Source organism: Zea mays, chromosome 1 (genome assembly GCF_902167145.1).
Source record: "Zea mays cultivar B73 chromosome 1, Zm-B73-REFERENCE-NAM-5.0, whole genome shotgun sequence".
NCBI classification, from domain to species: domain Eukaryota; kingdom Viridiplantae; phylum Streptophyta; class Magnoliopsida; order Poales; family Poaceae; genus Zea; species Zea mays.
The window spans coordinates 37395971-37468059 of NC_050096.1; the positions used below are offsets into that span (position 1 = coordinate 37395971).

The following is a 72089-nucleotide window of genomic DNA, read 5'->3' on the forward strand; positions in this document are numbered from 1 at the left end:
CCGGACATGTCCGGTGAATTATAGCGAAGCGCCTCTGAAAATTCCCGAAGGTGTGAAGTTTGGCTTGGAGTCCCCTGGTGCACCGGACACTGTCCGGTGCGCCAGACCAGGGGAGCCTTCGGTTATCCCTTGCTCTTTTGGTTGAACCCATTTCTTGGTCTTTTTATTGGCTAAGTGTGAACCTTTGGCACCTGTATAACTTATAGACTAGAGCAGACTAGTTAGTCCAATTATTTGTGTTGGGCAATTCAACCACCAAAATCAATTAGGAAATAGGTGTAAGCCTAATTCCCTTTCAATCTCCCCCTTTTTGGTGATTGATGCCAACACAAACCAAAGCAAGTATAAAAGTGCATAATTGAACTAGTTTGCATAATGTAAGTGCAAAGGTTATTTAGAATTGAGCCAATATAAATACTTATAAGATACGCATGGATTGTTTCTTTAATTTTTGACATTTTGGACCACGCTTGCACCACATGTTTTGTTTTTGCAAAGGTTTTGGAAATTCTTTTCAAAGTCTTTTGCAATGAGTCAAAGGTAAATGAATAAGATTTTTGAGAAGCATTTTCAAGATTTGAAATTTTCTCCCCCTGTTTCAAATGCTTTTTCCTTTGACTTAAACAAAACTCCCCCTTAATGAAATTCTCCTCTTAGTGCTCAAGAGGGTTTTAAGATATTGATTTTGAAAATACTACTCTCTCTCCCCTTTTTGAACACAAGGAGATACCAAATTGAAAATCATACCAATTGAGAAATTCTTTTTTAAAATTAGGTTGGTGGTGTGGTCCTTTTTCTTTGGGCTCATGCTCTCTCCCCCTTTGGCATAAATCGCCAAAAACGGAATCATTAGAGCCCTTGTTACTACTTTCTCCCCTTTGGCAAATAAAATACGAGTGAAGATTATACCAACGTTGGAGAAACGGCTCGGAGCGACAGCGAAGGATGAGTTATGGAGCAGAGTGGAAGCCTTTGTCTTCGCCGAAGACTCCAATTCCCTTTCAATATACCTATGACTTGTTTTGAAATTCACTTGAAAACACATTAGTCATAGCACATGAAAGAGATATGATCAAAGGTATACTTATGAGCTATGTATGCAAGACATCAAAAGAAATTCCAAGAATCAAGGATATTTAGCTCATGCCTAAGTTTGTTAAAAGTTTGTTCATCAAGTGGCTTGGTAAAGATATCGGCTAATTGATCTTTAGTGTTAATATATGCAATCTCGATATCTCCCTTTTGTTGGTGATCCCTTAGAAAATGATACCGAATGGCTATGTGTTTAGTGCGGCAATGCTCAACGGGATTATCCTCCATGTGGATTGCACTCTCATTATCACATAGAAGAGGAACTTTGGTTAATTTGTAACCGTAGTCCCTAAGGGTTTGCCTCATCCAAAGTAGTTGCGCGCAACAATGACCTGCAGCAATGTACTCGGCCTCGGCGGTAGAAAGAGCTACGGAATTTTGCTTCTTTGAAGCCCAAGACACCAAGGATCTTCCCAAGAACTGGCAAGTCCCCGATGTGCTCTTCCTATTAATTTTACACCCCGCCCAATCGGCATCCGAATAACCAATCAAATCAAATGTGGATCCTCTAGGATACCAAAGCCCAAACTTAGGAGTATAAGCCAAATATCTTAAGATTCGTTTTACGACCGTAAGGTGAGCTTCCTTAGGGTCGGCTTGGAATCTTGCACATATACATACGGAAAGCATAATATCTGGTCGAGATGCACATAAATAGAGTAAAGAGCCTATCATCGACCGGTATACCTTTTGATCGACGGATTTACCTTCCGTGTCGAGGTCGAGATGCCCATTGGTTCCCATGGGTGTCTTGATGGGCTTGGCATCCTTCATCCCAAACTTGCTTACAATGTCTTGAATATATTTTGTTTGGCTAATGAAGGTGCCCTCTTGGAGTTGTTTTACTTGAAATCCTAAGAAATACTTCAACTCCCCCATCATAGATATCTCGAATTTTTGTGTCATGATCCTACTAAATTCTTCACATGTAGATTCGTTAGTAGACCCAAATATGATGTCATCAACATAAATTTGGCATACAAACAAATCATTTTCAAGTGTTTTGGTAAAGAGTGTAGGATCGGCCTTTCCGACTTTGAATCCATTAGTGATAAGGAAATCTCTAAGGCATTCATACCATGTTCTTGGGGCTTGCTTGAGCCCATAAAGCGCCTTAGAGAGTTTATAAACATGGTTAGGGTACTCACTATCTTCAAAGCCGGGAGGTTGCTCAACATAGACCTCTTCATTGATTGGTCCATTGAGGAAGGCACTCTTCACGTCCATTTGATAGAGCTTGAAGCCATGGTAAGTAGCATAGGCCAATAATATACGAATTGACTCAAGCCTAGCTACGGGTGCATAGGTTTCACCGAAATCCAAACCTTCGACTTGGGAGTATCCTTTGGCCACAAGTCGGGCTTTGTTCCTTGTCACCACACCATGCTCATCTTGTTTGTTGCAGAAGACCCACTTGGTTCCTACAACATTTTGATTAGGACGTGGAACTAAATGCCATACCTCGTTCCTAGTGAAGTTGTTGAGCTCCTCTTGCATCGCCACCACCCAATCCAAATCTTGAAGTGCTTCCTCTACCTTGTGTGGCTCAATAGAGGAAACAAAAGAGTAATGCTCACAAAGATGTGCAACACGAGATCTAGTGGTTACCCCCTTATGAATGTCGCCAAGGATGGTGTCGACGGGGTGATCTCGTTGGATTGCTTGGTGGACTCTTGGGTGTGGCGGCCTTTGTTCTTCATCCTCCTTATCTTGATCATTTGCATCTCCCCCTTGATCATTGTCGTCATCTTGAGGTGGCTCATTTGCTTGATCTTGTACTTCATCAACTTGAGCTTCATCCTCATTTTGAGTTGGTGGAGATGCTTGCATGGAGGAGGATGGTTGATCTTGTGCATTTGGAAGCTCTTCGGATTCCTTAGGATACACATCCCCAATGGACATGTTTCTTAGCGCGATGCATGGAGCCTCTTCAACACCTATCTCATCAAGATCAACTTGCTCTACTTGAGAGCCGTTAGTCTCATCAAACACAACGTCACAAGAAACTTCAACTTGTCCAGAGGACTTGTTAAAGACTCTATATGCCCTTGTGTTTGAATCATATCCTAATAAAAAGCCTTCTACAGTCTTAGGAGCAAATTTAGATTTTCTACCTCTTTTGACAAGAATAAAGCATTTGCTACCAAAGACTCTAAAATATGAAATGTTGGGCTTTTTACCGGTTAGGAGTTCGTATGATGTCTTCTTGAGGATTCGGTGTAGATATAACCGGTTGATGGCATAGCAGGCGGTGTTGACCGCCTCGGCCCAAAACCGATCCGAAGTCTTGTACTCATCAAGCATGGTTCTAGCCATGTCCAATAGAGTTCTATTCTTCCTCTCCACTACACCATTTTGTTGTGGCGTGTAGGGAGAAGAGAACTCATGCTTGATGCCCTCCTCCTCAAGGAAGCCTTCAATTTGTGAGTTCTTGAACTCCGTCCCGTTGTCGCTTCTAATTTTCTTGATCCTTAAGCCGAACTCATTTTGAGCCCGTCTCAAGAATCCCTTTAAGGTCTCTTGGGTATGAGATTTTTCCTGCAAAAAGAACACCCAAGTGAAGCGAGAATAATCATCCACAATAACTAGACAGTACTTACTCCCGCCGATGCTTATGTAAGCAATCGGGCCGAATAGATCCATGTGTAGGAGTTCCAGTGGCCTGTCAGTCGTCATGATGTTCTTATGTGGATGATGAACACCAACTTGCTTCCCTGCTTGGCATGCGCTACAAATCCTGCCTTTCTCAAAATGAACATTTGTTAATCCTAAAATGTGCTCTCCCTTTAGAAGCTTATGAAGATTCTTCATTCCAACATGGGCTAGTCGGCGGTGCCAGAGCCAACCCATGTTAGTCTTAGCAATTAAGCAAGTGTCGAGTTCAGCTCTAACAAAATCTACCAAGTATAGCTGACCCTCTAACACTCCCTTAAATGCTATTGAATCATCACTTCTTCTAAAGACAGTGACACCTACATCAGTGAATAGACAGTTGTAGCCCATTTGACATAATTGAGAAACGGAAAGCAAATTGTAATCTAAGGAATCTACAAGAAAAACATTGGAAATAGAATGGTCAGGAGATATAGCAATTTTACCCAATCCTTTGACTAAACCTTGATTTCCATCCCCGAATGTGATAGCTCGTTGGGGATCTTGGTTTTTCTCGTAGGAGGAGAACATCTTCTTCTCCCCTGTCATGTGGTTTGTGCACCCGCTATCGATGATCCAACTTGAGCCCCCGGATGCATAAACCTACAAAACAAGTTTAGTTCTTGACTTTAGGTACCCAAATGGTTTTGGGTCCTTTGGCATTAGACACAAGAACTTTGGGTACCCAAACACAAGTCTTTGACCCCTTGTGCTTGCCCCCGACATACTTGGCAACTACCTTGCCGGATTTGTTAGTTAAAACATATGATGCATCAAAAGTTTTAAAAGAAATGTCATGATCATTTGATGCATTAGGAGTTTTCTTCTTAGGCAACTTAGCATGGTTAGGTTGCCTAGAACTAGATGTCTCACCCTTATACATAAATGCATGGTTAGGGCCAGAGTGAGACTTCCTAGAATGAATTCTCCTAATTTTGCTCTCAGGATAACCTACAGGGTACAAAATGTAACCCTCGTTATCCTGAGGCATGGGAGCCTTGCCCTTAACAAAATTAGACAATTTCTTAGGAGGGGCATTAAGTTTGACATTGTCTCCCTTTTAGAAGCCAATGCCATCCTTGATGCCAGGGCGTCTCCCACTATAGAGCATACTACGAGCAAATTTAAATTTTTCATTTTTAAGTTCATGCTCGGCAATTTTAGCATCTAATTTTGCTATATGATCATTTTGTTGTTTAATTAAAGCCATGTGATCATGAATAGCATTAATATCAACATCTCTACATCTAGTACAAATAGAAGTGTGCTCAACGGTAGATGTAGATGGTTTGCAAGATTTTAATTCTACAACCTTAGCATGCAATATATCATTTTTACTTCTAAGGTCGGAAATGGTAGCATTGCAAACATCAAAATCTTTAGCCTTAGCAAGCAATTTTTCATTTTCATCTCTAAGGCTAGCAAGAGAAATGTTCAATTCTTCAATCTTAGCAAGCAAATCATCATTATCATTTCTAGGATTGGAAATTGAAACATTACAAATATTTGAATCAACCTTAGCTAACAAATTAGCATTTTCATTTCTAAGGTTGTCAATAGTCTCATGGCAAGTGCTTAGCTCACTAGATAATTTTTTGCACTTTTCTACTTCTAGAGCATAAGCATTTTTAACCTTAACATGCTTCTTGTTTTCTTTAATAAGGAAGTCCTCTTGGGAGTCCAGGAGATCATCCTTTTCATGGATAGCACTAATCAATTCATTTAATTTTTCCTTTTGTTGCATGTTTAGGTTGGCAAAAAAAGTACGTAAATTATCCTCCTCATCACTAGCATTATCATCACTAGAGGACTCATATTTAGTGGAGGATTTGGATTTAACCTTCTTCTTTTTGTCGTCCTTTGCCATGAGGCACTTGTGGCCGACGTTGGGGAAGAGAAGGCCTTTGTTGATGGCGATGTTGGCGGCGTCCTCGTCGGAGGAGGAGTCGGAGGAGCTCTCGTCCGAGTCCCACTCGCGGCATACATGGGCGTCGCCACCCTTCTTCTTGTAGTATTTCTTCTTCTCCTTTTTTTCTCCCCTTCTTGTCGTCGCCCCTATCACTGTCACTAGAAATAGGACATTTTGCTATAAAGTGACCGGGCTTACCACACTTGTAGCAAACCTTCTTGGAGCGGGGCTTGTAATCTTTCCCCCTCCTTTGCTTGAGGATTTGGCGGAAGCTCTTGATGACGAGCGCCATTTCCTCGTTGTCGAGCTTTGAGGCGTCGATTGGTTGTCTACTCGGTGTAGACTCCTCCTTCTTCTCCTCCGTCGCCTTAAATGCAACCGGTTGTGCTTCGGATGTGGAGGGATCATCTAGCTCATTGATTTTCTTTGAGCCCTTGATCATGTACTCAAAGCTCACAAAATTCCCGATTACTTCCTTGGGAGTCATTAGTGTATATCTAGGATTACCACGAATTAATTGAACTTGAGTAGGGTTAAGGAAAATAAGTGATCTAAGAATAACCTTAACCATTTCGTGGTCATCCCACTTTTTGCTCCCGAGGTTGCGCACTTGGTTCACCAAGGTTTTGAGCCGGTTGTACATGTCTTGTGGCTCTTCCCCTTTGCGAAGCCGGAAGCGACCGAGCTCCCCCTCGATCGTCTCCCGCTTGGTGATCTTGGTTAGCTCATCTCCCTCGTGCGTGGTTTTGAGCACGTCCCAAACTTCCTTGGCGCTCTTCAACCCTTGCACCTTGTTATACTCCTCTCGACTTAGAGAGGCGAGGAGTATAGTTGTGGCTTGGGAGTTGAAGTGCTCGATTTGGGCCACCTCGTCCTCATCGAAATCCTCATCCCTACGGATGGTACCTGTACACCAAACTCAACAACATCCCATATACTTTTGTGGAGTGAGGTTAGGTGAAACCGCATTAAATCACTCCACCTAGCATAATCTTCACCATCAAAGGTTGGTGGTTTGCCTAATGGGACGGAAAGTAATGGCGTATGTTTAGGAATGCGAGGATAGCGTAAGGGGATCTTACTAAACTTCTTGCACTCATGGCGCTTAGAAGTTACAGAGGGCGCGTCGGAGCCGGAGGTGGAAGGTGATGAAGTATCGGTCTCGTAGTAGACCACCTTCCTCATCTTCTTTTTCTTGTCGCCACTCCGATGCGACTTGTGGGAAGAGGCTTTCTTCTCCTTCCCCTTTCCCTTCTTGCGGGACTCTTCCGATGGAACCTTCCCGTGGCTTGTAGTGGGCTTGTCGCCGATGTGCTTGTCGCCGGTTTCCATCTCCCTCTTGGCATGTTCTCCCGACATCACTTCGAGCGGTTAAGCTCTAATGAAGCATCGGGCTCTGATACCAATTGAAAGTCGCCTAGAGGGGGGTGAATAGGGCGAAACTGAAATTTATAAAGTTAATCACAACTACAAGACGGGTTAGCGTTAGAAATATAATCGGGTCCGAGAGAGAGGGTGCAAAACAAATCGCAAGCGAATAAAGAGTGTGACACGCGGATTTGTTTTACCGAGGTTCGGTTCTTGCAAACCTACTCCCCGTTGAGGTGGTCACAAAGACCGGGTCTTTTTCAACCCTTTCCCTCTCTCAAACGGTCCCTCGGACCGAGTGAGCTTCTTCTTCTCAAACAATTGGAACACAAAGTTCCCGCAAGGACCACCACACAATTGGTGTCTCTTGCCTCAATTACAAGTGAGTTTGATCTCAAGAAAGATTGAGAAAGAAAAGAAGCAATCCAAGCGCAAGAGCTCAAAAGAACACAACAAATCTCTCTCACTAGTCACTAGGGCTTTGTGCGGAATTGGGAGAGAATTTGATCACTTGAGTGTGTCTAGAATTGAATGCTAGAGCTCTTGTAAGTAGTTGGAAGGTGGAAAACTTGGATGACTTGAATGTGGGGTGGTTGGGGGTATTTATAACCCCAACCACCAAACTAGCCGTTTGGTGGAGGCTGTTGTCGCATGGCGCACCGGACATTGTCCGGTGCGCCAGCCACGTCACCAGGTCGTTGGGTTCCGACCGTTGGAGTTCTGACTTGTGGGCCCGCCTGGCTGTCCGGTGGTGCACCGGACAAGTCTTGTAGACTGTCCGGTGTGCCACCCGCGCGTGCTCTGCTCCTCTGCGCGCGCTGGCGCGCATTTAATGCATTGCAGACAGCCGTTGGCGCGAAGTAGTCGTTGCTCCGTCGTTACACTGGACAGTCCGGTGTGCACCGGACATATCCGGTGAATTATAGCGGAGCGGAAATCCGAAGCTGGCGAGTTCAGAGTCGCTCTCCTCTGGAGCACCGGACACTGTCCGGTGTGCACCGGACATGTCCGGTGAATTATAGTGAAGCGCCTCTGAAAATTCCCGAAGGTGCGAAGTTTGGCTTGGAGTCCCCTGGTGCACCGGACACTGTCCGGTGGCACACCGGACAGTCCGGTGCGCCAGACCAGGGGAGCCTTCGGTTATCCCTTGCTCTTTTGGTTGAACCCATTTCTTGGTCTTTTTATTGGCTAAGTGTGAACCTTTGACACCTGTATAACTTATAGACTAGAGCAGACTAGTTAGTCCAATTATTTGTGTTGGGCAATTCAACCACCAAAATCAATTAGGAAATAGGTGTAAGCCTAATTCCCTTTCACTTCTGTTGTTTTCGTCCCACAACTTATGCAAGAAATTAGAACATTAAATCCCATAACTAAATGATGAGCTGAAATTCTTATCTTCTTTAAATACTTTGGCTTATATTGAATTTGATGTTCTATGTAATCTAAACAACACAATCTTGTAGAACTAGCGCTTAGATCGCTTCGGGGGTGTCTCACAAATGCGTAGGAATGAAGTAGAGACTCTTGGTATTTTTAGTGTGCAGAAGAGATCGAAATAGGGGCCTATTTATAGCCCTAATTCCCCTTCTAGCCGTTCGAGGAGCTGCTAAAATTGCTCCCCGCGCAGACGCATCGGACCGATCCGGTGCACCACCGGACCGGGTACAGTGCTCGGCCACCGGGATCCTGATTGACTCCTTCCATATCGGGAGGGCACCGGACTAGGTCCATGCACCACCAGACCACCATGTGTCCACCTCCTGTGATGTAGTCGTTGGCGCCCAGAGATAGTTGTTACTGTGTGGTCCGGTGCACCTCCAGACCATGCATAGTACTTGTCACACCCGGTTTTAGAAGGCAAACCGAATGCGAACCATGTACGTGCCAGGATCAGTTATTCACGTACACAGCAGTCACATAATATGGACATCATCACACAGTGCTCAAAAATAGTATTAATAAGGGAAATAGTCGATTACATCATACGTCTGAGACGTCCATATAAGTCTTACAATAAATCAAAGTGCGGAAAAGAAACGTAGATAACGCGGCCTTCACAGGCAGCCGACTGGGGGTTGCCGCTAACCCACACCTAGAACTCGTCGTAGTCTTGGAACTCCTGGAAGTCTCCATCCACGGCTTCATCTTCGCCTGAGCAGGGGTTGCAATGCTGACAACCTGGGGGGGGTTTGGTGTGTAGAGCAAGGGTGAGTACACATCAACATACTCAGCAAGTATCCTGTTTGGCTGTAGTGGACTAGCTGTATGTGGGGATAAGTCAAGCAGTTGCTTTTAGTTGGTCAGATTATTACTTACTAGTAGAAAGCCAAGTTTTAACATTAACCCAAGTTATTAGCCCAATGTATCCTTTCCAAACGGAAAGAATACCACTTACCAGCACCATAACCATGATCAAAACCATCAATCTCATATCCACCTGTACCAAAGTATCTCTGATCAAGTACCACTAATCACTGGAGCTCCCTTGGCCGCTCATAACCGTGAGCACGGCTGATATATCAGTTTCATAACACTCTGCAGAGGTTGTGCACTTTACCCACAAGCCGTGATTCCCTCTCTGGCCCGGGCTTGCAAGACCCTTATTCACTCCCGAGGTGAATGGCCAGGGATTCACTACGAAGCCTTTACAAAGATTCCCCGGGGCTGTAGCCACCCGTTAGGTTTCCTAAATGCACCGCACTCCTCCCCAAGGGGCGAACCCAAACTTGGCAGAGCGAGCCGCATACACCGAGCCCCATTGACGGCACGACGGCTAAGTGAACTACACCCCGGATCCTCTAATTATTCAGCTAAGGGCACCCCATTCCACCCTTATGGTTGCACTGTTTTCCCGGGCGGTCATCCATAGAACAGGTCCTTACGGAGAGGCACTCGAGAAACCGCTCGAGCCCCCTTGATAACCACAAGCATACATCATCATAAGATAAGGGAAAACAGCGTATCATAGATAATCTCATCATGTTCATTGATTATAGTTGAGCAATAGCATAAAGCTAAACAGTAATAATCCAACCCAAATAGGTAAACAAGGACATGGATAACAAAAGCTAGTCAATCCTTAGGTATAAAGGTGTAATGCGGGGGGTGAATTAAATAATGAATAGGACATAGATAGGTCAAAGGACACTTGCCTCCACCAAACGACTGCTGCTCAGGGGTTTCTCCTGCGGGTTCCTCGGGCTCTTCGACCGAATCGTTCTCTATGCGATTGCAAACATACATACATCCATCCACATTTAATACAAAAGAACAGTACACCATACAAGGGAACAAATAAAGTAAGTATGCATCAAGTATGACATTCGATATCGCATTTGTTATGGTTAGAAAGAAACGGGAAAGGGTCTCGCAGGGGGTTAAATCTTATGCACTAACGATCAATTACAATTGGTTCTTAACAAAAGAATTCTGTTACATATACACTAATGGAAACCTAATCACTTTAAGTTGATCAACATTGCACGAGATAAACAATTAACTACATGAATCAATTAGCATAACGGAATTTTAAATTAAACTTCCTATTTCCATGACATGAACAATGATTAACCTACCTAAAATAAAGTAACTAGGATCACAGAAAGTAAATAAGATAAAATAAAAAAATAAAAAAAACAGAGGGGGGGGGGCGGTTGAACCGGCCCGGTTGAACCGGCGGCCAGGCGAGCGCGCGGGGGGGGGGGGGGGGGGGGGGGGGGGGGGGCTGGCCAGGCGGCCGAGCCGGCCAAGCGGCCAGGCGAGCGCGCGGCCAGGGCGGCCAGCGGGCGGCCGAGGGCGGCCAGCGGCCGGCTGGGCGGCTGGGGGCGCGGCCGGGCGGGCGGCCGGGGCTGGGGCGCAGCCGGGCGGGCGGCTGGGGGCGCGGCCGGGCGGCCAGGGCGCGCCGGCCATGGCGGCGGCCATGGCGCCGAGCGGCGAGGGGAAAGGGGAGGGGGGATAGGGGAGGGAGGAGAGGGGGAGGGGGGGCCTCACCGGGGACGGGGACGGGGCGGGGCGGCCGAGCGGGGCGGCCGATCGGCGACGGGGAGGGGCGGCGCTAGGGCAGGGGGTAGGGGCGGCGGCGGCTTAGGGTGGGGGAGAGAAAATGAGAGAAAATGAGAGAAAATGAGAGGGAGGGAGAGAGAATTGGGGAAAAAGGGAGGTGGGGGCGGCATGGGCCAATTGGGCCCAAGGGGGGCGCCAGGGGCGGCTGGGCCGGCCGGGGTCGGCCCACGGCGCGGGAGAGAGAGAGAAAAAGAGGAGAGAGAAGGAGAGAGAAAAAGAAAGAAAAGATCTTCTCCTCATTTTCGAAATCCGATCTTTCTACATGAATGCATTTGCACTTTCAAAGCAATCCAAAGAAATGCAAGGTTCGGCATGGTGCATCAAACAACATAAAGTATTTAGGGTTTTTCTTACACGGGAAATCCAAACCGAGTCCCGCTAGAACTTTGGAAAAGGTCAAGGTTTAGCGAGGGGAAAAAGAAAAAGAAAAGGTAACGCCCGAATTTTGGCGAGTAAAGAAAAGAAAAAATTCAACTCCAAAATTCGGGGCGTTACAAACCTATCCCCCTTAAAAGAATCTCGCCCTCGAGATTCAGGGCTGGCTAGCAAAGAGCTCTGGGTACTTGGCCACTAGATCATCTTCACGCTCCCAGGTTGCTTCTTCCTCAGAGTGGTGATTCCATCTGACTTTGCACATTCTGATGGTCTTCCTTCGGGTGACTCTATCTGCAATCTCAAGGATTTGCACTGGCTTCTCAACGTAGGTCAAGTCCTCCTGGACTTCCAGACCTTCCACTGGCAACTGCTCTTCTGGCACACGCAAGCACTTCTTCAACTGAGACACATGAAAGACATTATGCACAGCAGACAAATTCTCTGGCAAACTGAGCTGATAAGCCACTTCTCCTCGTCTTGCAAGAATCTGATACGGACCAATGTAGCGGGGTGCTAGCTTGCCTTTCACTCCGAATCTTCTGACTCCTCTGATCGGTGACACTTTCAGATAAACAAAGTCTCCGACTTCGAAACTCAGCTCTCTTCTTCTTGTGTCTGCATAGCTTCGCTGCCTTGATTGCGCTATCTTCAGATTCTCTCGAACCATCTTGATGTTCTCTTCGGCTTCAAGCAAAATGTCTGGCCCAAACACTTGCTTCTCTCCAGGTTGATCCCATTGCAACGGAGTTCTACAACTCCTTCCATAAAGCGCCTGAAACGGTGACATCTTCAAACTGGCCTGGTAACTGTTGTTATAGGAAAACTCTGCATAAGGCAATCTCTTGTCCCATCCGGATTGATCTTGCAACGCACAGGCTCTCAACATGTCTTCGAGAATTTGATTGGTCCTTTCAGTCTGACCATCTGTCTGCGGATGATAAGCTGAACTGAAATTCAGATGCGTGCCCAAAGCTTCATGCAACTGCTGCCAGAAATGAGAGGTGAACTGCGTTCCTCTGTCTGACACTATCTTCTTTGGCACACCATGAAGACAAACGATCCGAGACATATACAATTCTGCCAATACGGCACTGCTATAGTTGGTCTTAACAGGTATGAAGTGGGCTGACTTGGTCAAACGGTCCACTACTACCCAAATAGAATCGTAGCCGGCTCGAGTGCGAGGCAATCCGACTATGAAATCCATACCGATTTCATCCCATTTCCACTGAGGGATCTGCAACGGTTGCAACAATCCAGCGGGTCTCTGGTGTTCTGCCTTAATTCTTCGGCAACTATCGCACATAGCCACATGCTCTGCGATTTCCCTCTTCATTCCGTACCACCAGAATTTCTTCTTCAGATCCTGATACATCTTCTCACTGCCAGGGTGAATCGAATAAGCTGTCTCATGAGCTTCCTTAAGAATCAACTCCCGAATGGACTGGACATTGGGAACACACAAGCGGTCTCTGAACCTTATCACGCCTTCTGCATCTTCTCGAAAATCTTTGCCTTTGCCTTCTAGAATCAGTCGCCGGATCTCACTGATTTTCTCATCATTCTTCTGCGCTTCTTTGATTTCGCGCTCCAAGGTAGGTTCCAATTCAACTGTGACTCCTCGCGAATTGTTCAGAAATCCGAGACTCAACCTGTCAAACTCTTTGGCCAACTCATAAGGCATCGGACGAGCGACCATCAGATTGACTTGACTCTTTCTGCTCAAAGCATCTGCCACTACGTTTGCTTTGCCTGGATGGTAATGAATCTCCAACTCATAGTCTTTGATCAACTCTAACCATCTTCGTTGCCTCATGTTCAACTCTGACTGAGTGAATATGTACTTCAGACTCTTGTGATCTGTGTAAACATCGCATTTCTGTCCATACAGATAGTGCCTCCATGTCTTCAGTGCGTGAACCACTGCTGCCAACTCTAGATCATGGATCGGGTAATTCTTCTCATGAACCTTCAGCTGTCGGGACGAGTAAGCCACAACTCTTCCCTCTTGCATCAACACACATCCCAAACCTGTGTAGCAAGCATCGCAATACACCGAGAAGGGCTTGTGCATATCAGGCAAGACTAGGACAGGCGCTGTTGTCAACTTCTCTTTCAGCGCTTCAAAGGCCTCTTGGCATTTCTGGGTCCACTTGAACTCAACCTTGTTGCCTAGCAACGCTGTCATTGGTTTCGCAATCTTCGAAAACCCTTCAATGAATCGCCGATAGTATCCGGCCATTCCAATGAAACTCTTGATTCCTCTAGCATCTGTTGGCGCTTTCCAGTTCAAAATGTCTGCTACTTTCTTCGGATCCACAGCCAATCCTTCTTTGTTGATTATGTGACCCAAGAACAGGACTTCACTGATCCAGAACTCACACTTGCTCAACTTTGCATACAACTGGTGCTCTCGCAATCTCTGCAATACCATCCTCAAATGACTTGCATGCTCTTCTTCGCTTTGAGAATAAACCAGAATGTCATCAATGAATACCACCACAAACTTATCAAGGTAATCCATGAACACACTGTTCATCAAGTTCATGAAGAACGCTGGCGCATTGGTCAAACCAAAAGACATCACTGTGAACTCATACAAACCATACTTGGAAATGAATGCCGTCTTCGGAATGTCCGAAGGTCGGATCCTGAGCTGATGATAACCTGACCTCAGATCAATCTTGGAGAACACACTGGCTCCTCTCAACTGGTCGAACAGATCTTCTATTCTGGGCAAAGGATACTTGTTCTTGATCGTGACCTCATTCAGAGCTCGGTAATCAATGCACATCATCTCGGTGCCATCTTTCTTCTCCACAAATAGGACAGGGGCGGCCCAAGGCGAGGTGCTTGGCCGAATGTAACCTTTCTCTGACAGCTCATCAATTTGCTTCTTAAGCTCAACCAACTCTGGTCCAGATATTCTGTAAGCTCTCTTGAAGATAGGGGTGGTTCCAGGAAGAAGCTCTATAGCGAATTCAACTTTCCGCTCTGGTGGCATACCCGGTAAGTCCTTTGGAAACACATCTGGGAACTCGGACACAACCTTGATACTCTCAATTGGGTCTGCTTCACTGCTATCAACAGCTATCCGATAACAACTTCCTTTCTTTGGCTCAGGCGGGACTAACTCGGTCACCACTTCCTCTCCTAGTGGGGACACCAACTTGATGGTCCTTTTATCACAACTGATAACTGCCTGATACTTATCTAGCCAATTCATCCCTAGGATGACATCTATTCCCTGAGTACCCATTACTATAAGGTTGGCGGGAAACGCTATCCCCCTTATTTTCACACTTATATTCAAACAAATGCTATCGGCTCGAATTCTACCACCGGCTGAGTCAATTTGAATGGGGGTTGACATGGTAGTTATTGGAAGATTATGTGCTTCTACCCATGATGCAGTAATGAAAGAATGTGTTGCTCCAGTATCAAATAACACTTCTGCAATATGGGAGTCGACTGGGAACATACCTACTATCATGCCGGGGGTCTCCTGAACTGCTTCAACCTCCAAGTGGTTCAGTCTTCCATGATTATAGCGCGGCTGAGGGCGATTGCCTGCTCCAGGCTGAGGCACATTCTGCTTCGCTGGGGCATTGGGGCCTGACTGCTGTTGGGCTGCCTTCTTCGGGCATTGCATCACCCAATGGCCTTGCTCTCCACAGTGGAAACATGCCCTGTTTCCAACCTGAGCTGGTGCTGCCTGACTGTTCTGCTGGTTTGCTGGGGCAGGAAGGCGAGGTGCCTGCTGATTCTACCTCGGAAACTGACCTCCTGACTGATTGCTCTGACGGTTCTGGTACTGATTCTGAGGGTACTGCCTTTGAAACTGCTGATGCTGCTGAGGTGGACGCTGGTTCTGCCTGAACTGCTGAGGTTGATTGCTTGAGAAACGAGGACGGCTGCTGCTTCCAGGCTGGGGTCCACTGATCTTGCGCTTATGATCTTCCATCTCCTTGCGCTTTCTCTCTGTCATGATTGCTCTGTCAATCAGGTGCTGGAATGTCGGAAATGTGTGATTCATCAGTTGATACTGCAGGGGGTCAACCAAGCCTCTCAGGAAACGGTACTGTCGCTTGGCGTCGGTGTTGACATCTTCAGGAGCATAGCGAGACAATTGCAGAAACTTGTCCCGGTACTCACTGACAGACAATGGCCCTTGCTTGAGAGCCAGGAATTCCTCCTTCTTCACTGTCATCAGACCTGCAGGGACATGGTACTGACGAAAGCTACCTCTGAATTCTTCCCAGGTGATGGTGTCAGGGTGGGCATGGGTGGCGAGGTAAGACTCCCACCATGACTGGGCTGCTCCTTTCAACAGACGGGGACCATACAGAACTTTCTCCCTGTCATCGCACTGAGCGGTATGCAACTCCCGCTCCACAGTGCGCAGCCAATCTTCAGCATCCATAGGGTCAGAAGAATGAGCAAACGTTGGTGGATGACCTCTCATGAATTCAGCACGCTTGTCTCTGGGCATCTGAGGCATCTGAGGTTGAGGTGGTGCTTGCTGCTGCTGCTGCTGCTGAATGGCGGCCAAAGTCTGACCGATGGCTTGAACTGCCTGAGTCTGCATCAAAAACATCTGCTCGATCGACATCGGGGGCGGGGGCGGCAGGTGCTGCTGCTGGGGCACCTCCTCCTGTTGAGCGGCTCGCTCCTGCTGAGCACGCCTTCCTCCTCTGCGCCTGTTCTCTGACATCTACAGAATGCAACCACACATCAGAACTGATCTGGCAGATCTTGCAGCATAAGGAAAGAGTATAGAATTCCTCAACAGCACTGAACAGATGAGCATCTTCACTGATCTCCAACACAGGCCACACAGCTTCTCAGATAGAAAGGAAAGTGGAATAAAAGGGGTTTTCCCAACTATATAACTAACTCCATTAACATAATAGATAAACCAAAATGCAGGGGATACCCACACTCTGGTGACAATCATTACAAAGATCCAAACCAAACATAGTTCATCATGACAAACATAGATGCACAGGATATAGCAAACTACCCTGTCTAACTAAGACTAACTAAGATTGAGACTAACGCTAAGACTGAAGCTTCTACGTATATATTTCGTATTAATTACAAGATCCAACTCTAACGATCTATGGTTCTAGAGTTATCTTGGTCTTGCAGTCGGGATTGCCATAAGACTGGTGTCCACGCTGAGGTGAGCGGTACGGGTGCTGAGTCCCGACGGGAGCGGGGGAACCACCATCCAAGTGACGACGTTCCGCATGCTCAGCCCGCAGCAGGGCGATCTCAGCACGAGCCCTACTCAGCTCATCTAATGCATGGTCCAGCTCCGTGTTTAGCACGGCGGCTAGGTTGACTGTGCTGCTCAACCTAGGATTGCCCTCACCGACGGGTGAGACAATCACGCCTCCTGTGCTGCCAGATGGACGGCGGGGGTAATACTTCAGGTCAAGACCGTCAGCTGCCCCACCGAAAACCGAGCAGTAGTGCGAAAGCGCACGCCGTGCAGCATCTTGCATGGCTGCCTCAGCTAAGTCCCGTTCAGAGATAGAATAGTGCTCTGAGCAGGCCTCTGCACCCTGGAGACTGTCCTCCGGGCAGCGCACCAAGCAAGTCGCCTCCCAGCGGTCCGGGTAGACCCCGCGACTATGCTGGTAGACCACACAGTGATACTCGACGGACCAAGTATGCCGGTCAAATGCCCGACGTAGCAGGGTGTCGAGCGCATCGTGGAAGTGGCACCCGCGAGCAGCGTCGCGAGTGATGGGTCGAGCAACCCATCCTTCCGGCTCAGGATTAGCAGAGAAGTCGGTGTCGTGGCTCGAGCTGTCGTCGCCATCTCCGTCGTCTGGGTCTCCTCCAGCAGCTACTCCAGAAGCTGGGGCGCCCAGTGGTGGTGCAGGGGGCGGCTCCAGAGGAAGCACAGGGGAGCAGCTCCTCACAGACTCTATCTCCTGGTGGAGCGAGAAGGAAGAGCCCTGCTGCTCCTGTCGTCGATGCTCCTGCTCCTCACGCAGGCGGTGGTGTAGTCTCTCCAAGTGGCTGGACTGTCCGGCCACGGAACGGCGAAGCGGACGCTCAGCAAGGCGGGAGGGTAAGAAGGGGATGACTGACTTTCGTGCAGTGTGTCTAAGTCGAGCCATCTACAAAAGACATCGCAAGCAAAAGGGTAAGAACAGAATTAATATGACCAGCAAGTAATGAATCATAAGTAAATGAAGGATTAGAATAAAACATGATTTTCATCAAGGTATATTATATAGTAGAACATAGGTTTGGTCGGTATGACCAACTTTTGAAGGGATATCAAAGTCAAGGCAGAGACAGAGGTCTATAGTCCTTAGAACGACCATTCTACTCTAGGTTAGCGGTCCTACAGTCAGCACGGCTTTGATACCACTTATGTCACACCCGGTTTTAGAAGGCAAACCGAATGCGAACCATGTACGTGCCAGGATTAGTTATTCACGTACACAGCAGTCACATAATATGGACATCATCACACAGTGCTCAAAAATAGTATTAATAAGGGAAATAGTCGATTACATCATACGTCTGAGACGTCCATATAAGTCTTACAATAAATCAAAGTGCGGAAAAGAAACGTAGATAACGCGGCCTTCACAGGCAGCCGACTGGGGGTTGCCGCTAACCCACACCTAGAACTCGTCGTAGTCTTGGAACTCCTGGAAGTCTCCATCCACGGCTTCATCTTCGCCTGAGCAGGGGTTGCAATGCTGACAACCTGGGGGGGGGGGGTTTGGTGTGTAGAGCAAGGGTGAGTACACATCAACATACTCAGCAAGTATCCTGTTTGGCTGTAGTGGACTAGCTGTATGTGGGGATAAGTCAAGCAGTTGCTTTTAGTTGGTCAGATTATTACTTACTAGTAGAAAGCCAAGTTTTAACATTAACCCAAGTTATTAGCCCAATGTATCCTTTCCAAACGGAAAGAATACCACTTACCAGCACCATAACCATGATCAAAACCATCAATCTCATATCCACCTGTACCAAAGTATCTCTGATCAAGTACCACTAATCACTGGAGCTCCCTTGGCCGCTCATAACCGTGAGCACGGCTGATATATCAGTTTCATAACACTCTGCAGAGGTTGTGCACTTTACCCACAAGCCGTGATTCCCTCTCTGGCCCGGGCTTGCAAGATCCTTATTCACTCCCGAGGTGAATGGCCAGGGATTCACTACGAAGCCTTTACAAAGATTCCCCGGGGCTGTAGCCACCCGTTAGGTTTCCTAAATGCACCGCACTCCTCCCCAAGGGGCGAACCCAAACTTGGCAGAGCGAGCCGCATACACCGAGCCCCATTGACGGCACGACGGCTAAGTGAACTACACCCCGGATCCTCTAATTATTCAGCTAAGGGCACCCCATTCCACCCTTATGGTTGCACTGTTTTCCCGGGCGGTCATCCATAGAACAGGTCCTTACGGAGAGGCACTCGAGAAACCGCTCGAGCCCCCTTGATAACCACAAGCATACATCATCATAAGATAAGGGAAAACAGCGTATCATAGATAATCTCATCATGTTCATTGATTATAGTTGAGCAATAGCATAAAGCTAAACAGTAATAATCCAACCCAAATAGGTAAACAAGGACATGGATAACAAAAGCTAGTCAATCCTTAGGTATAAAGGTGTAATGCGGGGGGTGAATTAAATAATGAATAGGACATAGATAGGTCAAAGGACACTTGCCTCCACCAAACGACTGCTGCTCAGGGGTTTCTCCTGCGGGTTCCTCGGGCTCTTCGACCGAATCGTTCTCTATGCGATTGCAAACATACATACATCCATCCACATTTAATACAAAAGAACAGTACACCATACAAGGGAACAAATAAAGTAAGTATGCATCAAGTATGACATTCGATATCGCATTTGTTATGGTTAGAAAGAAACGGGAAAGGGTCTCGCAGGGGGTTAAATCTTATGCACTAACGATCAATTACAATTGGTTCTTAACAAAAGAATTCTGTTACATATACACTAATGGAAACCTAATCACTTTAAGTTGATCAACATTGCACGAGATAAACAATTAACTACATGAATCAATTAGCATAACGGAATTTTAAATTAAACTTCCTATTTCCATGACATGAACAATGATTAACCTACCTAAAATAAAGTAACTAGGATCACAGAAAGTAAATAAGATAAAATAAAAAAAACAGAGGGGGGGGCGGTTGAACCGGCCCGGTTGAACCGGCGGCCAGGCGAGCGCGCGGGGGGGGGGGGGCTGGCCAGGCGGCCGAGCCGGCCAAGCGGCCAGGCGAGCGCGCGGCCAGGGCGGCCAGCGGGCGGCCGAGGGCGGCCAGCGGCCGGCTGGGCGGCTGGGGGCGCGGCCGGGCGGCCAGGGCGCGGCCGGGCGGGCGGCCGGGGCTGGGGCGCAGCCGGGCGGGCGGCTGGGGGCGCGGCCGGGCGGCCAGGGCGCGCCGGCCATGGCGGCGGCCATGGCGCCGAGCGGCGAGGGGAAAGGGGAGGGGGATAGGGGAGGGAGGAGAGGGGGAGGGGGGGCCTCACCGGGGACGGGGACGGGGCGGGGCGGCCGAGCGGGGCGGCCGATCGGCGATGGGGAGGGGCGGCGCTAGGGCAGGGGGTAGGGGCGGCGGCGGCTTAGGGTGGGGGAGAGAAAATGAGAGAAAATGAGAGAAAATGAGAGGGAGGGAGAGAGAATTGGGGAAAAAGGGAGGTGGGGGGGGCGGCATGGGCCAATTGGGCCCAAGGGGGGCGCCAGGGGCGGCTGGGCCGGCCGGGGTCGGCCCACGGCGCGGGAGAGAGAGAGAAAAAGAGGAGAGAGAAGGAGAGAGAAAAAGAAAGAAAAGATCTTCTCCTCATTTTCGAAATCCGATCTTTCTACATGAATGCATTTGCACTTTCAAAGCAATCCAAAGAAATGCAAGGTTCGGCATGGTGCATCAAACAACATAAAGTATTTAGGGTTTTTCTTACACGGGAAATCCAAACCGAGTCCCGCTAGAACTTTGGAAAAGGTCAAGGTTTAGCGAGGGGAAAAAGAAAAAGAAAAGGTAACGCCCGAATTTTCGCGAGTAAAGAAAAGAAAAAATTCAACTCCAAAATTCGGGGCGTTACAGTACTGGTCCGGAGATTTTTATAAATAAAAACCCGAGACTATAGAGTTCGTATAGAGGCGGTCTGGTGCACCACCAGACCGGTTCAGGTGACTCCCAGACCAGCACAATTAAGTTCTTTTCTTTCAAAACTTGTTGCATTTGACTTGGACTTTCTTGTGAGCTTCCCTACGACTTAAGCAAATATAGTAGCACATAATAAAATTGACTAAGTCTAGGAAACTCACCTTTTACTCGTAGTTTCTCTAGGATTTGAGTTACGGCCCAAACTAAGTCCAAAATGCATTTTTCTTTAGAAAATGAGTTAGTAACCAAATGAAATTGCTAGAAACATTGTAAAAGGTTTATGCAACATATCTAAAGGTTCAAACCTCATTTTTACCCTTTTACTCAGTTTATGCACTTTCTTGCCTCTTTTGAGCTCATTTGGACTTAGAAACCTCCAAATTGCATCCGAGTGAACCTATACTCATACACTTAGTAAACAAGTTAGTCCACGGTGCTGTGTTGGAGATTTAATCATCAAAATAGGTAGAAATGACTATCTAGCTCATTTCCCTTTCAGGGAGCTCGAGTCGACAGCCCTTGCATCCTCAATTGAACAACTAAAATATCGAACCGAATGCAACTAATTCTAAAATTATCAAATCAAAAACTCATGTGTCTTAATTGGTGACCTGATAGTTCTGTTGCGCTAACACCTGGTAGCCTCGTTTGTGTGGCCACTGTCTTGCTTGCGTCGCTGCCTGCCTACATAGGCGCATCACCATTATACGAGTATACATGTACAAATAAGATGAGCCTGTTGGAAAGCTTGTAGCCCGGCACGTTTTAGCTCGGCCTGATCCATTGTCTATCAGGCCTATGTTGGCTCGGCTCGATAACTATATCGTGCCTGGATCTTAGGTGTGGCACAACGATCTAAGCCTTTCGCGGTTTGGTTTTTTCCCTATTTTTTAAAAAATATCTATTGTATACTTGTGTATTGAGTACAAAACATAAAAACACATATGCTTAGTTGACTACGTGGGTATAAACATGGAGCTAATAATTAATGGTTCAAATTTTCACTTCTGCAATTTATTCTTGGACCGACGAGATTTGTCTCTTTGTTTAGTTAGCAAGAGGCAGAGCTACAAGAATCTTAGACCGTTCGCATCGATACCCCCTCTCCTAAATATAGGGGCAATATTGTCGCCCTAAAGCTACAAAGGTGCCCCCCTATATGGCCCTCGTTTAGGGGGGGAGGCACTCTCTCCCCCCTAGACCCCCTTGAATCTAGGGTGTCGCCTCGGTTAGGGGGACATGTAGAGGGCACTGCTACGGTGTATGTAGATAATTTAGAGATAATCGCTGCGAAAAAGAGAAAAATAGGAGAAAAATTTACGATAAACCGCCGCAGACAGTCTTAATAAACATACAACGATGAATGCAGTTTCTTGGTTGAATAGTGGAGCTACACACGCCAAAGTCAAGTAACAACGCGTGAGAGAAAGGAATCCTCCCCTCCGGCGGGCAGAAAGCGATATGGCCTCGCATGCCAAATGGAGAACGGCACCAATCGATGAGTTCTCTAGGAAGTTCCGTTGATTGAAAAAGAAAAGGATAACATAGGCACATAGCCGTATGCCTCCTGTCTTGGCACAAAAGCAGACAGCAATCCCAATCCAACAACTGTCGTTGACAGTTCCAAAGCTTTGAACTTTTTCTTTCTTTCTTTCTTTTTTCCATATCATTGGCATCAGGACAGTCTGTTTTACACAGCCCGTTCTCACTCTACAACTCATGCACTCAAATGCACGTTCACTATTCCCTATCCAGGCAGAAGAATATGAATATTAGCCGGCGGCTCAACGAGGACATCTTCCTCGCGAACGTATGCCAAAGAATCAACTAATGAAACACTAAGAGGTTGACGACAATGCTGCTGAGCGTTGACAATACTAGCTCCGGGCAAAACAACCCTCCCTTTCGGCCAGGTCCGCATGATTTGCGCGGACCAACATCTGTACGTCAAACAAGCAAAGGAAGTCAAATTGTCAGATTAACCACGCACTTATAAAAGCAACAAGTGGCACCCTAGTGAGCCGCAGCTGAGAAGCTGACGACTGGAAGACCAGCCACAAGGTTTATACCATCCAACTTGACACTAAAATCTTAGCGTGAGTTTGACACAAAAAAAAGGTACAAGGTTAGCTTACCATTCTTCCAATGTCCAATAGATGATCAACGACCCATTAATTGATGCCACGTGTAGATGAATTCGAGCGTGAAGATGTCCTCAAAGACCATACTGATCTTATTGGCTTGTTTACAAATGGATGCTCCAACAGTTTGATTGCTGATGGTCTGTCTTCTGGATTGGGTTTTACGCACTGACTTATAAAATCACGAGCATCCTTCGAAAGAGAACTTGGAATTGCTGGCGATTCCCCCTTACCAATCCTGTATAGAGCTTGTGTCTGCATAACAAGTAGCATGAAGAATGGGTTTAAAAGCATGTATCAATAGTTCAGAAAATCATGTGATATGGGTACACTCATAATTCGAAAACAGCAACTCGAATTTCCATAAGTCAGTACTAAATGCTCTCACCCATTCGAGGCCAGGATAGGGTATTTGGCGCGTCAACATCTCTAGGACAGTGCAACCAAGACTCCATATGTCAGCTGCAGGTCCATACGTCTTCTTTGGATTGACAACCTGAAAATTTAGATTTTAGTGCTTTCATCTAGAATGACCTTAAAGTGTAATCCAAATCATATATGTTGTCATCCATCAACCATGATTATCGCCACCACATTAAGTTCACATGAAACAATACCTATGTCAAACCAATGAATCATCACTTAATGACGCTAAATATCAATTCAGCTACTTCCGAGTAGCACCTCCAGGTCTCAGGTTCGATCCCCCTCGAGGTCGAATTTCGGACTTGGTTAAAAAAATCCCCTCGTTGTGCCCCGCCCGCTTCCGGGTTACGTCCTACGCGCCACCTTCCGGCTAGGCCGTTGTAGAGTGGGGCAGTGGGCGGTGATGGCCCGCTAGTGATGGGGGTAGGGTTCGGGGATTTTTCTTGGCCGAGACCATGTTTCGGTCTCTTCTTAATATAATACCGGAAGGACGGTCTTTCCCTCCCCAGCCGAGTTTTTTTAAGAATAAACTCTGATTAGACTGCACCAAATATTTGATAGATCTGTAATAACAACAGTGAGGTAGGGGCATAGGGCACTACTATTAAGAAGAAGCTCAATCGGAGCTCCGACCGAAAAAGGTCACGAAAGTTGTCCCCTGTGCAACATGAAGGTCCACCCCTTATAGACCGGATCTTTACCCGCTTTGAGCCCTCCCAGCCCCTACACAAGGATCCACGCCCCATAGGTCAATCCATCTCATGTGCACACAACCAGGAGAACCAGCGCAGCGAGTGACCTTTTTTAACCTCAGCCTGAAATTCGCTCCCACTGAAATTCGCTCCCACTAGGATTCGAACTCAAAACCTAAGGAGTGAAACTCAGACCACTTAACCAACTCAGCTAGAGGCTCTTTCGCATATTTCAAAAATTTAAGTCTATTACTTCAAGATGAATATTCTAGACAAATCACTGAAGGTAAACATAAGGCAAACAAAATGCAAGAATGTTCTAATCTCAAATCAGAGTTCATGGTGGATTGGTGGTTACCTCAGGTGCCATCCAATAAACAGTTCCTTTGCATGATTTAACTGCATTGAATTTGGTGATCTGAAAGGGAATTCATAAAAGAGTTTTGTATCAGAGAAAGTGGTAGCAGGTAAATTGAACCAAAAAAGGGTCAAATTTGCAGCATGCAATCGACCTCCTTAGCGAGTCCAAAATCTGCAAGTTTCACAGATCCATTGGCATGCACCAGAATATTTGCGCATTTAATGTCTCTGCAATATCACAATTCAAACCATAGTTCAGAACATATGCATATACAGTAGTACGTTGATATAATTCTGCAGTACTTGTCATATCAATGTGGAAAATACAGGTATTGGGCATTACTTTGTACGGCTCCATTTAAACTAATAGGCATATAATTGCCCATATCTCAAACTGAATGATACCATTATAAGTATAAGAAACTAATTTCATTACCTATGAACAATGTTCTTTTCATGGAGGTAAATCAACCCATTAAGGATCTGTCTTGTATATGCAGAGACATGAGTATCTCGCAGGCGATACCTCTGATACAGTAATGCAAGGGATCCTTGGGTCAGTAATTCAAGGAAGATGTAAAGTTTTGAATCTTCCTGCAATAGCAACACAGTTGGAGGGCCATCAATCTAATAGCCTAAGCATGCATGATGCATAGAGGGGGTATGAAGAAAACAATGAATTTCTGTTCATACGACATGCATATTATACCAACAGCATGATAAACTGAAGCTACTTACTTTGTCTGTTCCATAGTACTGCACTATATTCTCATGCTCAAACTGGCTCAGAAGTGCAATTTCCTGGAAAGATTAAAGAGATCAGATATGTTCTTTTGAGGAAAGTGAGCATAGTTTGCTAGCGAAGACATCTTAAGGCTAACAGCACACAGGCCGAGGGATCAAATCTCAGAAAATCACAGTGGAAGCCAAAAACATTGGCGTTATCTTATAGGCGGTCTCATGCATTGCCATCATGCCATGTAATCTTGAGACAAATTGACAGCCCATACAATGGCATCTCTTCTAAGTTATATATAGTAATTCCAAAATCCCTTAATTTGTGCATGGAGTGTAAGAAAGAAGAAAGTGTGAGTTAAAAGGCAGCAACAACTTGTATAATGATGCACAAATTGTCTTATAATATCAAATTTTAACTTATGAGGTGGTTGTGTTGCGAAAGAACAATTTCCTCTTAAGTCTTAAGTCTCAATTCCTGTATGATCTGCATGAGAAGGCCTACGAGATGGCCCACATGTACAGATGTACCTGACATAAATAACCTTTCAACCTATCACGAACTGTGCCATTTAACTTGAAGAACATAGCAGATGTAACTGATGATATGATGGGAAACTGCCAGTAATAGATTATATCTCTCGTATTATCAAGAAAAATATAGTGAAACAAACCTGCTCAAGCTGAAAGATACACTGCTTCGCATTGCTCCCTTTATCAAATAAGTTCACTTCTTTGACAGCAAAGAAGACACCCTCACTAATAATGACACAATAGCAGAAAAACGTGTAAGAGACTTCAGACTTGCAATGGGAAAACTAGAGCAGGCTAAATATTGAAGGCAACCATCCCTATTGCACAATGGCCAAAACAAATAAAGGACAAATGTTGTATTTCTTCATCCAGGGTATCTTGTTCCCAGAGCTGAATATCACATTATTATGACCAAAATACACATAATCAAGTAAAAATTCTTAAACTCATTTAGTCATTTCTAAATTTAAACAGAACCAAGGTTCTAAACGAACAGAAAATTTTGAGTGATTACCAATATTCTCTGCTGATCTAGAAGTCATGAGTGCAACATTTTGGTACACTAAGATGTCATGCTCCCATGTATGATTGAGGAAATGGTTCATTGAATTGCAGTTGAATGATTTTAGTTGAGATCTGAAAGCTTATTAGTTATTACTTAGGATCATGTTGGTTTAGCTATAGAAGGCTACATCAAATCAATTGCTACTTACTAGAAGATTGTGCTTAGTGTCTAACATTTAGAAATGGAGCCAGTAAGCTCTAATCAGCAATAGAATCAGTTTTGTGAAACCCACATTAGTTGAGGCTTCTAGCTGCACTTTACACTACGCTATGGAGTATATGGACAGTGCATAGCAGTTAGATTGATTATTCCAAGCAACTAAACAGCATGGAAGAGCAACTGAATTTCAAATTTAGAGCACTTACTCGCTGATGCCCTCGTAGACTGTCCCAAACGAGCCACTACCCAGGAGCATCCCTCGGTTCCATGACCGGATCCTCCTCCTAAACCTCCCGTTCGGTGAGATATAGAACATGGATTCAGTGGTGGTGCTTGAGGTCTCGTCATCGTTGGTTGTTGATAGTGAAGAAGTGCCAGTAAAGCCCTCGGACGACTCCTCCAGCCTGAGATCGTCCAACATTAACAATACCGCCCCATCCTCGTCGTCATCCTTCTCCTCTGCAGCCCGGTGTCCAAAACGACGGACAGTTCTGCTCGCGGGAGCGTCCTCTTTCTCATCCGGCGCGAAGGACCGCAAGATATCCCACGTGGATCCCACGCCGCAGACAGCTGGTAGCGCCATCGAAGGCGGCGGCTTGAGCACCGGCGGCGGGCGCACCCCCTTGATTCCTCCCTCCCCAACTGCCCTCCTCACATCGGGAAAGGTGGACTCGGGCGGCGGATCCAGGCGTGCCGGCCGCTCCGGAGCTTCGATTGGGCCGTCCCTTCCCGTTCCGGCCAGTAGCTCCGGGTCGGCGTCCGCAGCCTGGGCGGGCTCCTCGGCACCCACCTGACAGAAAGGCGAGTCCCGCTGAGGGGAGTCGTGGTTGGTGCGTGCGGAGTTGGGGGAGCCCGAAGCGGAGGTGGAGGATCGAACGGCCTTGTGCGCCTCCCAGTCGGCCAGCGGGATGGCGAAGTCGTCGGGTCCGGAGAGGCCGAGACTTTCGCACAGGAAGCGAAGGTCCCTGCCCCCGTCGCCGTTGCCGCCGATGCGAAAGCTGTTGACGACGTCGATGGAGCAGGCAAGGGAGCCGGCGAGCGAGGCCCGCCCGGACCCCGGCGCGGAGGCGACCTGCGGGGACGGCGGGTACTGGCAGTAGTTGGTGGCGTTGTAGCTGATGTTCTTGGACGCGTTGCGGCGGTCGAGCCGGCGGAGGCGGCGCCTGGATGATCCGGAGCCGGAGCCGCCCGACGGCGACGGCGCGGGGTCCTGCGCTGAGAAGGGCGGGCCCATCGGTGGCGGCCTCAGCTCATGGGCGCCCTGGAGAACGCAGGGGCGAGGATCGAGGGGAGAACACCGAAAGCGAGAGGCCGAGAGCTCGGCTTGGGGACGCGGGGAGACGGCAAGCGGCAAGCGGGGGGAAGTTTTTTTTTTTGTAAGTGGCCGCGGCTGAGGCTTTTGGGTTTTTCGGTGGGTGAGGTGGTGGAGGTGGCCGAGCGTATGGGAGATATTTAACTTTCTGCCATTTGATCCTAATAAAACCACTATTAGGATGGCACCTACAATTTTATCATCGGGAAAAATCTTTATTTTTTTACCAATTTAATGATATGGTTTCACGTGCCAGACTTGTCGCAACGAAGAGACCACATAAGGGCTTGTTCGGTTATTCCTGTCCCATGTGGATTAAATGATATTAAAAAAATTATGAAGATTTTGATTTGTTTGAGATTGAAACTCATCCAATCTCATTCAATCCACATGAATTGAGTGCAAAACGAACAGACCCTAAAAAGTTTAAAAATACCCTTATCACTTTCTTGCTTAAAGAGATCCTCGCAAAACTGATTGTTGCCATACTTCAAGCCATTATTGAAGCCTTGGCTGGACCAAATGCAGATATGTCCATCCTCAAAACCACAACGAGACCTTCTATAGTGTTTGCTTGATGTATGATGGATCTAGAGTTTTGGACCACTATCATGAACAGGGGAGAATTTAGAGAAATTTATCGGGGTTAGCAGATCCTGATAAATTTTATAAATCCTTTAGCAAAACATTGTTAAAGTTCATAAAAGTTTATATAATATAGCAAAGTTGTTCTTGATGATCTCGACAATATTTTTGGCTGGATTTGCCGCTGTCATGAACTAGAAGATGCCTCTATCCTCGTTGCCAGCGACAACAACTGAGAAATGCGTCACTCACTCAACGTGCAGTCTATGACAACGCATCTATCGGAGATGAAATCTCCGGCCGGGTGGCGGAGTGCACCCGCCCTAAATCCTAAGATGAGGAGGGGCCTAAGTGTTTTGCTCGTTAGTTGAAAAATGGGAAGAATACAAGAACACACAAGGATTTAGAGTGGTTCGGGCCGCCGGAGCGTAATACCCTACTCCACTGTGTGATGTATTGCATGAGAGATTGAGTTGTCTAGAATCACTTGGGCTAAGTGAGCCTGTCTTGTAACGTTGCATGCCTCCCCTTTTATAGCTAAAGGGGGCATGTACCAGAGTGCTGAGCCCCGACATGTGAGCCCAGGAACATAGCGGATGTAGCCACTGATATCTCCTGCTGGAGCAATCTTCTTGCGCCCTGACACCCGAGATCTTGTACAGTCTCGGCGTGCAGGGGAAGCTTCTCGCACAAGGGATGGTAAGCACAGTGCGCTGCATGGCACGGACGCACTCTTTGACAACAGACTGGACAGGTGCGTCGTCTGCAGGATGACCCTGACGCCGTCTGCCAGCAGAGAGGACTGGACGCATTCAGGGCCGGTCCTGACATTTCGGGGGCCCTAAGCAAAAATTTATATAGAGGCCCCATATAACTAAATATATGTATATATCATCTACACATCTACTAAATACATATCAGTAAAGAAACTGTATATAAGTTACTGTAATATAGAATATTACACATTATTGTTTATAAAATAACATTGGCTGAAATAATAAAAATTTACTTGTCACTTCTCATCTTATAAAATTTCTTCTAACATTTTTTGATACAAAATCATCGCTTATACTATTGATATCGATATCATTCAATAGCTTCTTCTCGATCATAAAGGCGTCAAACCATTCAACCTTTCTTGACTCATTGCTGATCTTAAATAATTATTCAGTAACTTCAATTTTGAGAAGCTTCTTTCACCAGATGCAACAGTAACAAACACAGTAAATAATATTCTATAAGCAATAGAGGCATTAGGATAACAATCCACAACTCTAATATGCTCAAAAATCTCCACAGCAGATAATGTGTCGTTAGGCAAAGTAAACTTTAGAATATTCAATTTAGAAATCAAATCATTTAACTCAACATCACATGAACCATCATGAGAGAGAGTGTTTGCAAATTTAGTGCAAAACTCTTCAAGTTCTCTATCATTTAGTGAGCTTAGTGTGCTTGAGCTCAATAAAAATCCAAATATACCTAAACATGGAGAGTTCTTCAAATCTGGTCCTCAAAGAAGTGCTCGCCATGTCAACTAATACCAAAAAATAGTTGACTTGAAAAGCTCTCTCATTTTCTAGAATTTCTTCGTGGCACCTACTTTCATCAAATTGTTTCTTTCTCACCGCTTTACGCTTTATTGGAAATGATGTATTTACACCAAAATCATTTGCAATATCTTTAACAATGGTTACCAGCGAGCAGCGGCTAGAAATTTTGGGAATAGAATAAATATATACCATACATATATATAAGAGTATATATCTATTTAGGTCGGACTGGGGGCCCTACTAACTTTGGGGGCCCTGAGCGGCGGCATACCCTGCCTACCCTCAGGGCCGGGCCTAGACGCATTAAATGTCGAGAGGGCACATCTTCTGTCAGCATGGTGGCAGGCGGCGCGTCCTCTCCTCAATAAATGCAGAGACCTCTTAGCTTTAGAGGCCTTACGTCAGGCTCCGCCCGTTAGCTTATGTCATGGGTCACAAGCCACGCGGCAGCAGCGGGCCTCCACCCTCGTGGGTAGCGCGAGCACGCAGGGTAAGGCCTGGACACGTGCCAGCACCGGACTCTTACTTATTCCAGGGTTCCCCCTGCCCCGGGTCCTTGCTGTGGTCCAGACTTCACTCGGAGGGACCTAGGGCCCATACGAGGGACCCGACATGTCTTCTTGGGAGTCCCGGATCGTAATAGTGGATCCGAGTTGTGCGTACAGGGGTCCGGTATTCATCCGTGGAGGTCCGGACCCAATGATGCATCCTAGGGTGCATCATCTTACTTTGCCGCGCGGTGCCCCTAGACCTGCCCATGTGGTGGGGTCGGGTGCCGTTCTTCGTGCGGCCAAGAGACGTCGTACGTGTACAGCGTCTTTATACTGTAGTATAGGGTACCCCTGATCCAGGTTACCGACAATATTTTTGGCTGGATTTGCCGCTGTCATGAACTAGAAGATGCCTCTATCCTCGTTTCCAGCGACAACAACTGAGAAATGTGTCACTCACTCAACGTGGAGTCTGTGACAATGCGTCCATTCATATTGTCACCATCCATGCCTCCATTCTCGTTCTAGGTGCCATTGGTACCATCGGTCATCCCGTATTTCTATCCCTCGAGCTCGTCGACATGCATGAGGACTATGGTCATGGCGTTGTCGCTCATCCGCATGGTGGCCTTGATTGTGAGGCGCAACGATGTGAGTGGGCATGTTGGTGCATGTCGGCAACTAAGGAAACCGCAGTAGCAAGGCGAACATGAGGCGCATGGACGATGGCATCATTGAAAGCTCTCTATATGGTTTGGTAATTGAAATTACTAATGGACTAAACTCTACTCTAAAGTTTTGTGAATAATATAAATTTAAATCCACAACTAGAGGTTGAGGAAGATAGACAACTATGAGAAGGATAGTGATGACCATATAGGACGAACAAGTGCTCAAAATAAAAAAGAGTAAGGAGATAAGCAAAATGCAATGGCTCAAAGCAAAGATATAAGCTAAGGCATTTTTATTTTTACAGTCAAGATGTAATAGAGTATGTGATTGAATTTATGGTAGATGGCTGTGTTGAGCACCAAAAGTGGCGGACGGTCCGGACCTTGGGCCCGGACAGTCCGCATGTCCCGCGATTAGATTAACTCGGTGATTATCTTTATCTTGTGTGTGGTTATCCATCTAATCACGTGGGAGTTGTTGTGTATCTCCTAGAACAGGTCCATACCTCATCCCCTATGAAAGTCGCCTAGAGGGGGGTGGATAGGCGAAATCTGAAATTTATAACTTATTCCACAAACTACAAGCAGGGTTACCGTTAGAGCGAATATCAAGTCCGGGAGAAAGGGGAAAACAAATCAATCAAGAAAATAAAGCGGATGACACGGTGATTTGTTTTACTGAGATTCGGTTCCAAAGAACCTAGTCCCCGTTGAGGTGGTCACAAAGACCAGGTCTCTTTCAACCCTTTCCCTCTCTCAAACGGTCACTTAGACCGAGTGAGCTTTTTTCCTTGATTTCCCGGGTCACTTAGACCCTGCAAGGACCACCACACAATTGGTGTCTCTTGCTTCGCTTACAAGGCTTTGAGAGTAAGAATGAGAGAAAGAAGAAAGCCAACCAAGCGACAAGAGCAACAAAGAACACAAGATGATCTTCTCACAAGTCCTAAAATACTAGAATTGAATTGTGGACTTTGATTGGATCGAAGGCTTTGATTTGTGTCTTGGAGTGTTGTATTTTGCTCTTGTATTGAATGAGTAGTAGTGAATGCTTGGATGGTTGGAGTGGAGGTGATTGTGGGGTATTTATAGCCCCCAACCACCAATTCAATCGTTGGTGAGGGTTGCTGTCGATAGGCAGACCGGACAGTCCGGTGCGCCACTGGACAGTGTCCGGTGTCCCAGCCACGTCACCCAACCGTTAGGGTTCTGACGGTTTCGACCGTTGGAGCTTTGTCTTCATGTGGCACCGAACAGTCCTGTGCCGCACCGGACAGGTACTGTTCACTGTCCGGTGCGCTTTCTGGCAGCTGCTCTGACTCTGTGCGAACTGTCCGCGCACTGTAGCACTTTTGCAGGTGTCCGTTGCAGTCGACCGTTGCGCTAGAGTCGTTGCTCCGTTGGTGCACCGGACAATCCGGTGGCACACCGGACAGTCCGGTGAATTATAGTGAAGTGGCTCTTCTCCGAAGGTGGCAAGTTTGAAGTCGTACGGCCCTAGGCACCAGACACTGTCCGGTGCGCCAGACCAGAGTTCTCTTTGGTTTGTTTTGCTCCTTTCTTTTGAACCCTAACTTGATCTTTTTATTGGTTTGTGTTGAACCTTTGGCATCTGTAGAATATATAATCTAGAGCAAACTAGTTAGTCCAATTATTTGTGTTGTGCATTCAACCACAAAAATCATTCATGGAAAAAGGTTAAACCCTATTTCCCTTTCAATCTCCCCTTTTTTGGTGATTGATGCCAACACAAACCAAAGCAAATATATAAGTGCAGAATTGAACTAGTTTGCATAAGGTAAGTGCATAGGTTACTTGGAATTAAACCAATATATACTTTTACTAGATATGCGTGGTTGGTTTCTTTTATTAACATTTTGGACCACATTTGCACCACTTGTTTTGTTTTTGCAAATTATTTTGGAAAATCTTTTCAAAGTCTTTTTGCAAGTAGTCAAAGGTATATGAGTAAGATTTCGAGAAGCATTTTCAAGATCTGAAATTTTCTCCCCCTGTTTTAAATGCTTTTCCTTTGACTCAGACAAAACTTCCCCTAAATGAAATTCTCCTCTTAGCTTTCAAGAGGGTTTTAATATATACCAATTGGAAATATCATATCAATTTGAAATAGATAACAAGATTACCAATTTGAAAATTCTTGAAAATTTTGAATTTGGTGGTGATGCGGTCCTTTTGCTTTGGGCTTGATATTTCTCCCCCTTGGGCATTAATCGCCAAAAACAGAGTCTTTTGAGAGCCCTTTTACTTTTCTCTCCCATTGGTACAAGTAAATATGAGTGAAGATTATACCAAAGTAGAGAGTGAGGTGGAGTGATGGCGAAGGGTAAATGATACCGATAGAGTGGAGTGGAAGCCTTGTCTTCGCCGAAGACTCCATTTCCCTTTCAATCTATGACTTAGTAGAAATACTCTTAAAAACACATTAGTCATAGCCTTGGTACACAAATAATAAGATTTATGCATTTGTACGAAAGTGAAAGAGATATGATCAAAGGTATATAAATGAGCTATGTGTGCAATGTTTCAATCAAAATTCCGAGAATCAAGAATGTTCTTTGGTGCTAACATAAGCAATCTCGATATCCTCCCTTTGTTGGTGATCCCTCAAAAAGTGATACCGAATGTCTATATGCTTAGTGCGGCTGTGTTCAACGGGATTATCCGCCATGCGGATTGCACTCTCATTGTCACATAGGAGAGGGACTTTGCTCAATTTGTAGCCATAGTCCCTGAGTCTTTGCCTCATCAAAAGCAATTGCACGCAACAATGGCCTGCAGCAATATACTCGACTTCAGTGGTGGAAAGAGCTACTGAGTTTTGTTTCTTTGAAGCCCAAGACACCAGGGATCTCCCCAGAAACTGACAAGTCCCTGATGTGCTCTTTCTATCAATTTTGCACCCTGCCCAATCGGCATCTGAATATCCTATTAAATCAAAAGTGGATCCCTTAGGGTACCAAAGTCCAAACTTAGGAGTGTAAACTAAGTATCTCATGATTCTTTTCACGACCCTAAGGTGAACTTCCTTAGGATCGTCTTGGAACCTTGCACACATGCATACGAAAAGCATAATATCCGGTCGAGATGCACATAAATAGAGTAAACATCCTATCATTGACCGATATACCTTTTGATCTACGGATTTTCGTCCCGTGTCGAGGTCGAGATGCCCATTAGTTCCCATGGGTGTCTTGATGGGCTTGGCATCCTTCATTCCAAACTTGGTAAGTATGTCTTGTATGTACTTTGTTTGGCTGATGAAGGTGCCCTCTTGGAGTTGCTTGACTTGAAATCCTAGAAAATACTTCAACTCCCCCATCATAGACATCTCGACTTTTTGAATCATGATCCTACTAAACTACTCACAAGTAGATTTGTTAGTAGACCCAAATATGATATCATCAACATAAATTTGGCATACAAACAAATCTTTTGCAATAGTTTTAGTAAAGAGTGTAGGATCGGCTTTACCGACTTTGAAGCCATTAGTGATAAGAAAATCTCGCAGGCAATATACCATGCTCTTGGGGCTTGCTTGAGCCCATAAAGTGCCTTTAGAGCTTATACACATGGTTAGGGTACTCACTATCTTCAAAGCCAGGAGGTTGCTCAACATAGACCTCTTCCTTGATTGGTCCATTGAGGAAGGCACTTTTCACGTCTATTTGATAAAGCTTGAAGCCATGGTAAGTAGCATAGGCAAGTAATATGTGAATTGATTCAAGCCTAGCTACGGGTCCATAGGTTTCACCGAAATCCAAACCTTCAACTTGTGAATATCCCTTGGCCACAAGTCGGGCTTTGTTCCTTGTCACCACACCATGCTCATCTTGCTTGTTGCGGAATACCCATTTGGTACCTACAACATTTTGATTAGGACGTGGAACTAAATGTCATACCTCATTCCTTGTGAAGTTGTTGAGCTCCTCTTGCATTGCCAACACCCAATCCGAGTCTTTTAGTGCATCCTTCACCCCGTATGGCTCAATAGAGGACACAAAAGACTAATGTTCACAAAAATGAGTGACTCGAGATCGAGTGGTTACTCCCTTATGTATGTCGCCAAGGATGGAGTTCACGGGGTGATCTCTTTGAATCGCCTGATGGACTCTTGGGTGTGGCAGTCTTGGACCTTGATCATATTCCTTGTCTTGATCATTGTCATCTCCCCCTTGATCATTGTCCTCCTCTTGAGGTTGCTCATCTTCTTGATCTTCTTCTTCTTCATCGTTTTGAGCTTGATCCTCATCTTGGGTTGGTGGAGATGCTTGATTGCAAGATGATGGTTGATCTTGTGCTTGTGAAGGCTCTTCGGATTCCTTTGGACACACATCCCCAATGGACATGTTCCTTAGCGTGACGCATGGAGCCTCTTCATCATCTAGCTCATCAAGATCAACTTGCTCCACTTGGGAGCCATTAGTCTCATCAAACACAATGTCACAAGAAACCTCAACTAATCCAGTGGATTTGTTGAAGACTCTATATGCTCTTGTGTTTGAGTCATAACCAAGTAAAAAGCCTTCTATAGCCTTAGGTGCAAATTTAGATTTTCTACCTCTTTTAACAAGAATAAAACATTTGCTACCAAAGACTCTAAAATATGAAACATTGGGCTTTTTACCGGTAAGGAGTTCGTATGATGTCTTCTTGAGGATTCGGTGAAGATAGAGACGGTTGATGGAGTAGCATGCGGTGTTAATCGCCTCAGCCCAAAACCGGTCTGGAGTCTTGTACTCATCAAGCATGGTCCTCGCCATGTCCAATAGAGTTCTATTTTTCCTCTCCACTACACCATTTTGTTGAGGTGTGTAGGGAGAAGAGAACTCATGCTTGATGCCTTCATCCTCAAGAAAGCCTTCGATTTGTGAGTTCTTGAACTCCGCCCCGTTGTCGCTTCTTATCTTCTTGATTCTCAATCCGAACTCATTTTTAGCCCGCCTCAAGGATCCCTTTAAGGTCTTTTGGGTTTGTGATTTTTCTTGTAAAAAAGAATACCCAAGTGAAGCGAGAATAATCATCCACAATTACCAGATAGTACTTACTCTCGCTGATGCTTATGTAAGCTATCAGGCCGAATAGATCCATGTGGAGTAGTTCAAGCGGCCTGTCGGTTGTCATGATGTTCTTGTGTGGATGATGGGTACCAACTTGCTTCCCTGCTTGACATGCACTACAAACCCTGTCTTTCTCAAAATGAACATTGGTTAGTCCCAAAATGTGCTCTCCCTTTAGAAGCTTGTGAAGATTCTTCATCCCAACATGGGCTAGACGGCGATGCCAAAGCCAACCCATATTAGTCTTAGCAATTAAGCAAGTATCGAGTTCAGCTCTATTAAAATCAACTAAGTATAGCTGACCCTCTAATACTCCCTTAAATGCTACTAAATCATCACTCTTTCTAAAGACAGTGACACCTATATCCGTAAAAAAGACAGTTCTAGCCCATTTTGCATAATTGAGAAACTGAAAGCAAATTGTAATCTAAAGAATCTACAAGAAAAACATTGGAAATAGAATGATTAGGTGATATAGCAATTTTACCAAGTCCTTTGACCAAACCTTGATTTCCATCCCCGAATGTGATAGCTCTTTGGGGATCTTTGTCTTTCTCATAGGAGGAGAACATCCTTTTCTCCCCTGTCATGTGGTTTGTGCATCCGCTATCAATGATCAAACTTGAGCCCCCGGATGCATAAACCTACAAAACAAATTTAGGCCTTGTTCTTAGGTACCCAAACGGTCTTGGGTCCTTTCACATTAGAAACAAGCACCTTGGGTATCCAAACACAGGTCTTGGAGCCCTTGTGTTTGCCCCCAACATATTTGGCAACTACTTTGCCTGATTTGTTAGTAAGCACATAAGAAGCATCAAAAGTCTTAAATGAAACATTAGGTTCATTTGATGCAGTAGGAGATTTCTTTTTAGGCAATTTAACTTGGGTTGATTGCCTAGAGCTAGATGCCTCATTCTTATACATAAAAGAATGATGGGAAATAGAATGAAACTTCCTAGCATGAATTCTCCTAATCTTGTGCTCAGGATAACCAACAGGATATAAAATGTAACCCTCGTTATCCTGAGCCATGGGAGCCTTAACCTTAACAAAATTGGACAACCTTTTAGGGGCACTAAGTTTGAAATTGCTTCCCTGTTGAAAACCAATGCCATCCTTGATGCTAAGGCATCTCCATCTATAGAGCATGCTTCTAGCAAATTTAAATTTTTCGTTTTCTATCTCATGCTCATTGATTTTAGCAGTTAGTTGTGCTATATGTTCGTTTTGTTCTTTAATTAAAGCTAGGTGACCATGAATAGCATCAACATTAATGTCTCTACATCTAGTACAGATAGTAACATGACTAACAGTAGATGTAGAGGGTTTGCAAACATTTAATTCATCAATCTTAGCATATAAAATGGCATTCTCATTTCTAAGATTGGAAATAGAAACATTGCAAACATTCAAGTCTTTAGCCTTAGCAATTAATTTACCATTCTCAATTTTAAGGCTAGCAATTGATTCATTCAATTTATCAATCTTAGTAAATAAACTAGCATTATCATTTTTAAGATTGACAATTGAATCATGACAAATATTTGATTTCTCAACCTTAGCAATTAAACTAGTGTTCTCAGCTCTAAGGATGGAAATGGTGTCATGGCAAATGCTAAGCTCCTTAGTCAAATTTTCATTTTTATCTACTTCCTGAGCATAAGCATTCTTTACCTTAACATGCTTCTTATTTTCCTTAATAAGGAATTCCTCTTGGCTATCCAAGAGTTCATCCTTCTCATGAATAGCACCTATTAATTCATTTAATTTTTCTTTTTGTTGCATGCTAAGGTTGGAAAAAAAGACTAAGCAAGTTATCTTCATCATCACTAGAACTACCCTCATCACTAGATGTAGTATACTTGGGGGTGGTTCTAGCTTGTACCTTCTTTTTCTTGCCGTCCTTTGCCATGAAGCATTTGTAGCCGACGTTGGGGAAGAGAAGTCCCTTGTTGACAGCGATGTTGGTGGCGTCCTCGTCGGAGGAGGAGTCGGTGGAGCTCATGTCGGAGTCCCATTCCCGACAAACGTGGGCATCGCCACCCTTCTTCTTGTAGTACTTCTTCTTTTCCTTCTTCCTCCCCTTCTAGTCGTTGTCCCTGTCACTATCACTAGACATAGGACATTTAGCGATAAAATGACCGGGCTTACCACATTTGTAGCACACCCTCTTGGAGCGGGGTTTGTAGTCCTTCCCCTTCCTTTGTTTGAGGGTTTGGCGGAAGCTCTTGATGATGAGCGTCATTTCCTCGTTGTCGAGCTTGGAGGCGTCGATGGGGAGCCTACTTGATGTAAACTCTTCTTTCTTGTCCTTCGTCGCTTTGAATGCGACGGGTTGCACCTCGAGTGTGGAGGTGTCGCCTTGCTCTAAGTTGACAATTTGTTTGGAGCCTTTGATCATCAATTCAAAGCTCACAAACTTCCCTGTAACCTCCTTAGGAGACATTAGCTTATATCTAGGATCACCACATATTAATTGAACTTGTGTAGGATTGCAAAAAACAAGTGATCTTAGAATAACATTGACCATCTCATGGTCATCCCATTTTGTGCTCCCGAGGTTGCGCACTTGATTCACCAAGGCCTTGAGCCGGTTGTATATCGCTTGTGGCTCCTCTCCTTGGTTGAGGATGAATCGACCGAGCTCCCCCTCGATCGTCTCCCGCTTGGTGATCTTGATCACCTCATCCCCTTCGTGCGCCGTTTTGAGGACGTCCCAAATTTCTTTGGCCGTTGTTAACCCTTGCACCTTATTATACTCCTCTCGACACAAGGAGGCGAGGGGTATAGTTGTGGCTTGGGAGTTAAAGTGCCGAATTTGGTCGGCCTCGTCTGAATCGTGGTTAGATGATGCCATATGCTTTTGTGGAGTGAGGTTAGATGATGCCTCATTTTATCACTCCACATACAATAATCCTCACCATCAAAAAATGGTGGTTTGCCTAGGGGAACGGAAAGTAATGGAGTGTGTTTAGAAATACGAGGATAGCAGAGGGGCATCTTACTATACTTCTTGCGCTCATGGCGCTTAGAAGTGGCAGACGCTGATTCAGAGCCGGAGGCGGAGGGTGATGAAGAGTCGTTCTCGTAGTAGACCACTTTATTCATCTTCTTCTTCTTGTCACCTCTCTGTTGTGACTTGATGGAGGAAGAGGATTCCTCCTTATACTTGTGGTCATACTCCCTCGAATGGGTTCTTCCCGAGCTTGCGGACCTGTCACCTCCGGTCATGATCTCCCTCATGGCGTGATCTCCTGACATCACTTCGAGTGGTTAGACTCAAATGAAGCACCGGGCTCTGATACCAATTGAAAGTCGCCTAGAGGGGGGGGTGGATAGGCGAAATCTGAAATTTATAACTTATTCCACAAACTACAAGCCGGGGTTAGCGTTAGAGCGAATATCAAGTCCGGGAGAAAGGGGAAAACAAATCAATCAAGAAAATAAAGCGGATGACACGGTGATTTGTTTTACCAAGGTTCGGTTCCAAAGAACCTAGTCCCCGTTGAGGTGGTCACAAAGACCAGGTCTCTTTCAACCCTTTCCCTCTCTCAAACGGTCACTTAGACCGAGTAAGCTTTCTTCCTTGATTTACCGGGTCACTTAGACCCCGCAAGGACCACCACACAATTGGTGTCTCTTGCTTCGCTTACAAGGCTTTGAGATTAAGAATGAGAGAAAGAAGAAAGTCAACCAAGAGACAAGAGCAACAAAGAACACAAGACGATCTTCTCACAAGTCCTAAAATACTAGAGTTGAATTGTGGACTTTGATTGGATCGGAGGCTTTGATTTGTGTCTTGGAGTGTTGTATTTTGCTCTTGTATTGGATGAGTAGTAGTGAATGCTTGGATGGTTGGAGTGGAGGTGGTTGTGGGGTATTTATAGCCCCCAACCACCAATTCAACCGTTGGTGAGGGCTGCTGTCGATGGGCGCACCGGACAGTCCGGTGCACCACTGTTCAGTGTCCGGTGTCCCAGCCACGTCACCCAACCGTTAGGGTTCTGACGGTTTCGACCGTTGGAGCTTTGTCTTCATGTGGCACCGGACAGTCCTGTGCCGCACCGGACAGGTAATGTTCACTGTCCGGTGCGCCTTCTGGCGGCTGCTCTGACTCTGTGCGAACTGTCCGCGCACTATAACACTTTTGCAGGTGTCCGTTGCAGTCGACTGTTGCACTGGAGCCATTGCTCCGTTGGTGCACCGGACAGTCCGGTGAATTATAGCGGAGCGGCTCTTCTGAAACCCGAAGGTGGCAAGTTTGAAGTCGTATGGCCCTGGGCACCGGACACTGTCCGGTGGCACACCGGACAGTCCGGTGCGCCAGACCAGGGTTCTCTTCAGTTTCTTTTGCTCCTTTCTTTTGAACCCTAACTTGATCTTTTTATTGGTTTGTGTTGAACCTTTGGCATCTGTAGAATATATAATCTAGAGCAAATTAGTTAGTCCAATTATTTGTGTTGGGCATTCAACCACCAAAATCATTTATGGAAAAAGGTTAAACCCTATTTCCCTTTCACCCTATAAACATAAAGGGGTACGGCCGATTGAGAACCCCTGAACATATTCCAATCAACTCAATCTACTTTAATTACCTTTCCTGCCCTATGAGTAGATGTAGTGTAGTTCTAGTTGTAGCCTTCCACATATCTACCCCCACCCCTATTCGACTCTATGTCATCAAGATCCGTCCTCGGGTGGCCTGCCGACCCCAAGACGACCCTATGATCTTTACCCTTCCTGAGAGGCAAGATCTACTTCGTCTCCTTCAATCAAGATCTCTTCCTCGAATTGATCTCATAATTCCTAGGCGCCTCTACGTCGTCTGGGGACGCCCCGGGTGACCTGCTGACCTGGAGCACCCTAAGGTCTACGAGGAAGGGATCTAGGTCCTACGAGGAGAAGAAGACGAACCTGTGCCATTGCGGACCGTCCGACCTAGAGCGACCGTCCGGACCGCGTGCAGGGAAGAAGTCGCTCTTGCCGCTAGGTCACGAACTGTCTGGCCCAGAGTCGCGGACCATCCGCGCCCCCGCAGCGAGCACCGACAGGCGACCCGGTGTAGCACCCTGAAAATTCAAATCTTGAAATTTTCTCAAACTCGCTCTAAATTCAAAATGAATTTTAAATTTCGTTTCAAAATGTTTGTTTGTGAGTTGATATCAACAAATAAAATATAGTGGTCTATATTCTCTCCAGAATCCTCCTCGAAATATCCTACAAATATTTCTCTGGTGATCCCCTTCAAGTTCTTTCTAGAAATACTATCCAAATATTCCACCGATAATTCTCCAAATATTTTCCTCCTGAGAAATACCTTCAGAATCATTTTTAAAGTCCCTACAAATATTTTCTTCATAATTTTCCTCATGCTCTTACGTATACGTACGCCTCTGGTGTCATACAGTGAGCTCTACAAGCTAATTTCACTTATACACGACTAATACATGCTTATCTCCCACTAATCCACGCATCCTCCCACTAATCCTCGCCTCCTCCCCCTAATCCCTCCACCTTGCCTATAAATAGAGGGGCAAGGACCTCCCCTCAAGCCACACCAAGACATTTCATGGCAACTCTCTCCCTGTTGGTGTTTTGGGTCCGACCGCGCACCCGGGGTTGCCCCTCAAGGTGCTTTTTGGAGTAGGACGGTGTTATCGACTGTAGCTCGATGGTTCGTGCCAGATGCACGAGAAACAGTGGACAGTTGTGTACAGGTTCGGGCCGCTTTGAGATGCGTAACACCCTACGTCCTGGCGTGAGTACTTTATGTGGTGGGTTACAAGGGGGCTCTCTAGTGTTGGGGACGTAGAGAACCGGGTGGATGGCTAAGTAATGAGATGGATGTCTTTGAAGGGGTGCCCCCTAGGCCTTATATACTCGACCGTGGGGCATTACATGTGGATATGATAACAATGTGTGCCTAAGTAATAGTGAACTGACTGAGTCTATCTTCCTATAATTCAGCCGACCCATCCTCGCATGGTTCCGATGTACGGGGCTCCTGCGCGGGAAGGTCGGGTCACTGTTGTGATCACTGCTCGAATTCGTCGGGCCGTCTCGGCTTGCGTCGATCTGATCTTGCGTCGATCCACTTCACTATGCGTTCTTTCCCAGGCCCACGAAGGGATGATCTCGCGAATTATTGGGCCTACGGCCCTTTCGTGAGGTCTTTTATCCTTCTGGTGGACCCAGGGGATATCTGTCCCCCACACTCCCCCCACCCCACTCCCACACAAGCACAACACAAGCACGAGGATCGTTCGGTCGTTCATTCGATCGTTCGTCCACCTGTTCTTAGTTTGTTCGTCCGATCGTTCAATCGTTCGTCCGATCGTTCATGGTTCGTTCGTCCGATTGTTCGATCGTTTGTCCGTTCGTTCGTCCAAATAATCTTTGTTCAGCCATTATGCTGCCGAAATTCCGATCGTCCGTTCGTCTGATCATTCGATCGTTCGTCCGTTTGTTCATAGTCCCTATTCATCGTTCATCGTTCGTTCATAGTCCCTATTCATCGTTCATCGCATAGTCCCTATTCATCGTTCATCGTTCGTTCATACAACTATTCACCATTACTATTCATCAGCGTTACTATTCATCATTATTATTCATCATCGTTACTATTCAGTGTTGTTACTATTCATCGATGTTATTTATCATTATTGTTCATCGTTGCTATTCATCTTTATTATTCATCGATCACCCAAATATTCAACTATTCATCCATCATGCTGTCCAGCTAACCTAAGACCTGTCAGACCAATATTCCAGTCATACGAACTCCGGAGACTGTGATTTTCCTTTTAGTAAGAACTTCCCATCTGGTCACCCATCCCAGATTTCTCCAAGTTGAGCCCGCTTAATTTTGAGATTCTTTCGAACCAGGCTTCCAAACTCAGATTCCAATAATTCTTGTTTCTAAATTCTTAACAAATTATTCCCTATCCAACCATGGCATCCCTTAAACATGGTTCATATTCCAGAAAACTCCCAAAATACTCTTGTCTCATATTCTGCCTATAATTTCCCTGTTCAGACTAAATTAGATTATTCATTCATCACTATTCTCACCAACAGTGAACTCTATTGTACTACACCACATACACCCAGCTATAAATACACCCAGCTATCCTCTCCCTCTCCACACACTCAACCCTCTCAGCCAAGGCAAACACACCCCACCCACTTAGTTACCCCGCTTGCCAGCTACACGCATAGTGTCGCTTCGCCTCCAATCCACTCTCCTGGTAAGCACCTCCACTCCACCACCAGTAATATCACAACACCCCATGACACAGATTCTCCTCAAGACTCTACCCATCCATATATCGCCATTCTGACCACTATACTAAATATTTGTTGATATACTTGCTGGTTTGTATGTTTGTTTGTTCATGTTGCATAGTTATCGGAGTGTTCGTGTCGTCTCGTGAAGGCTAGATCTGCAAGTCTACGCCAGGCGGTGGAGCCAGAAGCCAGCTCCGCGAGCTCTCCCCCTTCCACCGGATAAGCACGGCAAGCTCACTGGATCCCTTTGATGCATAAATTACCTATGCTTTTTCAACCACAACCCTCAGCCTGTTATTTTATGCATGATATGATTTTGCTGCTAAGAGACAAGTTATTATGGCCACCCAGCCTTAGAACTTTGTCGTAATTAATCTTTATACTCCTTGACATCTTTGTTACAAATGATATGAGAAAAGGTGTGAGTTTTCAAAAGAAAGTGTTTTTTAAAATGGGTATTATGAAGGGTTGTCACCCTTATCACCCTTGAGTGGGATGATCAGGGACTCCCTGGTTTAGGGGAGGGCCTAAGGTGATGTCTCAGCCGGGTTAGGTGTGAGCATGAAGGATTGTCCCTCTCGCCTAAGAACTGGTTTGTCATCACTCCTTACCTATACTCTTATCAAGTACAGTCACTCGAGACTGTATGGGCAGTCGCTTGATCTGAACTTGCATCGTCCGAACCCCAGGATTATGACGGCTAGGGAGCACCAGGAGGATAAGGAAGGGGAATGTTTTGTCCAGTTTGGACATGGTGGTGGCCTTGTTCCTTCTGGTATAATCGCTAAGGTAAGGACGTGCAAGAAAGGAAACAGTTTCGGCATTCGGATCTCACGGCGGTGAGATGCAGAAATCGGACTAGTGGGTAAAGTGTACACCTCTGCGTAGAGTTTAAAAACCTATTTGAATAGTCTGCGTCCATGGATATGGATGAGTCATGCATGGATTTGACAATTAGTGTTTTGTTTTCCAAAAAATCTTTTGAAAAGTGGTTTTAAAAGGTTCGATGGTTGAGCCGTGAGCTATGGTGGACGGGAAGTCCAATAGCTGTTTTTGAAAATGAAAACCAGTGGGAAACTGTTGAGATACCTGAATGGTTTAGTCCAGGGGATTTTATTCTATATTGAAAAACTTCCAGCTGCTTTGGGAAAGGATGTGCTTTGAAAAATATAAAATGTTTTACAAAATAACCCTGCATCAAATATTGCTCTTTATGCAAAATATCATGAGCTCCACATACTCCATGCATTATATCTGATTTTCCCATTCCGCGGGTGAGGTGGGCTGCTGAGTATGTAAGTACTCACCCTTGCTTATTTGTTGTTTTTCAGAGAAGGAGATTGCTGATCAGGTAAGAGTTACGCTTGTTCCCAACTCTGCATGTGGCTGTTGGACCGCTGATTTGCTTCGCTGTGTATATCAGGCTGCTTCAGCCCCACTCTGATGATATGTCCCGAGTTGTGGACCAACTCTTAAAGTTGATCGCCACCTTTATAGGTTTGTCTCATTTAAGTAGATCTGGAATCATCTGATGTATAAATGTGTTTACTAGCCTCCTGTGACTAGTAATTGTATCACATTTGAGTCCCAGAGAATTGGGGCGCTTCAGGTGGTATTAGAGCTGTTAGGTTGGTCGCAGGACGTAACCCTTAGGCTTGATCCAAAAGTTTTTGAGTCAAAACTATTTTTGGCCGCAGGACGTAATTAAAATAGTAAATAAAAATCTATGACTCTTTTTGGCAAAAACTATCAACGTCAAAAGCTTGATGGTTCCATTATTTTGAAACACAATGGTACTTACGTTTAGGAAGAAGGGATGTTTATCTAACCAGTGATAAGCATTTCTAGTAGGTACAATGATAAGCATTTCTTCAAACTCCAGAAAATGGACACCACACTTTCATATTGATTGAAGACATAAAGTATGACCGATTAATTCAGCAATGCATCAGCTTTTACAAGATTCAGTGCATTTCCAGACAGACATGCCAATAAACAAAATTCTTCAGTGGTTGCAAAATCTGTGAGAATCATTGAGTGACATTGTATCAGGATATCTCGTTGTCCAAATCATTTCTGTATATACATGCATAGTTTCAACAGGATGTTATTTTTGTCATCACAAGTTCACAACCTAAATCAACCTCAGTTCAAACAAACAAGGAACAGAAACAGAATATTAGGTAAAATTGACCTGTACCAAGCACCGGATCCAAAAGTAGAACATGTCGTTCAGCAATATCCATGGGCAGTTTGTGATAAACAAGCTAGATGCAGAAAGTTTATAATAGTTATCCATCGTGATTAACTCGATCATTTTAAGCATACTCCCTCTGCTATAAAATGTGAGTTTTAGTTTTTCATAAATCAAACTTCTCTAAACTGACCAAGTTTATAGAAAAATGTACCAACATATACAACATCAAATTAATTTCATCAAGTCCAACATGAAATGCCTTGATAGTGTATTTAATTGGTTATATGGGAAAACATTTTTTCTACAAACTTGGTCAAAGTTAGAGAAATTTGACTTAGAACAAAGTTGAAGCACCTTACATTTTGGACAAAGGGAGTACCATATAAACAGAACCTGAACCGAGACAAACATGGGATAATGTTCAACCACAAGCATAGTATTTTTAATTCTCAATGTAAAGATACACCTAAGCAAAAAATGACAAAAAGAAGAGATAAAACAATCTAAAATGAGAAGGATCATCAATAAGATTTTTTTACTTTGCCTTTCCAAAGATATTTCAAACATAATAAAATCAAACCTTATCGAGATACTTGTTTTATAGCCATCCGCATATTGCCATTTCAATGAGGTACTGATGTTATCAGGAAACAAGAATGAAAGCCAGCTTGCTACATAACAGTGTGGCACAATATCCATTACTGTTGAGGTGGCTAAGTTTCTCAGCAACAAGATGGCACAAAGTATTAACTTATTCTAGACAGTTACAGAAGATATTTCTCGGAACCTAAACCTACAAGTCAAACATTTTGGATGGAACAAAATAAGGGAAAATACTCATAAGGTGCACAGCTAAGCAGCTACAAGATATAAGGTGCCACTTGCAAAATACTTGTTGGGGTAATAACCTGCTTTTCTGTAAATGGCAAATGTCCAAGACCATGCTCCACTACCTTAAACAGGGGAGCCTCCTCTTCGGCAGACGCGGGGAGCCTCCTTTTCGGCAGCGCCACCAATTGATCCCACAACTTGCAGACGTGGGGAGCCTCCTCTTCGGCAGCGAGGCAGTCAAGGAGGAAGTCTGTCATCGGACAGTGCCCGCGGGCCGCGGTCTAGACGTGCACGACACAGACCGCTTGTCGGAATTGCCGCACCGTCGTTGTGTGGCCCCCTGCCGTGAGGCTGCCTAGGAAGAGCTCGATGGTAGTGGCGACGAGCAGGGCCGCCTCACTCTTCAGCTTCTAGATGACCGAGAAGATGGGGAGGAGGTGGTGGAGCAGAACCTCCCGTGACGGGAGCAGCAGGCCCGCTTGGTCGGGTGATGGTGGTGGGAAGGGTACGGAGGGGATGAAGGGGAACGTACGAGCTCATCGCAGAAGATGGTGGAGGACCGCTTGCCTCCTCCCGGATCCCATCGCGGTGGCCTTGCTGCTCCTAGATCCCATCACGGTGGCGCACAGTGGGGTTGAGTAGGAGGCGAGGCCGCGACAGAGGTCACGACGTGCGTGGCGGAGATCCACGGGCGAGCAGGGAGATCCTCATGCGTGGTTCTAGCGGTGGCACCACTAGCGCGGTGGAAGCATGCGGCACTGCGGGGGCGCACGGAGCTGCGGACGCCTTTGTTACTGTTGTAATGGAGCATCGCGACCACACCTTCCATGGAGAGCATGGGCGAGGATCGTGAGCCAGGGCAGGGTCGCTGATGGTGGGGCGAGGCTGGCTAGGGGTGAGCATCGCGTTGAATGCGAGGGCGAGGAACATGGACACGCCTTCCATCGACAGCTTGCGCGAGCATCACGGTGGAGGGGTGACTTTCCATAGGCGAGGAGAGACGGGCGGGGGCACGCGAATCACAACGGTGTCATGGGTGCGGAGGCAGAACAGTGGTGCACGGGGTGTGGATGCCTACACTACAGGCTTAAAGAGTAGTAGAGATGGTTGCTTCGTAGCTCATCAGGAACTGCTTCGGGTCTAAATGCCCATCATACATAGGAAGCTGAGGTGGCTTGTATGATAGGGGCCACGGTGTAGCCTGCAGTTCTGGTGCCAAGGGAGAAGCAACGTCAAAAGCAAAATTGTCATGATGAAAGTCACCGTATCATTCATCATCATTGTATTATTTTTCTTGATGAAGCTCCCTGTGTTGGGGCCTTCGGTCTTGGTCAACCTGGGTAAGGTGACGCATTTCCTCAACGGCTTCATCAATCTTCCTCTGGAGATCAGTGAGGCGAAGCATCTACTCTTTCTTCTTTTAGACCTGTTGATGGATAGCTTCTAGATCCCTGATTTCTTGGTCCAGTTCCTCCTCCTGAGGTGTTGGGTGTGGGGGACAGATATCCCCCGGGTCCACTGGAAGGGTAAAAGACCTCACGAGAGGCCCAAGGGCCCAATAAATCGTAAGGCCATTCCTTCGTGGGCCTGGGGAGGGACAATCAGTAAAGCAGGTTGACGTAAGGCCGGATTGGTGCGAGCCCGGACGGCCCACAGCGTTGAGCAAGCGACCACAACAAGGATCCGACTTTCCCGCGCTAGAGCCCCATGCAACGGAACCAGGCGAGGATAGGTCGGCAGAATCATAGGAAGATAGACTCAAACAGTTCACTATCTTTTAGGTGCACATTGTTATCATATCCACGTGTATTGCCCCACGGTCGAATATATAAGGCCTAGGGGGCACCCCTTCAAAAGGATCGATCCCATCATTCAGCCATCCACCTCAACTCTCCGCGTTCTCGCTTTAGAGAGCTACCTTGTAACCCATTACACAAAGCATACTCACCAGGACGTAGGGTGTTACGCATCTCTAAGCGGCCCGAACTTGTAAACACTGTCCATTGTCTCTCGTGCATCTGGCACGAACCATTTTGCTACAGTCGGCGACACCGTCCTACTCGTAAACACCTTGAGGGGCAACCCCGGGTGTGCGGTCGGACCCAAAACACCGACAGCTGGCGCGCCAGGTAGGGGGTGTGTCGACGATCCAAGCTAGCTCAATGGCCGTCACCTTCCACAGCAAGATCACCCTCCGTCCCGGATCCGTATTCTGTTTTGGAACAATCTCATCCATAGCAGATGAAGAGGGAACTCTACACCGCATTGCAGATCCGCCGAAAAAGAAGTCTCCTCCAACAAACTTCGAAAATACCGGAGAAGCGCAACCTCCAGCTCTCCGAAAAAAGATCGCCTTCAAAAAGTCAGGGGCCGAGGGCCCGCTGACCCGGAGAACTCCACTGTCTACTTCCCCGACGAAAGAATGGACATAGGTCGCAAGGAGGAAAGAGGCCGGGAGAAAGCAAGCTGCTCTTTCCATTCCTCCGCCCTCAAAGGAGAGCGGAAAAAAGATCGTCACGACCGTCGTACCATTCTACCCCGACGTCCTCTTCATCGGGAGAGTGGAGTCGCCCCCCGTCTCCGACGACGAGCCGACCGCGCCCGGAGAAGAACCACCTCAGCGGGAATCCCACCGACGGAGAAACCGGTGCCGAAACATTCGGCGACACCACGAGGCCGGAGAACGGGATCCGGAGCAACCTGTTTTGCGGGACGAGGTCTCAGAGATAGGAGAAACTCCGGAGGAACGCATCTTCAGAGAACGGAGGAACTCCCGACGACGTGAACGCTGCCGGGCTCAGGAACAAGCCGAGCAAAATGCAAGGCAACGCTGAGAGAATCCACTCTTCGGGCGCAACCTGAATCCCGACTTCGCCCGAGCCATGAACACGCCAAGTGAAGTTGGAGGAGTACTAGCTCAGATAGCTGATGGACTCCCTCGGACTCCCGACGCCGAAGGCTATCGACGACTGTTCACTCAGGCAGCCAACCATCTTCTACCGCTCGCTCACCCGCCGAACGATCTACGACACGCTATCAACAGCCGTCGGGACGCGCGAAGTTCCATCAATGCTTCACGTGAACGACGACATGAGAACGAGATCCGCCGCCGGGAGGAGTATGATAGGGATCATGGCATCCCAGCTCGGAGCCAGGCCACCAGAACTGAGTCGGCAACGGCCTCAACTGGCGGTACTACCCGGGGACGGTCGAGGAACCACAACAACTACTCCCCTCCCCGGGACAGACATCATCCCCGACGACAGGAGGACACGTGTGGAGTGTCTGCTCTTACTCCGCGCCTTAGAGCCATCCAATGGCCCCCTAACTTCAAGGTATCCAATGTCGATAAATATGAACCTAAGCAGGATCCAGGGGGATGGATAGCCGTCTACACCACCGCTGCTCGGGCTGCCGGGGCGTCCGAGGACGTGATGACCGCGTACCTACCCATTGTCCTCGGGCAAGACGCGCTGCAATGGCTGCGACATCTACCCCGACACTGCATCGACGACTGGGGCGATTTCAGTCGATGCTTCACCGCCAATTTTCAGTCCCTCTCCGACAAACCGGCGCAACCATGGGACCTCAAATCCATCAAGCGCCGGGGGTACGAAACTCTCCGGTCATACCTCAAAAGGTTCCAGACCATGAGAAATCGTATCCCTGAGGCCACGGAGGCGGCTGTGATCGAGGACTTCTACAGAGGATCCAATGACTCGGCTTGCGTCCGAGCCATATTACAGAAGGCGCCGACTACCTCCGAGGAGCTGTTCCGGGAAGCCGACCTCTACATCACCGTCGACAAGCGGGCCCAGGACCTCATCGGAGGAGCGAAACCCGCACCGGCAGCACCACGACGCGACGCGAACCAGCAACCCGACAAACGCTGGGAGAAGAAAGGGAAATGTGCCCTTGGGCCATTTCTAAGTATTTTGGTGATTGTGTGCCAACACAAATGCTTAAATGTGAATTTATGCTCATGGATGGACAAAGTGCAAATCAAGAGTAAAGGTATGTTTCTAGGCCTTAGTACATTGGTTTTGTATACTAATATACTTGTTTAAGTGTTAGAAACAGAAAGAAGAAGAAAAGAAAAGAGGTGGAAAAGACTTGGCTGTGTACAGCCAAGACTCAGCTCAGTCTGGCACACCGGACTGTCCGGTGGCGCACCGGACAGTGTCCGGTGCGCCAGGCTGACTCGGTGTGAAGAGGCCGCTCTCGGGAATTCGCCGACGGCGTACGGCTAAAATTCACCGGACTGTCCGGTGTGCACCGGACTGTCCGGTGAGCCAACGGTCGGCCGGGCCAACGGTCGGCCGCGGAATCTGCGCGTGACACGTGGCCAGGCCAACGGTCGGAAGGGGGCACCGGACTGTCCGGTGTGCACCGGACATGTCCGGTGCGCCAACGGCTCCCAGATCTGCAACGGTCGGCCGCGCTATTTTAAGAAGGAAATCGGGCACCGGACAATGTCCGGTGTGCACCGGACTGTCCGGTGCACCCGACGACAGAAGGCAAGTTTGGCCTTCCAGATTTGCTCTCAACGGCTCCTAGCTGCCTTGGGGCTATAAAAGGGACCCCTAGGCGCATGGAGAACACACCCAAGCAACCTTAGAGCATTCTTGATCATCCACACTCAGTCTTTGCGCATTCGTTTGTCATTCTCAGTGATTCGAGCTCCGTTCTAGTGAGAACTTTGAGATAGTCTTTTGAGCTCGATTCTTGACCGTGTGTTGCGCATCTTGTTGTGGATTTGTGTGTGTTGCTTCCCTCCCTTACTCCGTGCTTCTTTGTGAAATTCAATTGTAAGGGCGAGAGACTCCAAGTTGTGGAGATTCCTCGCAAACGGGAAAAGATTAAAGTAAAGAAGAACACCGTGGTATTCAAGTTGATCATTGGATCACTTGAGAGGAGTTGAGTGCAACTCTCGTCCGTTGGGACGCCACAACATGGAGTAGGCAAGTTTTGTACTTGGCCGAACCACGGGATAACCACCGTGTCATTTCTGTGATTGATTTCTTGTGGTTATTGTGTTTTGACTCCTCTCTAGCCACTTGGCAATTATTGTGCTAACGATTAACCAAGTTTTTGTGGCTTAAGTTTTCAAGTTTCACAGGATCACCTATTCACCCCCCCCTCTAGGTGCTCTCAATTGGTATCAGAGCCGTTCTCTTCAAGAAGGGACTAATCGCCCGAAGAGATGGATCCTAAGGGAAAGGGGATGGTGGTCGACAACAACGAGAAGGAGTCTATCTTCAACGAGCCGAAGAATGACAAGTCTACCGACTTGGGCTCAAGTCACAAGCGCAAAGATGGGAAGAAAAAGAAGACAAGGCGCATCAAGGAGATCGTCTACTACGACAGCGACGAATCCTCTTCTTCCCAAAAGGACGACGACAACGACTACAGGAAGACGGTCAATTCGAACTTTTCATTTGATTATTCTCGTATTCCACATAGTTCGAATTCGCATTTGCTTTCCATTCCTCTTGGCAAACCTCCACACTTTGATGGGGAGGACTACGGATTTTGGAGTCACAAAATGCGTAGTCATTTATTCTCTCTCCATCCAAGCATATGGGAGATTGTAGAGAATGGAATGAAATTTGATAGCTCGGATAGCCCTATGTTTATTAATGAACAGATTCATAAAAATGCACAAGCTACTACTGTGTTGCTAGCATCTTTGTGCAGGGACGAGTACAATAAGGTGAGCGGCTTGGACAATGCCAAGCAGATATGGGACACCCTCAAGATTTCTCACGAGGGGAACGACATCACCATGCTCACTAAAATGGAGTTGGTGGAGGGCGAGCTTGGAAGGTTTGCGATGATAAGGGGCGAGGAGCCAACCCAAACATACAACCGGCTCAAGACCCTTATCAACAAAATAAGAAGCTATGGAAGCACGCGATGGACGGACCATGACGTCGTCCGACTATTACTAAGGTCCTTTACCATTCTTGATCCTCATTTGGTGAATAATATTCGTGAGAATCCCAGGTAAGAAGTCCTAGGAAAATTCGTCAGCGGGCGAATGATGGTTAAGGAAGCAAGGTACGTGGACGACGCCTTGAATGGACCGATCAACGAGCCGCAACCTCTTGCTCTCAAAGCAACAAGAAGCAAAGAGGCGCTACCTAGCAAGGTGGCACAAATTGAGGCGGCCAGACTTAATGATGAAGAGATGGCTCTCATCATCAAACGCTTCAAGACGGTGCTAAAGGGTCACAAGGGGCAGCCAAGCAAGACCAAGACAAAGGGGAAGCGCTCATGCTTCAAATGTGGTAAGATTGGTCATTTTATTGCTAACTGTCCCGATAATGAAAGTGACCAGGAACACGGGAGCAAGAGGGAAAAGAAGAAAAATTACAAGAAGGCCAAGGGCGAGGCACATCTAGGAAAGGAGTGGGACTCGGAATGCTCCTCCTCCGACTCTGACAATGAAGGACTCGCCGCCACCGCCTTCAACAAGTCATCCCTCTTCCCAAATGAGCGTCACACATGCCTCATGGCAAAGGAGAAGAAGGTATGTACTCGAGACGGTACTACTTATGCTTCTTCAAGTGAGGACGAATCTAGTGATGAGGATGAAGTAGATTATTCATGTTTGTTTAAGGGCCTAGATAGAACCAAGGTAGACAAAATAAATGAATTGATTGATGCCTTGAATGATAAGAACATGCTTTTAGAAAAGCAAGAGGATTTGTTGTATGAAGAACATGATAAATTTGTAGAAGCTCAAAGATCTCATGCTCTAGAAGTTAAAAGAAATGAAATGCTTTCTTGTGAATTATCTTCTTGCCATGAAACAATTTCTAAATTGAGGAGCATTAATGATGATTTGAATGCTAAGTTAGAGATTGCTAGTAAATCCACCTCTTGTGTAGAAAATGTTGTAGCGTGCACTAGGTGTAAAGATATTAACATTGATGCTTATAGTGAACACCTAGCTTGCATTTCTAAATTAAATGAAGAGGTAGCTAGTCTTAATGCCCAACTTAAGACTAGCAAAAGTGATTTTGAGAAACTAAAATTTGCTAGGGATGCCTACACGGTTGGTAGACACCCCTCAATTAAGGATGGACTTGGCTTCAAAAGAGAAGCCAAGAACTTAACAAGCCATAAGGCTCCCATTCCCGTCAAGGAGAAAGGGAAGGCTCCTATGGCTAGTAGTGTGAAAAAGAACCATGCGTTTATATACCATGACAGGAGACAATCTAGAAATGCTTATAGGAATTGTAATGCATATGATGCTATTAATTCTCATACCATGTTTGCTTCTAGTTCTTCTTATCTGCATGATAGAAATGTTGGTAGGAGAAATGTTGTTCATAATATGCCTAGGAGAAATGGTGTTAATGTTCCTAGGAAAGCTAATGAACCTTCTACAATATATCATGCTTTAAATGCTTCCTTTGCTATTTGTAGAAAGGATAGGAAGATAGTTGCTAGAAAATTAGGGGCAAGATGCAAGGGGGACAAAACTTGCATTTGGGTTCCTAAGGATATTTGTGCTAACCTTGTAGGACCCAACATGAGTTGGGTACCTAAGACCCAAGCCTAAATTTGCCTTGCAGGTTTATGCATCCGGGGGTTCAAGCTGGATTATCGACAGCGGATGCACAAACCATATGACGGGGGAGAAGAAGATGTTCTCCTCCTACGTCAAGAATAAGGATTCCCAAGATTCAATCATATTCGGTGATGGGAATCAAGGCAAGGTAAAAGGGTTAGGTAAAATTGCAATTTCTAACGAGCACTCTATCTCTAATGTGTTTTTAGTAGAGTCTCTTGGATATAATTTGCTATCGGTTAGTCAATTGTGCAATATGGGATATAACTGTCTATTTACTAATGTAGATGTGTCTGTCTTTAGAAGAAGTGATGGTTCACTAGCTTTTAAGGGTGTATTAGACGGCAAACTTTATTTAGTTGATTTTGCAAAAGAAGAGGCCGGTCTAGATGCATGCTTAATAGCTAAGACTAGCATGGGCTCGCTGTGGCATCGCCGCTTAGCACATGTAGGGATGAAGAACCTTCACAAGCTTCTAAAGGGAGAACACGTGATAGGTTTGACTAACGTGCAATTCGAAAAAGATAGACCTTGTGCAGCTTGTCAGGCAGGTAAACAGGTGGGAGGAGCGCATCACAGCAAGAATGTGATGACCACAACAAGACCCCTGGAGCTGCTACATATGGACCTCTTCGGACCCGTCGCCTATCTAAGCATAGGAGGAAGTAAGTATGGTTTAGTTATTGTTGATGACTTTTCCCGCTTCACTTGGGTGTTCTTTTTGCAGGATAAGTCTGAAACCCAAGGGACCCTCAAGCGCTTCCTCAGGAGAGCTCAAAATGAGTTTAAGCTCAAGGTGAAGAAGATAAGGAGCGACAATGGGTCCGAGTTCAAGAACCTTCAAGTGGAGGAGTTCCTTGAAGAGGAAGGGATCAAGCACGAGTTCTCCGCTCCCTACACACCACAACAAAATGGTGTGGTAGAGAGGAAGAACAGGACGCTCATCGATATGACGAGGACGATGCTAGGAGAGTTCAAGACCCCCGAGTGCTTTTGGACGGAAGCCGTGAACACGGCTTGCCACGCCATCAACAGGGTCTACCTTCATCGCCTCCTCAAGAAGACGTCGTATGAGCTACTAACCGGTAACAAACCCAATGTATCTTACTTTCGTGTATTTGGGAGCAAGTGCTACATTCTAGTGAAGAAGGGTAAAAATTCTAAGTTTGCTCCCAAAGCTGTAGAAGGGTTTTTGTTAGGTTATGATTCAAATACAAGGGCGTATAGGGTCTTCAACAAATCATCAGGTTTGGTTGAAGTCTCTAGCGACGTTGTATTTGATGAGACTAATGGCTCTCCAAGAGAGCAAGTTGTTGATTATGATGATATAGATGAAGAAGATGTTCCGACGGCCGCTATACGAACCATGGCGATTGGAGACGTTCGGCCACAGGAACAAGATGAACGAGATCAACCTTCTTCCTCAACTATGGTGAATCCCCCAACTCAAGACGATGAACAGGTTCATCAACAGGAGGCGTGTGATCAAGGGGGAGCACAAGATGATCATGTGATGGAGGAAGAAGCGGAACCGGCACCTCCAACCCAAGTTCGAGCGATGATTCAAAGGGATCATCTCGTCGACCAAATTCTGGGTGACATTAGCAAGGGAGTAACTACTCGGTCTCGATTGGTTAATTTTTGTGAACATTACTCTTTTGTCTCTTCTATTGAGCCTTTCAGGGTAGAAGAGGCCTTGCTAGATCCGGACTGGGTGTTGGCCATGCAAGAGGAGCTCAACAACTTCAAGCGCAATGAAGTTTGGACACTGGTGCCTCGTCCCAAGCAAAATATTGTGGGAACCAAGTGGGTGTTCCGCAACAAACAGGACGAGCACGGGGTGGTGACAAGGAACAAGGCTCGACTTGTGGCAAAAGGTTATGCCCAAGTCGCAGGTTTGGACTTTGAGGAGACTTTTGCTCCTGTGGCTAGGCTAGAGTCCATTCGTATCTTGCTAGCATATGCCGCTCACCATTCTTTCAGGTTGTACCAAATGGATGTGAAGAGCGCTTTCCTCAACGGGCCAATAAAGGAGGAGGTGTACGTGGAGCAACCCCCTGGCTTCGAGGATGAACGGTACCCCGACCACGTGTGTAAGCTCTCTAAGGCGCTCTATGGACTTAAGCAAGCCCCAAGAGCATGGTATGAATGCCTTAGAGATTTCTTAATTGCTAATGCTTTCAAGGTTGGGAAAGCTGATCCAACTCTTTTTACTAAGACTTGTGATGGAGACTTGTTTGTGTGCCAAATTTATGTCGATGACATAATATTTGGCTCTACTAATAAAAAGTCTTGTGAAGAGTTTAGCAGGGTGATGACGCAAAAATTCGAGATGTCAATGATGGGTGAGTTGAACTACTTCCTTGGGTTCCAAGTGAAGCAACTCAAGGACGGCACCTTCATTTCTCAAATGAAGTACACGCAAGATCTGCTGAAGCGGTTTGGGATGAAGGACGCCAAGCCCGCAAAGACTCCGATGGGAACCGACGGACACACCGACCTCAACAAAGGAGGTAAGTCCGTTGATCAAAAAGCATACCGGTCAATGATAGGGTCTTTACTTTATTTATGTGCTAGTAGACCGGATATTATGCTTAGCGTATGCATGTGTGCTAGATTTCAATCTGATCCTAAGGAGTGTCACTTAGTGGCAGTGAAGCAAATCCTTAGATATTTAGTTGCTACGCCTTGCTTCGGGCTCTGGTATCTAAAGGGGTCTACCTTTGACTTAATTGGATATTCAGATTCCGACTATGCTGGATGTAAGGTCGATAGGAAGAGTACATCGGGGACGTGCCAATTCTTAGGAAGGTCCCTGGTGTCATGGAACTCTAAGAAACAAACCTCCGTTGCCCTATCCACCGCTGAGGCCGAGTACGTTGCCGCAGGACAGTGTTGCGCGCAACTACTTTGGATGAGGCAAACCCTCAGGGACTTTGGCTACAATCTGAGCAAAGTCCCACTCCTATGTGATAATGAGAGTGCTATCCGCATGGCGGAAAATCCTGTTGAGCACAGCCGCACAAAGCACATAGACATCCGGCATCACTTTTTGAGAGACCATCAGCAAAAGGGACATATCGAAGTGTTTCATGTTAGCACCGAGAACCAGCTAGCCGATATCTTTACCAAACCTCTAGATGAGAAGACCTTTTGCAGGCTGCGAAGTGACTAAATGTCTTAGATTCGCGGAACATGGATTGAATTGTAGCATACATGTGTTTATGCCTTTGATCATGTTCATTCTGCATTTTGTTGCTTATTGTGGTGCTCAAGTTGTACAAACATTCCCTGGACCTCACAAGTCCTTGTGTAAGTGATGCACATATTTAGGGGGAGTTATGTTACAACTTGACCCTTTGAGACTAACCATATGCTTGAGTTTGCTTGATTTAGTCTCGAAGGAGAATTGAAAGGGAAAAGGTGGACTTGGACCATGAAAGACTTCCACTGCACTCCGATGAGAGGGTAACTTATTCCAAGTTCATCTCATGAACTCTTATTGCCATTTGCTCTTAATTGAAGATTTTGGTGAGGCAATGGGGTTAAAGGGCCAAGATTGATCCCGTTTTGGTGCTTGATGCCAAAGGGGGAGAAAATAAAGGCCAAAGCAATAAATGGATCAGCTACCACTTGAGAGATTTTGAAAATAGTAGAATAGAACTTTTGGTTTGTTCAAAACTCTTTCATTGTCTCTTTTGTCAAAAGTTGGCTTCTTGTGGGGAGAAGTAGTGATCATGGGGTTTGTTCAAAACTCTTTCATTGTCTCTTTTGTCAAAAGTTGGCTTCTTGTGGGGAGAAGTAGTGATCATGGGAAAAAGGGGGAGTTTTTGAAATCTTTGATCAATCTCTTTTGAAATGACTCTCTTTATACTTCAACATGTGTGTTTGACTTAGAGATAGAGATTTGAGTTTGATTTGCAAAAACAAACCAAGTGGTGGCAAAGGATGATCCATATATGCCAAAATTGAATCAAAATAAATTTGAGTTTTATTTGAAGTGATATTGCACTTGTTCTAGTTGCTTTATGTTGTGTTGGCATAAATCACCAAAAAGGGGGAGATTGAAAGGGAAATGTGCCCTTGGGCCATTTCTAAGTATTTTGGTGATTGTGTGCCAACACAAATGCTTAAATGTGAATTTATGCTCATGGATGGACAAAGTGCAAATCAAGAGTAAAGGTATGTTTCTAGGCCTTAGTACATTGGTTTTGTATACTAATATACTTGTTTAAGTGTTAGAAACAGAAAGAAGAAGAAAAGAGGTGGAAAAGACTTGGCTGTGTACAGCCAAGACTCAGCTCAGTCTGGCACACCGGACTGTCCGGTGGCGCACCGGACAGTGTCCGGTGGCGCACCGGACAGTGTCCGGTGCGCCAGGCTGACTCGGTGTGAAGAGACCGCTCTCGGGAATTCGTCGACGACGTACGGCTAAAATTCACCGGACTGTCCGGTGTGCACCGGACTGTCCGGTGAGCCAACGGTCGGCCGCGGAATCTGCGCGTGACACGTGGCCAGGCCAACGGTCGGAAGGGGGCACCGGACTGTCCGGTGTGCACCGGACATGTCCGGTGCGCCAACGGCTCCCAGATCTGCAACGGTCGGCCGCGCTATTTTAAGAAGGAAATCGGGCACCGGACAATGTCTGGTGTGCACCGGACTGTCCGGTGCACCCGACGACAGAAGGCAAGATTGGCCTTCCAGATTTGCTCTCAACGGCTCCTAGCTGCCTTGGGGCTATAAAAGGGACCCCTAGGCGCATGGAGAACACACCCAAGCAACCTTAGAGCATTCTTGATCATCCACACTCAGTCTTTGCGCATTCGTTTGTCATTCTCAGTGATTCGAGCTCCGTTCTAGTGAGAACTTTGAGATAGTCTTTTGAGCTCGATTCTTGACCGTGTGTTGCGCATCTTGCTGTGGATTTGTGTGTGTTGCTTCCCTCCCTTACTCCGTGCTTCTTTGTGAAATTCAATTGTAAGGGCGAGAGACTCCAAGTTGTGGAGATTCCTCGCAAACGGGAAAAGATTAAAGTAAAGAAGAACACCGTGGTATTCAAGTTGATCATTGGATCACTTGAGAGGAGTTGAGTGCAACTCTCGTCCGTTGGGACGCCACAACGTGGAGTAGGCAAGTTTTGTACTTGGCCGAACCACGGGATAACCACCGTGTCATTTCTGTGATTGATTTCTTGTGGTTATTGTGTTTTGACTCCTCTCTAGCCACTTGGCAATTATTGTGCTAACGATTAACCAAGTTTTTGTGGCTTAAGTTTTCAAGTTTCACAGGATCACCTATTCACCCCCCCCCTCTAGGTGCTCTCAAGATGCCAGGACCACAAGGAATCATAACTGTGCGCGCTGACTTCCAAGGCGCCGCAAAGTGTTTCCGAGTGGCCATCCAAGCGGCCCTCACCACCAAACCGCCGGTGACTTCTTCGGCGAAGGCGAACTCTAAGCCTGAGGAGGACCTTGCATCACCGGCGAACGAAGCTCAGGCCACGACCTCTATGCGGCCGACTGAAGAAACTAAAAGGATCAACCTGGGGTTCGCTGATGAACGCAAGACTGCCATCATCAGCTCCAGCCTGGACGACAAATAGGAAGACGCGCTCGTCCAGTTTCTGTAAGATAACCGAGACGTATTCGCATGGCAACCTGCGGATATGCCGGGAGTCCCAAGAGAACTGGCCGAGCACAAACTGAAGGTCTATCCCCAGGCAAGGCCGATCCGACAAAAACTACGTCGTTTCACGCCCGACAAGAGAGAAGCCATTCGCGCCGAGCTAGCTCGCTTGGTCGTGGCTGGATTTATTAGAGAAGTGTTACACCCCGAGTGGTTAGCCAACCCTGTTCTTGTACTCAAAAAGAATAAAGTGGATTGGCGCATGTGCGTCGACTATACTGATCTCAACAAACATTGTCCAAAGGATCCCTTCGGGCTCCCAAGGATAGATCAGGTGGTAGACTCTACCGCTGGATGTTCTGTGCTATCTTTCCTGGATTGCTATTCCGGATACCATCAGATTAGCCTGGCGAAGGAAGACGAGGAAAAAACAGCGTTCATCACTCCGTTTGGTGCTTTCTGTTACACCTCCATGCCGTTTGGCCTCAAAAACGCTGGAGCGACTTATCAGAGAGCTATTCAAACATGCTTAGCCGATCACTGGGGCAAGCGTGTGGAAGCCTATGTAGATGATGTGGTAATCAAAACGGAGAACTCGGAAAACTTCATTGAGGACTTACAGCTGGTTTTCAACAGTCTACGATGGTACCGATGGAAGCTTAATCCCGAAAAATGTGTTTTCGGGGTACCAGCAGGAAAGGTACTCGGATTTATTGTCAGCCACCGGGGAATTGAGGCTAATCCTGATAAGATCGAAGCTATCATGAAAATGGAAACACCCTGATCACAGAAGAAGGTTCAGCGACTTACTGGATGTATGGCAGCTCTGAGCAGATTCATATCCAGGCTGGGAGAAAAAGGTTTACCATTTTACAAGCTACTCAAGAAAATGGATAAGTTTCAGTGGACTCCGGAAGCACAGGAAGCTCTAGATGCACTGAAGAAATTCTTGACGACTGTTGGGGGCCTTCGGCTTCCGAAGGTCCTCAAAAACATGATTTAACAATGTTTCTGGAGTATAATGTGTGAACAGGTATCTTCGGACTTGTATCAGAAAGGGAGAAGCTCAAAAGATACGAAGGTTGACACAGTGCCGAAGCTGTGAAGCAGGAAAGCTTCGGCATGTTCGCAGAAAAGGGCACCGACTTAAAGATGAAAAGGCCATTTAGACCTCGATAGAATGCTATAGAATTATCACCAAATGTAAAGGGCATGTATGTAATTTTGTATGGGTTGTACCCCGAGCCTATAAATAGGTGAACAGTACCCCCGTACTGTTCACGCTGACTTGGCATTCGCTTTTTGCGTCACGCTCATACTGTCATTTCCTTCCAATTGAAGGTACACTTGTAATTCAATAATATCTTTATTTATGCTCAATAATAATAAATGATTGATTGTTCACGTTCTCTTTTACATTCTTTATATTTCACCCTTCATCATTGTTTGATGAATTGATGAAGGTACGACCTTCGTCACCTTCGTCTGCAAGTCATTATCTCCTAAGGGAAATAATACTTCGGAGGACGAAGGACATTAACGATTAACATTTTCTATGTTGCCTTGTTCTTAACTCTTAGCATTTGAGAACAAGTCCCCAACATTGGCGCCCACCTCCGGTGAACTCACTTCCATTTCTTGAGCTTTTTAACACCTTCGGCAAGCATCACCTTCGTCATGCCGCCGAAGAAGGCTTCAGCACCAGGGGCTGGCACGCTACAGCCACTGGACCCCAATCAAGACGTCCTTTCTCTTAGAGAGGCACGAAGCCAGAAGAGGAAGGCTATCAGTCCAACACCTCCAGAGGATGATCTAGATCAGGAGATTCAAAATCTGGAAATCCTTCAGCAGCAGGTTCAACGCAAGAAGGAAAAGATGGCCAGGGTGGCTGAATTGCAGAGGCAGATAGACGAAGCCTCTGAAGAAGTTCGTCATCTTGCTCAGGACGAGCAACATCGAAGGCCTCAGCATCAAGACCTTCATCAGGAAGGTTTTCCCAACGAAGATGATTGGTATGACAATTTCCATCATGGGAATTTTGTCTTTGATGATGCTTCTCCTTTGTCCGCTGAGCTGCAGGCTACACCATGGCCCCCGTCCTACAAGCCGCCTCAGCTCCCTGTATTTGATGGCCACTCAGATCCGAAGCAGTTTTTGATGAGCTACGAAGCAACAGTGTCTTCGTATGGTGGCAATGCTTCAGTCATGGCCAAATCTTTCGTCATGGCTGTCAGAAGTGTTGCTCAAACCTGGTATTCCTCCCTTCGGCCAGGAACGATCACTTCATGGCAGAAACTGAAGGATTTGTTGTTAACCAGCTTTCAAGGATTTCAGACGAAGCCGGTCACTGCTCAGGCTCTGTTCCAGTGCACTCAGGATCACGAAGAATACCTTCAGGCATATGTCCGAAGGTTCTTGCGTCTGAGGGCACAGGCACCAACGGTACCCAATGAAATTGTCATCGAGGCCATGATCAAGGGGCTTCGGCCAGGTCCATCAGCTCAGTACTTCGCCAGGAAGCCTCCTCAAACTTTGGAGAAGCTTCTCCAGAAAATGGATGAATACATTCGGGCTGACAATGATTTTCGCCAAAGAAGGGAGGAGGCTTTCAGGTTTTCTGAGATGACCAGGGGCTTCGGAGGAAGATTTTACCCGAGGCATGTGAGATCAATTCACAATTCTACACAAAATGATGACAGAGGAAGCCAACAGCAAAGGCCACAATGCTCCTCACAGGCTTCTGGACAACAGCAAAGCTCCTTCCGGCCACCAGCTCCAAGAGGCAGAGGCGCCAGGGGTTTCGGAGGAAGATTTGGCGATCAACCGAGAAGAATCTTTTGTTTATTCTGCGGTGAGAACAAAGGCCATACTACCAGGATGTGCCATGTCACTATACAGAAGCAAAAGGAAATAGCTGAAGCAGCAGCACAGCAAGCTCAGCCGAAGCAGGTTATGCATACAGCTTCGTATCATTCGCCCTACATCCCAGAATACGTGGGCAACCATCCTGCAGTCTCTGCTGCTTCGGCGAGTCAGCCTCAAGCTTCCTGGCAACAGCCTCCGCCTCCACCTCCGTTGCAACAAGGCCAGCAGCCAGAAGGGAGCCAATATGCTCCACATCAAAGGGACTTCAGGGAACAGTCCGAAGCTCGCACGGTCAACAGCACCGTGCCAGAATCAAAGCACATTTATTGACAAATATCCTACCTTAATAGCAATCTTTTTCATTCAGTTTTATTTTCTGTAATAAAGGACATTGTTTAGGTTTCATGTAATTAGTTTCGTTGTTTTCTACAAGAAAAGTATGTTTTCTTCACAGGTTTGTGATAATAAAAAGGACCTTCGGACTATCGAAAATTCTTCGAAGTAACAAAAAGTCGTTCTAAGGAACGCAGAGTAAGTCTGACGAAGTCACAAAAGTCGTTCCGAAGGGAGCGCAGTGTAAGTTTTCTGCTCCAAAGTCGTTCCTAAGGGAATGCAGAGCTTATACCGCCTAAGTAAAAGGCGAAGAAGCTCCAAAGACGTTCCTAAGGGAATGCAGAGCTTATACCGCCTAAGTAAAAGGCGAAGAAGCTCCAAAGACGTTCCTAAGGGAATGCAGAGCTTACAGCGAAGAATCAGCGCTGATACAAAAATATTGTGTGGAGATATGGGTGTATCTTTCGGAACAAATGTCATCTACGTAACATAACATCATCACATCATCTTGCATAGCATAAGCATCATACATCATGTTGCATATGGCTCAAGAAGGGGACACAATATTGATCTTCGAAAGTATGCTTTAAAAGAGTGAAAATTGTGTTGTCACAAGGAGACACAATCTTCATCTTCGGAGTTTAGCTTCGGAGAATGTTTTCACGAAGCTTGGATATTCTTCATCTGAACACTTCGGATATTGTTGTGATAAATGGTAATTCTTCTTCACGAAGCATGAAAAGAAGGGAAGGTGTTTTTTTCGCCAAAGACTCAAAAACGGTACGTGTGTAAAGTTTCATGCATCGTAAAGAATTGGGTAACAAAAGTAGATATATTACATTCGGGGTTACAAAGTGTTACATCATATTATATTTCAGAAGTTTTTCACAAAAATGTTTACTCCTCTCTCAAAACGACTTCTGCGGCCTCATTCAGGAGCCGATTGACGACTTCATCCATAATATCTTCGGCCATCTTTTTAATTTCGTCGTCCCCCTTCGGCTGAGGGTCCGAAGGCGCTTTAGTCGGATCTGAAGCAGGACACGGCTACATTACTATTACAAATCGCAAACAAGATCTTAAAAACCTAAAGATTACAACACGACAAAAACTATTATTTAGTACCTAATTGACCTTCGGCTTCTGCGCTCTTGGCAGCAGCCTCAGCTACTTCTCTGGCATCATGAATGCCCTTTTCACTTCTTCGAATAATTTCTCCGGCCATTTCTCGGCCACCATTGTCCCAGATATCGGTAAAAAACTTTCCACCAATTATGCTAGCTTCGGCCGAAGGATCTTTTGTATCTTCAAAGGACAAAGCAGCTTCGGACTGTGCTAAAATTTTTACATGTTCACAGCCCTCCTTCTCTAAGATAGTGGCAATCCCTCTGGCGCCAGAGAAGGCACATATATCTCCTCGGCTATTCAAAATTTCTTCAAAGGCTTCAGCTTCGTGGTTAATCCATTCGATGACACCTTCGGGATTGCCTCTTGAAAAGTTTTCCTCACTTGAGAATGCGCCGACCTTGGCGAAGCTAGCCTTTAATTTCTTGACACAATCTATAGATTTACTGTAGCATCTCTTTTTGGACGAACGAAGCTCTTCAACAGTTACTTCTAGGTGATCTGCCCATTGATCGCTGAGTTCGCGCTTCGTTTCTTCAAGTATGCGTTCTTCCTTGGCTCTGGCCAGTTGTTTCCGAAGGTCTTCAATTTCGCGTTTCTGAGCTTCAGCTTGAATTTTAGAAGCAGCTTCATCCTCCTTTATTTTATTTATCAATGAATATAATATCTTGTCCTTTTCGAGACCTTCGTTCCTCAGTTCAATTACTTCGGAGCGAAGGTTGCTCAGGGCTATTGTACACCCTTCGTCTTCAGCATCTTTTTGTGCTCTAAGAGCATTGCTAAGTATCAAGCCCTGCAAAGAGAAATATGTGTGTCAGTGGGTTTAAACGAACGGAAAAATGCAAAGATTTCATATATTGTACCTTTAAGCTATTGTAAGCCAGGCTATCGGCCAGATCGTTCTTCGAAAGCACTGAGAGCCCGTCTTCTAAAGTCGGGAATCCGAAGCTCTTGCTCATCTCCCGGCAGACAGAAATTTCCTTGCTGTCGGGAAGACAATACAAGAAGTCTTCTTCTCCACTGCCATTAAATATTAACGCCCCCTTCGGATATTTCAGTTTTTGGGCATAATGCTGGGCCTCTTGTTCTTCTTTTTCTGATAATTTTTTCCCCGAAGCATGACGAAAAATATAATCACGAATTTTGGGGGATGCTTCGGGGGTAACAACACCAGTTTCTTCAAAAGTTGGCTTTGTTATTTTTTCTGCCTCACTTTCCAAAGTTTTTGCGGGCTCTGAGGGCCCAGCTTCGGCTTCAATCTCTTGCTCTGGAGCTGTAGAACCAGAAATTTCAGCTGTTGTTTCAGGAGTAACAGCAGCTTTCTTCGGAGGTGTGCTCGAAGATTTGATCGTTTCCAATACATCTAGCACATTAGCCATTCTCTTTCTCTTCGGAGTTGCGGTTGGCACTTTTTCATTTTTTGCTGTCCCAATGATTGCTGTAGGACTCAAAACTTCTGATGTTTTGGAGCCCTCAGTTGCTTCTTTTACCTCTTCAATTTTTTCTGTGAACGGCGCTTCGGTTTTCTCTTTTGTTTCTGACAACAAAATGTTTGATTGTTCTGATTCTATCTTTGGTGGCACTTCGGTCGTTTCTGCAATCTCTGGCAACAAGGCTGGCTTGGTTGGTTTTTCAGCTTCGGTGGCCGAAGAAGTTTTCCCGGTAAACTCGGGCACCGAAGCTGGTTCAATATAACGCGGCCGATGCGTAAGAACCTTTATCTTTTTCCTTTTCGGTTCTGGCTCGCTAGGAGCAGCTGCAGCTTCTTCTTTTGCAGAGGTTGTGTTTTTTCTCTTCTGCCTCCGAATGGGATAGCAATAATCAGGGTAGACAAACCCAATGGCATCAAATACCCGATTCAGTCTCTTCTTTTTTCGGCCTCCGAAGGCTGCTGACATTGCATTATCTTCAGCCTTCGAGTAGGTCCCGAGCAGCTCATCACTTAAATTGTCAATGCTTTTCAACCACTCATCATCTGGCTCAATAAATTTATCTCCAAATTTAAAAGTGTACTTGAATCTGATAAGTCCACCTTCGTCGGCCTCTTTAATGGTTTCTTGTGGCATTTCCCATTTCTCTGCAAGCGGCCACACCCTGAAGGCGATATGCTCTTGTACTAAGTCCCTTGTTCCTATAAAAGAGCAGACAACGCCGAAGGCTCTTTGACACTCTTCGGCGGCTTCATTCATTTCAACCTTCGGCCTCCGAAGGCCGAAGCTTTGCCAAATAGGACGCATGATTATACCTTTGATATCTTCCCGTGCTTTCAGATCATTTTTTACATAGAACCATTCTGTCATCCAGCCGCTAGGCCACCTCTTCTGAAAAGTTGGCACGGGGCAGCTTGACCCAGATCGAGAAACAAAACTGTAGCAGCCAAAGTTATTGTGATACTGCTCTTTACCCCAAGGTATTGTCTCGTATGATAATTCGTGCATATTGCAAAAACTTTTTGCATCAGGCTTCAGACCTTGGCTTCGCACGGCCCACACGAAGATGTTCAGCCTTATGATTGCCTCAGGGGTAAGTTGGTGAAGATAAACCTCAAAAATCTTCAGCACCTCCACGACGAAGCTGCTCAAGGGCAATCGCAGCCCAGCCTTCAGAAAGCTTCGGAACACTACGACTTCATTCTCCTCAGGGTGTGGGCAAGTCTTCTCCCCTTCATCGGCCCTCACAACGGACAAATCCCGGAAATACCTTCCTCTCATGTTAACAAGATGATTCTCTTTGATAGTTGATTTACCATAAACTGAGTGGCTTGGTCGCCAGGGGCGATCTTCGGAGTCTTCGCCACCGCTGTCCACATCATAACTTTCACTGTCACCAGTATCTTCAGACAGCCCTTCCAGAATCTCATTGGTGATTTTTTCTGTGTTGGTCTTCGACATCGCTATAAGAAATCCTAAGTTCTTCTCCTCATCAAGACTCAGCTTCATCTCAGCAGCAGCCTTCTTAGCAGCTTCGGACATCTTCGGAAACGCTAAAAAACTGTTTTTAAAGCCGAAGCTTCAAAGCTAAAAGCTTAGCAAATCACAGTGCACAGGAGCTAAAAATTGAGTAAGCGGCAGTGGTTGGCCAGAAAGCGTGCAAAATGAGTTTGCGGTATGGCCGTATTTATACGCTCGGTGCGTTGAAAATTGAAAGACCCCGCCTGTCAGTGAATGTTGCTATTCTAGCAAAGGGAAGGTGTTTTTTCGGACCTTCGGCTTAAAGCCTTCGTCCATGTCGCAATCTAAATTTATTAACAAATTAATATTGCGAGGGGCTACTGTTGGGGGCCTTCGGCTTCCGAAGGTCCTCAAAAACATGATTTAACAATGTTTCTGGAGTATAATGTGTGAACAGGTATCTTCGGACTTGTATCAGAAAGGGAGAAGCTCAAAAGATACGAAGGTTGACACAGTGCCGAAGCTGTGAAGCAGGAAAGCTTCGGCATGTTCGCAGAAAAGGGCACCGACTTAAAGATGAAAAGGCCATTTAGACCTCGATAGAATGCTATAGAATTATCACCAAATGTAAAGGGCATGTATGTAATTTTGTATGGGTTGTACCCCGAGCCTATAAATAGGTGAACAGTACCCCCGTACTGTTCACACTGACTTGGCATTCGCTTTTTGCGTCACGCTCATACTGTCATTTCCTTCCAATTGAAGGTACACTTGTAATTCAATAATATCTTTATTTATGCTCAATAATAATAAATGATTGATTGTTCACGTTCTCTTTTACATTCTTTATATTTCACCCTTCATCATTGTTTGATGAATTGATGAAGGTACGACCTTCGTCACCTTCGTCTGCAAGTCATTATCTCCTAAGGGAAATAATACTTCGGAGGACGAAGGACATTAACGATTAACATTTTCTATGTTGCCTTGTTCTTAACTCTTAGCATTTGAGAACAAGTCCCCAACAACGACACCACCAGTACTGAAGCCGCCTCGACGAGCCACGTCAACTCAACCAGCTGAAGATCTGCTGCTGTATATCTCTTGCACGACTCACGTGGTAAGCACCGCGTTGGTAGTCGAGCGAGCAGAAGAAAGACATACCTACCCAGTGCAACATCTCGTTTACTTCATTAGTGAAGTTCTGGGTCCCTCGAAGAAAAAGTATCCTCAAGTTCAGAAGCTATTATATGCAGTACTTCTAACTGCCCGCAAGCTACGTCACTACTTTGACGACCACAAAGTCATGGTAGTTACTGGTTTTCCAATAGGGGATATTCTTCACAACAAGGAAGCCATTGGCCGAATAGCCAAGTGGGCCTATGAGCTGGGATCTCATGACATCGAATTTCGACCTTGCACTGCCATCAAAACTCAAGCATTGGTTGACTTCGTATCAGAGTGGACTGAACAGCAAGTACCAGATAACCCAGAGACTGCAGAAGTATGGCGAATGTATTTTGATGGCTCGCTGAAGCTGCAGGGAGCAGGAGCAGGAATTCTCTTCACCGCACCTGGAGGCGAGCACCTCAAGTATGCCCTCCAGTTGCTGTTTCCAGCCTCCAACAATGCAGCCGAGTATGAAGCTCTGATCCATGGATTGAACATCACCATATCATTAGGCATCAAGAGACTGATGGTGTACGGAGACTCTCTGGTAGTCATAAGTCAGATAAACAAAGAATGGGATTGTTCAAGCGATTCAATGGGAAAGTACTGCACTGCCGTCCGAAAACTGGAAGATAAATTTGAGGGTCTGGAATTTCATCATGTAGAAAGAGATCGGAACACGGCAGCCGATGTATTGTCCAAGCTAGGATCCAGTCGAACTCAGGTCCCACCTGGAGTCTTTGTGCAAGAAATACTACAGCCAAGCATCTCAATAGATCAAGCAGAAGAGTGTAATATCGTGAATCAACCAAAGTCAGACTCTGATGACTGGAGAAGGCCAATCATCAGGTACATAAAGAATGAACAGGAGCCAGATGACAAAAATGCAGCCGAGCGTATCGCCAGACAGTCGGCTCACTACACACTCATTGGGGAGACATTATACAGAAGGGGTGCATCAGACGTCCTCATGAAGTGCATTCTCTCGTCTACTGGGAAGCGACTTCTGGATGAGGTCCATGCCGGGCAATGTGGAATACACTCAGCATCCAAGACACTAGTCGGGAAGGTCTTCAGGTCAGGATTCTATTGGCCAACAGCGAAGAATGACGCAGCCGAGTTAGTTCAGAGGTGTGAAGCTTGCCAGTACTTGTCGAAGCAACATCTACCGGCACAGCAACTGCAGACCATACCAGTGACTTGGCCCTTCGCATGCTGGGGACTCGATATGATTGGACCTTTCAAGAAAGCTCAAGGAGGATACACTCATGTACTGGTAGCAATCGACAAATTCACCAAATGGATAGAGTTCAAACCCATTGCTTCTTTAACCTCGGCTAAGGACGTAGAATTCATACAAGACATAATATTCAGATTCGGGATACCAAACAGCATCATAACTGACCTAGGATCCAACTTCACAAGTTCAGAATTCTTCGATTTCTGCGAGCAAAAAAGCATTCAGATCAACTATGCTTCTGTAGCACACACAAGAGCCAACGGGCAGGTTGAGCGAGCCAACGGGATGATACTGGAGGCACTCAGGAAGAAGGTCTTCGATAAGAATGAAAAGTTCGCAGGAAAGTGGATAAGGGAGTTGCCCTACGTCGTTTGGAGCCTAAGAACCCAACCTAGCCGAGCTCTGCATGGAAACACTCCTTTCTTCATGGTCTATGGGTCGGAGGCAGTGTTACCCGCCGATCTCAAGTTCGGGGCGCCAAGGTTGATCTTCGAAAGCATAGCAGAAGCCGAAGCTACTAGGATGGAGGACATCGATATACTCGAGGAAGAACGGCTGAATGCAGTAATCCAATCAGCACGGTACCAGCAGACTCTAAGGCGCTATCACGACAAGGTCGTGCGACAGCGATCCTTCTCAGTAGGAGATCTCGTCCTCCGCCGAATTCTAACGGGGGAGGGACGGCACAAGTTATCGCCCTTATGGGAAGGACCCTTCATAGTAGCAGAAGTCACTCGGCCAGGATCATATCGTCTCACTCAGATGGACGCCACAGAAATTGGGAACTCCTGGAATATAGAACACCTCAGGAAGTTTTATCCCTAGCCATATTTCAAAGGCTATCGGGACGACGATGTACTCTGTAAATTGGGAAATATGCCATCAATAAAAAAAGGGGGGCTTCAAAGATACTCAGTTTGTTCATGATTGACTTGCATTCTTACCTAACTCGAGGTGACCACTATGCCCTGCTAACGGAGCAATCGACTTAAGTCGGCAACGACTTAAGCCGGTGCAACATGCTCGCGCTTACTTAACTCAGGGTGACCATTATGCCCTGCTAACGGAGCAATTAACTTAAGTCGGCAACGACTTAAGCCGGTGCAACATGCTCGCGCTTACTTAACTCAGGGTGACCACTATGCCCTGCTAACGGAGCAATCGACTTAAGTCGGCAACGACTTAAGCCGGTGCAACATGCTCGCGCTTACTTAACTCAGGGTGACCACTATGCCCTGCTAACGGAGCAATCGACTTAAGTCGGCAACGACTTAAGCCGGTGCAACATGCTCGCGCTTACTTAACTCAGGGTGACCACTATGCCCTGCTAACGGAGCAATCGACTTAAGTCGGCAACGACTTAAGCCGGTGCAACATGCTCGCGCTTACTTAACTCAGGGTGACCACTATGCCCTGCTAACGGAGCAATCGACTTAAGTCGGCAACGATTTAAGCCGGTGCAACATGCTCGCGCTTACTTAACTCAGGGTGACCACTATGCCCTGCTAACGGAGCAATCGACTTAAGTCGGCAACGATTTAAGCCGGTGCAACATGCTCGCGCTTACTTAACTCAGGGTGACCACCATGCCCTGCCAACGGAGCAATCGGCTAAAGTCGGCAGCGACTTACGCCGGTGCAACATGCTCGCGCTTACGTAACTCGGGGTGACCACTATGCCCTATTAACAAAGGCAACCGACTTAAGTCAGCGGCAACTTAAGGCGATCTGACGCGCTTACGACTACTCATATAGGGATGACTTCTATATCCCGTAAACAAGTTTCAAAACCATCACACAACATTTTACTACAGTAAATTTACGTACTATTGAATTCTGAAACAATATGAGAATAACAATATCATTCAAGTGCTAAACTGATGTTCTCTAACAAATGTCTGACCATGCTAGCCGCGCGCTCAAAGCACGCAAAATATTTCTCTATTTCGTGATATCTTTCTCAGGGGCAACCGACGAGGAAGGGCGACTTGAGGAATCAGGAGCAGCATTCATGTCAGCCCTTATATCTTCAGGAACAACCACACCAGGTCTCCTCATCAAGATTCGCCCCGCCCGAATGACCTTATCCATGGCTCTGTCGCGCTGGGCTCTCAGAGTAATGGAAGTTTCTTCAGCAACCTTAGCAGCCGACTGAGCGGCTTCTAGCTCCTGGGCGATGGATTTCTTGGAAGCACGGAGTTCTTTGATAGTAGCATCCTTCGCCGATATCAATTGCTTGAGCCGGATCACTTCATCCGCGGATTCCTGCAGCTTACAGCGATGGTTGTCTAACTCCTCCATGGTGAAGCGATGACTCCTCTCCACGATGGTCAGCGAGTTGCTAGAGTCGCGATACAGTCTGTCAAGATTATCGCGAGAAGCAGCAAGGATACGTTTTTCTTCCTGCAAACAAAATTCAACTCCTTCAAACATCAAGCAAGCAATAGGAACACAGTAATGCAAAGCACAGTTCCATAAGTCACCTTTTCGGAATCAAGCTGAGTGCAAAGGGAAGAGCTCAGTGCATTGGCGTCATCTAGGGCAGCAGAGACCTGAGCTAGTTCAGTCTGGCTTTGAGAATACTTTTCTTCAAAATCAGAGCACCGCTGGACCAGTTCAGTTTGATCTCGAGAATGTCTTTCTTCAAGAGTGGAAATCTGCCGAGTCATATCTAGCAGGAGACAATCAAACAAAAGGGGTCAGAATATAAGGCAGTCCAATAATGAAGACAAAGAGAAGCAAAAAAGCACTAACCAGCATTGGTCGCCTCCAAGTCAGAGACACGACGTTGAAGTAACACTGGATTCCAACGTGCAAGAGACAAAGCTCCTTCTGGAACAGAAGCACCCTGCAACCTCAGCTGGCTAGCCATCTGAAAGGGAATTAGGCTTACACCTAGTCCCTAATTAATTTTGGTGGTTGAATTGCCAAACACAAACAATTGGACTAACTAGTTTGCCCAAGTGTATAGATTATACAGGTGTAAAAGGTTCACACTCAGCCAATA

The 72089-nt window shown here is 46.2% G+C and overlaps 1 protein-coding gene across 1 annotated transcript; it reads right to left on the reverse strand.

Annotated features, from left to right (window-relative positions):
• Nucleotides 1-22280: 22280 nt before the first annotated feature.
• LOC100272734 (uncharacterized) lies at nucleotides 22281-27579 on the reverse strand. Its single transcript, NM_001147187.1, has 9 exons — nucleotides 26457-27579; nucleotides 25667-25751; nucleotides 24996-25058; nucleotides 24694-24851; nucleotides 24410-24485; nucleotides 24256-24315; nucleotides 23168-23275; nucleotides 22774-23034; nucleotides 22281-22578 (listed from the first exon to the last, which is right to left on the reverse strand). The coding sequence occupies exons 1-8, from the start codon at nucleotides 27482-27484 to the stop codon at nucleotides 22810-22812; spliced, it is 1803 nt and encodes a 600-aa protein (NP_001140659.1). The 5' UTR covers nucleotides 27485-27579; the 3' UTR covers nucleotides 22281-22578; nucleotides 22774-22809.
• Nucleotides 27580-72089: the final 44510 nt, after the last annotated feature.

Coding starts and splice junctions, on each gene's coding strand:
- LOC100272734 (NM_001147187.1), bottom strand. CDS start 27,484: ATGGGCCCGCCCTTCTCAGCGCAGGACCCCGCGCCGTCGCCGTCGGGC. Junction 24,486..24,693: donor GAAAAGAACATTGTTCATAG/GTAATGAAATTA, acceptor GTGATATTGCAG/AGACATTAAATGCGCAAATA. Junction 23,035..23,167: donor CCTATCCTGGCCTCGAATGG/GTGAGAGCATTT, acceptor CTTGTTATGCAG/ACACAAGCTCTATACAGGAT.